The sequence below is a fragment of the Dipodomys ordii genome, unplaced genomic scaffold (assembly GCF_000151885.1).
Source record: "Dipodomys ordii isolate 6190 unplaced genomic scaffold, Dord_2.0 Scaffold72, whole genome shotgun sequence".
NCBI classification, from domain to species: Eukaryota; Metazoa; Chordata; class Mammalia; order Rodentia; family Heteromyidae; genus Dipodomys; species Dipodomys ordii.
In genome coordinates, this window is record NW_012267288.1 from 2228999 (window position 1) to 2301087 (window position 72089).

General features: G+C 36.6%; 1 protein-coding gene across 1 annotated transcript; it reads left to right on the forward strand.

The window, feature by feature from the left end:
- The first annotated feature begins 33422 nt into the window (after positions 1-33422).
- Macc1 (metastasis associated in colon cancer 1) lies at positions 33423-57275 on the forward strand. The gene is made up of 4 exons (XM_013024015.1): positions 33423-33537; positions 36239-38262; positions 41359-41547; positions 57043-57275. Exons 1-4 carry the CDS (start codon positions 33423-33425, stop codon positions 57256-57258), a joined length of 2544 nt encoding a protein of 847 aa, XP_012879469.1. The 3' UTR covers positions 57259-57275.
- The last annotated feature ends 14814 nt before the right edge of the window (positions 57276-72089 follow it).

A 72089-nucleotide genomic window follows, 5' to 3' on the forward strand; every position in this document is an offset into this window, starting at 1 on the left:
ACTAAAACTGTACTTTCAGTGAGGTACCCACTACCTGCATATGCATTTTAAATTTTACAATAATTAAAATTAACTAAAGTAAGTCAGTTCCTCAGCTGAGTGAGTCACATTTCAAGTGTTCAATGGCTACTTAAAGCTGTTAGCTCTCTGATTGTGCTAAGCAAAATGGAACATTTTCAGCATCAGATGTTTTGATCCTTTATCAGTTATTATACCATTTAATGTTCACCCAACAAAGTGGAAAAGGTAAAGCTTTTATTAATTGATGTAAAAATGGAAGATGAGAAAGGTTTAGAAACGTGATGGGTGTTTTGATCCAAGGTTCTGTGTTCTTTTGTTTAAACCACATTTGTTGACACTAAAGGCAAATATATGATACAAAAGCTACTTCACTATCATAAAGGTGAAAGGGAAGATTCTGTAATCCTGACATTCCTAAGGAAAGGAGACTGTACTCGTGTCTGGGATACAGTATCTAGTAGGTATTACAGTTCAGTATTCTGCTTTTGATGTGTAAGATTTAATAATCCACAGATTATATCTACAGAGGTGGGTTAATCCAAAAGATTGGTTTCATAAGAGGGAAGGGTCTTAGTATTCTTAAGTAGTTGTATAAAGGGGTTTCAGTTCAACGTGTTTAGGAGTACAGTGCATCTTGATCAATGTCATCTCTCCCATTATTCTCTCTTATTTGTCCCAACCTCACCTATTCCTCAAGTTACCTGGTGTTAGGTAGCAGGAATGAAGTAATAAGTAACATCACTTAACAATTGCATATGCCTCATTAGTATGGTTCTATAAGATAGTACTCTCTGACTTTGATGGTGGTAGATTTTTCAAGCAACAAACTTGCCTCCTTTATAAATGAAGATAAAGGAAATTTATCTTAAGAAATAAGATAAATCACTGGTGGGTATCAGTGATTATACCTGGTATCCTAGCTACTCAGAAGGTTGAAATCTGAGGTTCAAAATTTGAAGCTAGTCTAGGCAGGAACATCCCTGAGAATCTTATCTTCAGTTAACCACCAGAAAAGCCAGAAAGTGGAGCTGTGGTTCTAGTGGTAGAGTGCTATCCTTAAGCTAAAAGCTAAGGTATATTGGCCAGGCCTTGAATTCAAACCCCACACTAAACATCTTCACAGGAAAGAATACTTGTTTCATTGGGTAAAGACAATATAGTCAACTGGAAGTCAATAAATTAGCAGTGAGATAGGAATCTCCCTTTCTTTCCTTCATAGTGAGCCAAAGTGGGACTATTTGCTGCCCAGGTGAAGGAGTGTCACTCTATTTTGCTTCCTTGGAGGCAGAAGTTCAGAAATGGTACCTCAGATGGAGCCTAGTACATAATTTCAAGGAGATGAATTATAGTCCCTGAAGCACTGTAAGTGGCAAATAGGGAATAAGGGCACTTGGTTGATTTCACTGCATTCTTGCTACCATGTTTCTAGTTACAGCTCCTGATACTTCTCCTTGTCTTTAGCTGTGTTCTACAGTTTCCAGACTCCCTTGAGAAAATGTAAGTCACAAACGGATCATTCTCTTAATTTCAACTCCTCTGAATCTTCTTTATTTTAGACTGAAGTTCATGTTCTTCAGTCTGTCTTCTCACTATGTCAAGACCTCCCCCCTTCCCCACCCCAACCCCAACTTCCCTTGCATCTTTTCCTCTTGCTGTTCTAGTGTCCTCTACCTCAGCCCTGCCCATTGCTCCAGCTGTGTGGCTCTACTTGCAACTTCCTGAGTGAGCCACAGTCACTTTTGTAACTGTACTGTGTCACTTTTAAACTTCCTGGGGAGCTGGTATTTGAACACAGGTGGCTCAGCATCCAGAACTTATTTTATGAATACTATATGGTAACATAGAGTAAACAGGCTGAAGGGCCTGTCCTGCCTTTTATAGTGCATGATCCTGGCAGCTTCTTGCAGTCTTCTCTGTGGTTATAACTGTAGCCGTCATCCTTTCTGTGTCTAATTAGCACTCATCAGGGCTTCCTTATATCGGATTCAACAGCTCAGGTGATAGACTACCATATCTCCTTGTTTAGATTATTTTTTAAAGAAAGAAATACAATAATAGAAATCCATTCTACATGGTTTGGGCATGTAGTTCATTGCCAGTGTGCTTGCTTCACATGTATGAGGCTCTGGATTCAATTCCCAGCAGAAAGATAGAAAGAAAAAAAGAAAGAAAGAAAGAAAGAAAGAAAGAAAGAAAGAGGAAAGAGAGAAAGAAAGAAAGGAAAGAAAGAGAGAGAAAGAGAAAGAAAAGAAAGAAAGGGAGAGAGAGAAAGGAAAGAAGGAAGGAAGGGAGGGAGGGAGGGAGGAGAAAGAGAGAAAGAAAGATGGCAAGAAAGAAAGAAAGAAAGACGAAGGAAGGAAGAGAGGAAGGAAGGAAGGAAGAAAAAAAGGAAGGAAGGAAGGAGAGGGAGGGAGCAAAAAAGAAGGGAAGGAGGGAAACGGAGGGAGGAAAGAATGAGGGAAGAAAAATCTGTCCTATTAAATAATATTTAATCATCTTCACAGAATTTTTTAAAAAGTGTGTGGGTGTGTGAAAAACTACCTGGGTAGGTAGAGGTTGACTCTTTTCTTTTTTTCATGTAGAATAATGTTAAATATACTCAACAATGGTGTGGCCTGGCTGCTCAACACACCAAAATGGAAACGGGCTAGAAAATGGTATTTTCTGCTCATACTGAACATCCACCCAGCCTAGAAACAGAGGATAGGCATGAAAGTCGTACCTGATCCTTACAGACTTCCAGTGTTGGATAATACCCATGTTTCTAGGCTTCAGTGGTAAGGAGTGTTTTAGATATCTAACCATGCATGAATGGAAATTCTTTTTCCTGGCTCAAGCAGAAAGGAAATTAGGTAGTTGTGGTGGAGGGCATTGCTTCAGCTCTTCTCTCCCGTAATTGCATCACTTGATTTCTCAAGTCTTGGGTTGAATCTGGCTGTTTCCTGAACTAGAAATTCCCAGTGATTAACTCTTGCAATAGGCACTCTTGCCTATTACAACTTGACGACAATTTCCTTTCTCTTCCAGGATTTATCATGGTGAGCAGTAAGTGGGTTGAGAAGGCTAATAACAACAGTCTCTCAGTAACCTCTCATTTCCTTCACTTTATTTTCTTCATATTTGTAATTTTTATTAAACTTGTCCTGGTCTTTAATTTAGCAGTTTTTGCTAATGGGAGATATGTTTTTATATACGTCAATTTCTTGTAACTGCTTAGATGAATATAGTGTATGTCTGTATCTGTGTGTGTGTGTGTGTGTGTGTGTGTGTGTGTGTAGTAATCACATTTTTTTCTTATGCTCTATTTTCTTTTAAATAATCATACAGGCTAACTCACTTGACCTTGAAAAACAAATCAACATGACTTTTTTTTTCTTTATTTAATTACGCACAATTCTTGATTTACCTTTTTGTTGTTGTTGTTGTCATAGGGCTTGAACTCTGGGCCTGGGTGCTGTCCCTGAGCTCCTCCGCTGAAGGCAAGCACTGTACCACTTGAGCCACAGTTCCACTTTTGGTTTACTGGTGCTTCATTGGAGATAAGAGTCTCACGGACTTTCCTGCCTGTTTGAATCACAACTTATTCTTTCAACTTATTTCTTAAAAATAGAATTATGTGCTGCTTTTAAAACAAAAAAAGGTAGATATTGAAAATAAGTTCTGTGATGTTGTATCAGTACCAGGGCTTGAATTCAGGGCCTCAAAACCCAGGTTAACTTTCTTGCTTACTTCATCTAGCATTTTGTTGCTTCGTTGGAATCAGTTTTTCTGCCTGGTCCGACTGTTAACCATGATCCTCCAGATAGAGTCTCCTGAGTAACTAAAGTTACAGGCACCAGCCACAGGTACCTGACTTTACAGTTATTTTTAAACAATATTATATCTCCCTGCTACACTCCTGTGAGTTTTTCTGCATTAGTTTAAATCCCATGTTAATAAGTGGTCTAATGTCTCTGCATGTTTTCTGCTTCATTCAAGCAACCTTATTTATCCTGTCATTTGAAGCCTTATCTTGGAGCATGGCCCTGAAGCAATTGCTTCCTGATAATTTTAGTATGGCCATTCTGGTGTTGATGAAGGTAGGACTGTTCTGCTTGGCATAAGGTTGATTTCAGACCAACAGGTTGACAAAGCACCTGATTCTATTGAACAAGCCAGGGAGCCCTTTGTGGCATCTCCTGGGTTGAGCTGCTGACTCTTGACCTCTTCTCCCCTTCACCCCTTCCCCTCTTCCCCTACACCCCTCCTCCTCCCCTCCCTGAATGTCCCCTCCCTTGCCCCCCCCCACATACACTTGTCTATATCCCTTCCCTGTGCTGTCTCTCTTCTCTTTCACATAGCTCTCACTGGGTGGTGAGTGCTTTCTCCATGACTCTGGATCAGAGAAGGTCAATTCCTGCCAACTGTTGTATCTGGGGACTATGTTATCCCTTCAGTAACTAATCATTTTTTTCTTTCTTGCCCAAGCCTTGTAAGAGCCTCATAATGGTTGTGTGTCTCAATTTCTTATCTGTAAGTGGAGTGAATATCATGGCTACTTTTATCCTGAGGGACTCTTAAGGATTACTAAGCTGGCAAAGTGTTTTAAAATGACAGGCCCTCCATAAATTCAAATGACTGTTATTATCATTCTTGCTGGGCAGTGCCATCAGATTAGTCACACTCACAGGGGACCCAGTATTTCTAGATAGTTTTGCATTTGAACAAGTGCTTTATAATACTGATTAATTTAGCCAAGAGGTTTTTTTTTATTCCCCCTCTTGCAATCTCAGCATCATACTTTTTTTTTTCCTCTATTTTTTATGGGTCCTGGAGCTAGAGCTCAGAGCCTGGGCACTGTCTCTGAGGGTTTTTAAAAAAATATTTTTTTTTTTAGGGCTGGGAAGGTGGCTCAGTGGTAGAGCACTTACTTTGCATGCTCAAGGCCCTGGGTTCAATTCCTTAGCACCACATAAGCAAAAAGAAAAAAGCCGGAAGTGGCGCTGTGGCTCAAGTGGTAGAGCGCTAGCCTTGAGCTGAAGAGCTGAGGGACAGTGCCCAGGCCCAGAGTTCAGGCTCCATGACCGGACCCAAAAAAAAAAAAATTTTTTTTATTGTAAAGATACAGTACAGAGAGGTTACAGTTACATGAGTAAAGTAATGAGTAAATTTCCTATTGAGCATTTCTACCCCCTCCTTTGTTTTTCCCCTACTATCCCTTCCCCTCAGGGATAGGACTCTATTACTTGTGCCACAGCTCCACTTCTGTATTTCTGTATAGTATTTCTGGTAGTTTATTGGAGATAAGAGCCTCACAGATTTTCCTTACTGGGCTGGCTCAGATCTCAGATTCAGCCTCCTGAATAGCTAGGATTATGGGAGTGAGCCATTAAATGCTCAGCTCAGCATCATATTTTTTGTGGCTAAAAAGTTTGCTAAGTATAATCCAAATTGTGGAATTGGAGTCCCTTTGTACAACTACCAAAAAAATCATGAAAAAAAGATACCCAAGAATTTGTTAAGCATACCAAGTAGAATTTTCATTTTCATTGGCTCTTCAATGTTTGCCAGTTCCAATTACTATTATTATAGTTCTATTTTGTCTCTAATTGAAAGGATTTGTCCTCTATCAAGTCTGCTTGGAGTGCATGAGACGTATTCTTTTGATTGAAACAACTATGTAATATGTAGGTGATTTGATTAATAAATCAGAGACCTCACAGAGCCTTGCATCCTCAGGCATTATCAGGAAGGATCACTGATATCAGGAAGGATAACTGCTGAGGGTCTAAGGTCTGGAGGGAAAAATCCAGAGTTGAGTCTGAGACTCAACTTATCCAGACACAAGTGAATAACCAAAGGGTGGAGCCTGGACAAAATGTTTTCTTGTCTGGATAAGCCTGAAATGTTTACACTAGCCAACTGACCTCCTTTCATCCCCTCAGCCACTGGAAGAACAACTGCCATTAAACATTTCCTTGGCACTTCTCCTGTCTTGATTGTTTACATCCTGAACCAGCACAAAACGCTGGCCTCTTTATCCTTTTGAGATCTCCCATGCTGCCTTCTAGCTGATGCCCAAATCTGCTTCAGAAAGCCCCTGGGACTTTACTCAAGCACTTATTTAATTAGTGCCAGGTTTTTCCAGCTCTGGTGGAAAAGGATCAGCAATTGCTTTGATCAGTATCTCTTAGGCAATGTTTTACTTTTCTTCCTACCACTCTCCTTTCTTACCTCAGATATCAGATGCCCCTCAGAGACCTCTAGAGGCTGTGTTCTCCTTAAGATGTTTTACTGACATCAGGATCTCTTGGCATACTGTTTTTCACTTGAATTTGTCAGGGATGTGTCTATGTCCTGTGATTACTGGTTGAAGGCTTACTGGCTAGAGGACAGTGTTTTCTTCTCATACTCTCTAAAATTAGTTATGCTGAAGTGGTTGTATTAAATACAAACTTCTGTAACAAAATAGCCAAATATCTTTTCTCTTCTTCATTGTTTGTACTAGTCCTGGGGCTTGAACTCAGGGCTTCAAGCTCACACTTGGATCTGTGCTCATGGCTGATGCTCTACCACTTGTGCCACATCTCCAGTTTGGCTTTTTGCTGGTCAATTGAAAATAAGAGTCTTATGGACTTTTCTACCTTTGCTAACTTCAAATTGTGATCCTTAGATCTCAGCCTCGTGACTAGCAAGGAGTACAGGTATGAGCCAGTGTCACTCAGCAAAAGAACCCAGTTTCTGTAGGATAGAATAAATGTTGATATTTTATGAAATAAAAATGGAAACAATCAAGAGTGGAAGCATTATAGATACAAAGCTAGTCTGACATTGTTGTAAATCATGCAAATACCTATTTATGCATTTTAGGCTAGAAGTATTTGTAAAATAAATTATGCTCCCAGATCATTTCAATACCAGTTTATCGAAAGCCAGCACATGAAGACAAGCTCAATTTTTATTCAATGAGTAGAGAACTTCAAATATACAATGTGAAAAACTGAAGTTAGACCAACATGATAAAAGGTCCAAGGCAGAGAAGCATACTGTCATTAAGAGTCTAAGGTATCATTATTCTGGCTTTGCTGATTTAACATATGAAACAAATCATGAAGGGAGACAATCCTGCGAACACAGAGGTTTAGGAGAGGAAGGAAATGGTGCTGGACTTGAGAGATAATAGTTGTTGTTTTGAATAAAGAAAATCATAGATCCTCTTTAGTCTTTAAAAAAATTTTAATGAAAATTTACCTTGTTTATTGTAAGGGTGATGTTAGAGGGGTTACAGTTACATGAATAAGGGAATGAGTACATTTCTTGTTGAACATTGTTACCCTCTCCCTTGTTTTCTACCAATTTCCCTCCCCCCAACTTCTCTCCCCTTCAAGTTGTAAAGTTCATTTCCAATGTAGTGTCTTGTATCTCTGTTGCATTGGTTCACCCTTTCATAAAACCATTTCATAAAACTCACCATTTCATAAAACTTCCAATTGCATAACCTTTTTCAAAGACTATCATGGTCTTAATTTCAGACATGATTGGTATGAATCTTTCTGTTTTTGACAAAAATAAAGAGCCAGAAGTCAGGAAACTGTTCTGGTGATAACTTGGTCACTAGCAAGATGTTCATATACAAGTCACGACTGTGTTGTTAGTTATTATTTATACCGATAAAGAAGAAGACAGAAATGGAATATGTACCATGGAAAGTAGGTGTTCTGTGGAGTGAATGAAAAGCTTCCATTATAGTCAAATGGTGGAGGTAGTGGGCCTGCCTTCCTCTTACCTTTTTCCAAAGGAACTTTGCTTTTATTTATTTTTCAGCTGTTTCTTTACATTTTGAGCAATATTTTATTTGCAGAAATAGTTTCTCCCTGCATGATAGATGTGTTTGCTACTATTCAATTACACTTTCAGTAAATTCTTTTCAATTTTTAGGATAGGTATTTCTCTGACAGTTAATACTAATATATTATGCACATAGTGCACATACATATGCATTTACCTGCATACATTATTTTACACAAATATACCATTTTCCCCAATTTGACCTGTAAAAAGTCATAAACATATATCTTCATTATAACTGGAAATCAGTACCCCATAGTAATAACATGGCATGTTGGGGAAGGACTTAATTACATTAAACAAACAAATCAAAAATCAGGTATTTGGAAGTTACTTCATGTGGTCACCAACTCAGTCCAAGTTCTCCTAGAGTACTGGGGAAAGCTCAGGGTATGAAGAGATACTAGCTCTGTGGTAAAGGACAGTGGCGGTATGGCTCAATCAGAGGTGTGGTAGAGTGCTAGCTTTGAGCAAAAAAGCTCAGGGACAGCACCCAGTTCCTGAGTTCAAGCCCCAGGACCAGTGCAAAGATTAAGGTAAAGAAAGCTTCTTATCTCTGAATTCTAAGAATCATTTACCATGCAAAGCTTATCTGAGGGGAAAAATGCACAACATAATGAGCAAGAAGGCAGAAAAATAAAGTATATAAAGTTCCTGAATATAAAGTTCCTGACATGGTTTTGCTTAATAGCTTCCCACCGGATCTTAGCAAAATGGGTGCAGAGATCAACCTGGATGAGAACCAGCACAAGTGAGTCAGTTAAGAGCCTTTAAAGTATGGTGAAAGGCCTATTTAGCAGGGGCTTCAGACCTCTGTCATGGAAGCAGATTGAAGCACCTCCTATGAGTTTTCCTCTTCTGAAAACCAAAAAGAGCATGAGAGAAATCACCAGTTTATTGTATATTTTTCCGTATTTGGAAAAGAGAGGAAAAGCTTGATTTTCAGCCTTTATACAACACTGAGCTATGTATCACAATCGATACATTTCTGTCATCTACAGTTTAGTTCTGACATCTAAAATTTTATTTTCTGCTGAGTGCTGATGGCTCACCCCTGAATCCTAGCTACTCATGAGGCTGAGATCTGAAAAAGTCGGTGAGACTATCTCCAATTAAACACCAAAATGCTGGATAGGAAAGAGCTGTTGCTCAAGTGGTAAAATAATCAGCCTTGAGTGAAGCCTCAGGACCAGCACAAAAATAAATAAATAAAATAAAAATTTTATTTTCTTGCCAGGGACTCGTTGCTCATACACGAACTTAGTAGATTAGGAAGTCTGAAACTGAGGCTTGAGCAAACAGTTCATGAGACTGCTTCTCAACAGATAAAAGTTGTGTGGGGTGATCCCCACCTGTCATCCCAGATATGATAGAAAGTGTAAATAGGAAGATCACAGAACAGACCTACTAGCCAAAAGGCAAAATCCTGTGTCAACCAATGACCTCATCAGAAAGGGCTTGGGACGTTAGCCTAGCAAGTGTGAAGCCTTGAGTTCAATCCTCAATACTACTAAAAACAAAATTATTTTCTAAGACTCCATGACCTAAAGTTGGCATATAAAGTAAGAGCTATTTAGAACAGTGTGAAATTTCACACTCTCTGCATTTAACTTATTTAGTTATTTATTTACTTAGAGGTCAAAGTCTTACTACGTAGCCCAGGCTGGCTTCAGACTTGTGATTCTCTTGCCTCGGTCCCCTCAGTGCTGGGATCACAGGTGTGCATTACTTTGTGAAACTATATTTATTACTTTTTAAGTGGACCCCATTTAATTTGTGAACAAGATAGGAGGCGAGTGGTCCCATGAGAAAGAACTCCTCGTTTCACACGGTGACATGGAGGCATTCAGCAAGCAAGGGATGATGCAGGTCATAGAACACATGGCTACAAGCTATGAGTGAGACTCCAGCTCTTGATATTTCAATTCTACTGCTCTATGATATCCCAAAGAAATTATTATTAAAACAGCAAATGCTTTCTTTAAGCATGTCTGCTTGCAGGTGTGTGTGTGTGTGTGTGTGTGTGTGTATGTGTGTGTGTGTATGTATGTGTGTGTACATGTGCACACTAAGTCCTGTTTATTTAAAGATGCTGGGTAACAGGAATGGAGAGATTAGCTCTTGCTGTTTGCTGTCAGTAGTGGGGCAAAAAAGCGGAATAGAAAAATGCCAAACTTCCCCACGTCTGAGTTTACTTTCCTAATGACATTTTATTTTCCACATTACACATTGCAAAGTGAGAAGTGGCTCCCCACAGCCAGGACTGCTTTTTCTAGCCTGGACATTACATAATTCCCTTCCTTCATCTGCAGCTCGCATAGAGCATGCATTATGAAGCCTCCGAAACTGGAATTGGAGGGAGTTGGGATCACATACTGCTGGCTATAATAGGATGGGCATTGAAAAAGGAAATAAAAGTTGGGGAAAAAAGGTTAAGGCCATCACTTTTACATAAGTATTTCCCCCTCTCCAAATTGCCTTCCATTTCTTTCTTGTCATATATACATTTATATACTTGTGATTATAAATTATTTAAACTTTCCAGATGAGCTCTCCTCCTTTAGAGTTTCTCATGTTATTAGAGACTTTGTAACTCCCTTTTAACAAGATCACCTCATTCCCTAATAAGGTTGATAACTTATAATTTATTAAACTAGTCATCTTTTTTGGGGGGGGGTCACTTTCAGTTTATTTATCAACTAAATGAAGCACTCTGACAAAGCATTTCAGAAACATAGCTGCCCCTTTCCTTGTGAACTAACTCCTTAGAGATATTCTGATTACTCAAAATGTCCTAAAGAGTCTGATGATTATTAATATAAATCCTTTAAGGACTGAATTGTGTAGGGTGGAACCCAAAGTTTATACAACTTGTTGGACTGGGCTCCTTAGGAAAAAGAATATAGACATATTAATAAGTTGCTAGGGAAGCTCTCACCTATAAGAGATTCCTTACTGAGAGAAACTCTAAACTCAACTAGCAAGATTACATTGTTGAATGGGTTCCCTTCCAACTTCATCAGTAAGAATCTAGAACTCTTCATCTTTGATGTGTCCTTCATTCTAGGCCATGTGACTTAATTACTTTCCTTAATTCAGTGAGCATAATCTGATTACATATAACAATTATACATAACTTTCAACTTTCCTTCAGAACACATTTCTTTGATTATTAGGATGGCTTGTTCATTGCTCCATAGGAAGCAAACTAACACCAAAACTCACCATTGAAAATACAGCTTTATTATATTTCACAATTCAGTGCTTGAAGGATTTTGATGAGTTTTTGTGTGATGTGTCAATACTTGAACATTGCTTTTGAAACTGATCTCCCTCGTGTGTGTGTGTGTGTGTGTGTGTGCGTGACACGCGCACACACACACACACACACACACACACAGAGGTGTTCAAGCCAATCCTGGGGCTTGAACTCAGAGCCTGGACACTGTCCTTGATCTTTTTTACTATAATCTGGCACTACCACTTGATCCACAGCTCCACTTCTGGAGTTTTTTGGGTAGTTAATTGGAGATAAGAGTCACACAGGCTTTCCTGGCAGGGCTGGCTTCAAATTGCAACCCTCAGATCTCAGTCCCCTGAGTAAGTAGGATTACTGCCATCAGTGCCTAGCACTAGGGCGAGTGTAAATGTAAGAGAAATTCTCCCTGAGAATAATAAAGAACTCAAAACCACCAGTACCTATCACATGTTAATAGTTTTTCCATGAAAGTTTATTTCTTACCTGAATTATCAGGCCAATAGCATCATATACTAGCATTTGAACAGAATAATAAAGGTTGAAGCAGAATATTATCATGGTTTTATGATCATCAAATTATATGCATATGTATGTATTTATAAAATTATTTTATAACTTGCCTAAATCTACTAAATAAGCCTTTCATAAGGTAAAAAGACAATTTCTTTAGCATTAGGATTAAACAAAGTCACTAGTTTATTATATTGTATGTTATATCTTCACCTTATATTTGTGTTGTCTTATTCATTATTCTGTTACTTTAATAAGAGAATGAAAAAGATAGCAAGTATTCATTACCAATCCCAAGCATGGTCATATCAAATAGCTAATACAAAAAATTGACTTGGAATATAGGGAATGTCTGCTAGTTCTAGTGTCCATTTCTTTCCTTCTGTGCTCTTATGTGTGCTGTAGGTTTCTGATACCTGACCTATTACTATTCCGAGTTTCTATTACTGTCAAGGTTTCATTTAGACTTTTCTGTGATAGGTCCTGTAAGGAGACCTAGAAACAAAGAAAAGACAAAAATGACTCACGGTCTCCAGTTTCCAGGTCTCCGACAGCAACAAATTCTGTGTCCCTTTGGCAGCTCCAGCCCTTGTGGTTGAGAGCTCTTTCTTGGTCCCAGTACTGATGCCAACCCCTCTATCCCAGCCTCTATCTCTGTGACCCTCCATGTCTACCCCAGCACCTGTGAGCATGGTCCCTATGGTAACTCACCCCTGCTCAGCACCACCTCCTTTTCAGTGACAGCAACAGATACACAGGGCCAGCTGTGTTTCTAGACTGGCTTGAAATGCATCTCACCCTGGCTGTTCTCGCACTCACTGCCTGGCATCTCACCCATGCTCTCAGTACTAACAGCGTAGATCTTTTGTGTTTCCAGCAACTTTGAACCAACCCAGAAGTTGAATTAGCAAGGAGAGTCCAGCCTTTTCCCTATCTCCTCCTTCTTTTGTTCCCCTGGCTCTGGGAATAGTAGCTGCAAGTATTAATGTCTGAGTTCATTCACATGCTGTATTTTGCTTTTTCAGTTTTCTCAACGTATTTTCCACTAATCCCCTCTGCTTGAAATAGTTCCCCTGGCTTGTGTTTTCCTTACTAGACTCTGATTGATATGGCAGGTGCTGTGTTTCTTCCAGGCATTTTTTTTTTTGTTCACATAAAAGTCCATTAAAGAAGCATGCTCAGATCAATGTAGCTGGTGACAAAAAGTTAACCAACTGAATATGCCATTCAGTACATATTGCTGCTTTGTTTTCTATGTTTTTAAACATCTCCTTTGTTCATAGGCTGTGTACACATAGTACCAATTACATTCTACAGTCAATGAATGTAACATTCTTGGGAGTAACACTTCTTTTTCTTGTTAATTCCAAATCGAATTCTGTATAGCAAATGTCTTGGGTATATGTTCCCACTCATCATTCTATCATCAAGGGTTTACATGTTAAGTTCTCAAACCAAAACATTAGGTCATTATATTGAGAAAGAGAGAGAGAGTGAGAGAGACAGAGACAGAGACAGAGAGAGACAGAAACAGAGAGAGAGACAGAGAGAGAGAGAGAGACAGAGAGAGAGAGTACAACTGGACAAGTTTGGCTCAGGCTATAATCCTAGCTACTCAAAAGGCTGAGATCTGAGGACCATTGTTCAAAGCTAGCCAAGGCAAGAAAGTCCATGAGATTTTTATCTTTAATTAATGACCTAAAAGCTATAAATGGATCTGTGGCTCAAGGGATTGCATGCTAGCCTTGAGCAATAAAGCTCAGTGATAGCACCCAAGCCCTGAGTTTAAGACCTAGGACCAGCGCTGCCCCCCGCCCCCAATAAAAAGGAAATAAAAAAAAAAGAATAGGTACTCAGACCTTTAGAAAAGTGAGTTTTAAGGTCATGAATAATTTGAGATTAGAAATTCACTAGTCATTAAGTGAATGAATTTTGAGATAATTTAGGAAAGTATTCGTTATTGTTCAACGAAGATCTCCAGTTCTCTCTTCCAAGCATTATTCAAACCAGTGTTAGTGACTATGGCTTTGGTAAGCTATATACTAGAACTTATAAAGTTTTAGGTTGTATGTTGCTGTAATTTACCTGGCTCATTCTTGAGGACTTACCACCTCTTTTGAGAATGTCCATGTGGGTATGACTTGAGGGACCACTGCATGACCACCCATTATCTCAGAACAATCAGATAAGATGAGCTCAGGCAATGCAAAAACAATGCATTTGGATTCTGCTGGTGCCAAATGTCACAAGGGGCAACATTTCAGGGCTTTGATACAGAAAAAAATGAATCATTATGACATTTTCTAGGCATCAATACATTGGGCTCAAAGGTTTCTGAGTTAGATGCATTGATACTTTTTTATAGTGGCAATTTACCTTCAGCAAAACAATGTCCTAATGTTAAATCAGTGTGGTTATTTTGAAGATTAATTCATACTCAAAACATTAATTAGCAACAGTATTTTGTATTGCAAATTGTAATAGCATATGGAACTTATTAAAAAAACGAATATAGACACATGTAAATTTAACTAGCTTTAGGGTATCTGTTTACATTTAAGGCTACCCTCATCTTAAAGATTATCCTTTAAACTTTTTATCTATTATTTAAATTTAAGAAACATTGCTATGTTAAATTGACAGTTCCTTGCTGATTCCAGGAGAGGTGGCCTATGAGAATGTGTTATTTTAATTGTTAAGAAACAATTCCCCAAATACCTATGATTTAAAACACCAAAAGCTTATTTTATTTCTCTTGTTTCATTTCTTTCACTAGTTTTTATTTGAAGGTTGTGGCAGTGAAGCTTGTTATCCGTAAGAAACTTAGAAAATCAGTGTGTTAAGCATTACTCATTCTCCCAGGGGAAACATCTGTAAGCCTTTGGATGGTCTCTCAGTGATAATTGTCCATTCTTCAGGGAATAACACACCTCACTTCTACTCCATCTCATTAGCTAGAGCTAGTCACAAGGATTCATCTGACCATAAAAAGCCAGAAGGTGTAATTCTATCACATATCCAGAAAGGCAGAAATGTTTGGGTATGTGCAATGATCATGGCAGAGGTAGTAGGCTGGGTTCTATCAGGCCACAGAGACCAGAGTACATTAGAATACAAATAATTTCTTAGGAAATACATGTAGATCTCACATGTATGTATTAAAACCTTAATAGCAATGTGGTGAGCTTCAAGAGATACATTCTTTAGGAAGGAGATAATTAGTAAAGGAAAGCCTTCATGAATTGAATTAGTACCCCTGTAAGAAGAGGACAGAGAATTAGGTAACTCTGCCATATGAAGATAGAGCAAGATGACAATTGTCTACAAATCAGGAAAACAGGTCCTTACCAAGAACCTGACCCTACTGGCTTCCTGTTCTTGGATTTCCAACTTCAGAAGTGTGAGGAATAAACATTTATTGTTTTAGCCACTTTATATGGTGTATGTGTATAGCAGCTTGAGCTAGTTCTCTATTCTCTCCTTTCTCCTCTCCTCCCCTCTCCTCTCCTCTCCTCCCCTCCCCTCCCCTCTGCTCTCCTCTCTTCCCCTCTCCTCTCCTCTTCCCTCTTCTCTCCTCTCCTCTCCTCCCCTCTCCTCTTCTCTTCTCTCCTCTCCTCTTTTCTTCTCTTCTCTTTCCTCTCCTCTCTGTATGTGCATAAACACTCACATGTGCATGTATGTGTGTGTATGTGTATCTGTGTGTCTATTAATATAGGCAGTCCCCTCTGCTTTGATGTAGAACTTATAGGCTGTGGAATTTAAATATGTTACATCTTGGCAATGCTTTTAAAGCTTTCACACTATTGTTGGCATATAAAATAAAGTCATTCACATAAACTGTGGATATGCTGTATTTGAAAGAGATTTGCAATCCACTTAGAAAACCTCCACGTGCTATCATTGGTTTGTTGCAAGTGACTTTTACGCTATCAATAATGTCTGTTTCTTTCTGTTTTCAAGGGAAAATTAAAGGATGTTTTTCGTAATTTATTACTGTCTACACTGCAAAAAATGTGTAACTAATCAACTTTAGGTTTTCAAACAGGAAATGAATACCTTTACCCATCATTTTTATTTGTTTGGTGTGTGCTGGGCTCAGGGCTTGAACTCAATATCTTGTGCTCTTGTTTGGCTTTTTCTCCCTTGCTCAAGTCTGGTACTTTACCATTCGAGCCACAACTCCATTTTGGCTTTTTGGGGGTAAATTGGAGAAAGTGTCTCACAGACATTCCTGCCCAGGATGACTTCAAGCCACAATTCTCATATCTCAGTTTCCTGAATAGCTAGGATTTCACAATTGAACCACCAGTGCATGGCTTGTGTACACTATTTTTTTCCTTGACGGAATCTTTAAAAGTTTATTCCTTACTTTCTCTTTGACACATTAATTCAAGTTCCTCAAATCAATCCGTTGATATTTTTGGTTTTGTCACATAGATTCTCTCAAACTTTCCACATATTTTGGTAATACTCTGAGTGGATTTAAGTATAAAAGACTAATTTCCCTTTCAGTATGTTTGGAGATTGCTTATTTGTTTTTTATCTTATTTTTTTCTTATGATGCCATGTTTTTAATGGCATTCCATCTATATCACAACAATATGTTTGCGTAGCCTAGTGTTTTGTTGATGAGATCAATAATTAATTTCTCAGCTAGTTAGTTAACACTTTATGTTTGGGGACCCATTCTGTGTTAAAAGTTTCCAGAGCCTTTTAGAATATTGTTGGTGATGAAGCCCTCATCTGACTTGTGCTGGAAAACCTGGAGAACAGTTAAATTTTTAGGATGCAAGGGATCATGGGAAAACCATACAAGGAAATAAAGAAGAAAAACCACCTCTGAGGCCAGCAAATCCAACTTAGAGCTGGCATGGTTGAAATATAGGTTTCAAGGTGGCTCTGGACTGTTGGTGGCAATTTCACAATCATCCCTCCAGAAGATGTCTGAGTAGACATCCTCCACATGTGATTCTCAATGTCATGGTAGAGAGCCTGAATTCAGGAGCTTAATTTTGGGGGTTTTGTTCCTATTCTTTGCCTTCTCAGCAGTATGGTGTTGGGTAAATTAACAAATCTCCCTGTAATATAGTTTCTGCAAATACAAAATGTTAACAATAAGATCACCTAACCCATACCATTGCTATGAAAATTAGAGGTGGCAGATACAACGTATACAAAAAATTCCCTAGCACAGAGGATTTCTATTGTTAATTATTTTTCAATAAAAGGGTAATGTACATTAGACAATCTTACCTTTTTAAGAATAATTTCCAGTTTTATTCAATAGAATTATATAGATTTATAATTGTATCAAAACAGCACAGATTGGCCATCACTAATGAATGCAAGTGCAAAATATTCCAAGATCTCATTGTTTTTAGCACCAACAAAACAAGTGGAAAATTCTATACTGAGAATTTTTTCCATGCATAAAATATAGTTGAGAATCTCTTCCAACTTTCTCAGTTTTCTTCTCTTCATTTTCTGTTACCTCATTTAGTTAGCAGTGCTTTAAAAGTATTCAAGCAATGCTACTTCATTTTGTTCATTCTTTTCCTACAATAAAGCAGGTCAGTTTCTTTTCAGTTTATTTCTGCTTCGTAGGTGGACTTTGTAAGTGCCACCACAATTTGGGGGATCTTTTATGATTACATGCCATATCTTTCCGATTGTATCTTCTTAGTTGAGCTAATTGGAATGGTTACTTCAGATCTTGTTCAAAGAACAGAAGATGTAGTTTTGAAAAATAAAATTTGAAATATGGTCTTATATAATCTTACAATGGATACGTGACTGAAATATTGATAGAATTTAAATTGCTTATTTTGGAGTTCTCATTATAGCAGGGTTCTAGATAAGTAATCATTTCTTGGTAGTTCAGATTTAATTTCTGAAATAATAATACTGTTTTTTTTTACGATGTTGTCAGGAGGAGGGAGGGTAATGTGGGTTCTACACTCAAGATAAGAGAGGAAAATCATAATTGGAAGGCCTTTCACACATTGGGTTTCTAAGTTGAAGTTGTAAGGATTCTGGTTCTAGGACTAGAATTTAACTGAAACTTAAACACTGTACATCTTTATTATAAATCTGACTGGAATGTGAAAAAAGAATATAAAATACTGGTTAATAGGGGTCTTTTGTCAAGTTCCTTTGAATAACCTTTTCTTGAGCCAAACAAAGTCATTTAAAAGATAATGTTAATGGCTACCAGAGGGAAAATGATTTTTTTTCAAATGTTTAATCAATTTTTCCTGCAAAACTACTCCTCTGGAGAGACCAACCTTTATAGTTAAAAGTTGATTAACCAGTGAACCTATTTCACTATAAATCACAGATTGTTGTATCATCTCTGATATATCAGGGTCTGAATCATAATATTTTCCTCTCTGCAGAACATTCTTTTATATATATATATATGTGTGTATATATATATATATATACATACATTTTTATTGTAAAAATACTGTACAGAGGGGTTACACTTACATGAGTAAGGTAATGAGTACATTTCCTATCCAACATTGTTACCTCCTCCTTTGTTTTTCCCCTACCATCCCTTCCCTCCCCACCTCCCCAACTCCTCCCTCCCCCCCCCACCAAAGTTGTAAAGTTCATTTTCAACATAGTGTCTTGTACATCTCATTGTTACAATGGGTCAATCTGTATCCTTATTTCAGCATTTTGTCATTTCCTTTCCCCTCCCCAAATTGGAAAAATATATATACAAGATGCTGGGCACTGGCATCAAATACAGGCCAAAAGCTAAGTACATATGACCGTATAAGATGATTAAGTGAAATGAACTCCAAGATAGGGCCACAAGTGGTTTTTCTCTTTCTTGCTATTGTTTTTAATGTATTTAAAATGTACTATGTGGTTTTTTTTGTTTCTCTTGTATGTTCTTCCCCCATGGTATAACCCCTATTTTCACTGTATTTGATGCAGAACATTCTTATGACCCTATATTAAAGAAATAGCACTAAGAGAATCCTGTAGATAATAGGCCTCAGAAATTTGGTAGTTGCTGGATGCCAGTGGCTCACACCTGTAATCCTAGTAACTCAGGAGGCTGAGATCTGAGAAGTATAGTTCAAAGCCAGCCTGAGAAAGAAAGTCCATGAGTCTCTTAGCCCCACAAAATAAAAAAAAAGAAAAGAAAAAAGAAGAAAAGCTGGAAGTGAAACTGTTGCTCAAGTGAGTGTTAGCTTTGAGCAAAAAAGCCCAGAGACAGCATTAGGCCTTGAGTTCAAGCCCTAGGACCAACACACATACATACATACATACACACACACACACACACACACACAAACACACACACATCACACACACACAAAGTTTGAGTTTGAGGTTTATAAAGTTCTCTTCTCCTTGCTTGTAATTTTTCTTTTACAGCCAAGTAGGTAGCGAGAGTGAAATCAAAAGGAGTGTCTGAAAGTATAAGAATGAAAGATGGGGAAAATTGTTTCAGAGTGGTAGTAAGCTTAGATAGACAGCATATGTAGGATTGGCACGTACTTTTGTTTGAACCTAGTTGGGGTTGCAGTAATGTACTGCAGCTGCCAGCATCAACAACAGGCCTTGGCTTGAATGTTGTCAGTCTCAGAGTTTTTCAGATCATTATGATACAGAGAAAGAGAGCTTGGCAGTTAAGACCTGATGACCCATGTGGAGGAACAAAACCTAAGCAGCTAACGAGGTATATGAGGACAGGAAGGAGGGGTAATGTCAAGTATTGAAGGTCTCAGACTTGAAGAATTGTTGACACTAGAAATTACAGAGAGGTAGGGAGGTGGGTGGGGTGAGGAGAAGGGCTAAAAATAAAATTTTGGATACATTTTTTTCTCTAAATGAACTTCCAAATTATCTAGATGTATTAGATTCCCATTTGTCCAATACAAATAATCACACATTTAGAGGACTAGAGTAGTCACAAGATTAGAGCAGTCACAATATGTTTCTTCACTGTTCTGCGGAAGTCTAGCACACAAGGCTTCGTTCTCTTTTAAAGGTATCATAAGGCCAAAATCAAAGAGTCAGTTGGGCTAAATTCTCCTCACAGAGTTCAGCTTATTAGTTTCATGTAGTTGTCAGACAGAAATTCCTGTTTCCTTTCCACTTACATAGAAGGGCCACAAGAAATTCAAAACTGAGCACCACAGAGCATTTCCCCTTTATACTTACATCCACTCTTTCCCTCCATCCTTCTCCCTTGCTATCAACTAATCTGTTCTTCACTTCCATAATTTTTCCATCTAGATTATATTATGTAAAAGAAGCCATATAGCATGTGACCTTACCATAATGCCTGAAATACATTCACATTGTTGTATGTACCTAAAGTTTGTTCCTTTTTGTTGCTGAGTAATGTTCCTTGGTTTGGACATCCCATTCTTTATATAGTAATGTACTCATTGAAGGACTTTTGGGTTGTTTCCATTTGGGGACTATTGAAAAATATCTTGAACTATGAACAATTGTGTAAAGGGTTTTTTTTTTTTGGGTCCGATTGTGGGGCCTGAACTCTGGGCCTGGGCGCTGTCCCTCAGCTCTTCAGCTCAAGGCTAGCGCTCTACCACTTGAGCCACAGCGCCACTTCTGGCTTTTTCTTTTTGCTTATGTGGTGCTGAGGAATCAACCCCAGGGCCTTGAGCATGCAAGGCAAGCGCTCTACCACTGAGCCACCTTCCCAGCCCGTGTAAAGGGTTTTGTACAAACAAAAGTTTTTGCTTATCTGGGACAAATGCCTAGCATTGTGATTGCTGGGCCATTTGGCAAGCATGGGTTTAGTGTTGTTTTATTTGTTGTTGTTGCTTGTTTTAAAGAAATTGGGTAAGGTTAACCTTTGAGGTTAGGTATTTTTCCTCCTCAAAGGTTAACCTTTGAAGTTAGGTATATTTCCAAGTGTTCCTTACTTGGAAAGTAATAGATGAGAGGAAGTAACTAGTGCCTGGGATTTAGAGATGACATACTTGGAGTTCAATCTGGCACTGCCATTCCCAGCTGTGATATGAGGCAAACTTGTTAATTCGAATGTGGTTCTCATTTATCTCATGAGTGAACTACTTAAACTTTTTTTTTTTTTTTGTACTGGGCATGAGGCTTGAACTCAAGGCTTGGATGCTGTCCCTGCACATTTTTTGCTCAAGGCTAGCACTCTACCATTTAAACCACAGCTCCACTTGCAGCTTCTTGGTGGTTATTTGGAGCTAGCCTGAAGCTAGCTTTGAATGGCCATCCTCAGATCTCATTAGGAGCCTGAATAATTAAGATTATAGGCACCAGCCACCCAGCCCAGCTTAACTTTTCTTTCTTAATGTAATTTTTTTCCAGCTTGCTTGAAATATAACTAATAGAAATTGCTTATATTTAAGTTACATAACATGCTTTGATATGCATATACATTGTGAAAAGAGAGGAAATTATAAATAGATTGTAATAGGTAGTACTTGCCATATATTTAGACACTGAATAATATGTTTCAAGAAAACATGTTATACCTAAAAATTGACAGTATTATAAGTAATCATCACACTTAATATTGTATCTGATTCTAACCACAGCACAGAGGCCCAATGAGGACTTGGGTAAGATCAGCCTTAGATTCTGATTCCAACAATGACCTTTTGACTTTCAGTGTTGCCTTTTCGTTTTGACTTACAATAGAAAGATTCCCATCAGAATTCCAGCTGAATCTTTGCTATTTTCCAAAGGGTTCTAAAGCTATTGATTTTTAAATCTGCTTAATCTTTACCATCAATAAACTTATTAGCATTAGATTTTCTCATTGGGGCCAAAAGTCATATTAAAATGCTGTTTCTTCATCCAAAAAAAAGGTTGAGAAGGAGAATACTCATTTCAAGATTAAAGGCAATGACAATATTCTGATGAGAAACTTCCAAGTTATCTCAAGCTAGTGCCAGAGCTATTAACAAAAACTATTATATGAATATAAATATATATGTACTTACATTATTATAAAAGCATACGTATATATATATGAATTTATTTGAAAACATTGAGTAACATTTAAAAATTTATCGGTTTATATGTTAGATGTACTTATGTTAGAAAGTAATCTAGAATAACGTTTTTATGTTACACTACATGATCAACATTCTTGAAACTCTGTCATTGCTACCCATATTTTAAAACTGACAATCCACTGAGAGGACAGAAGGGCAAAAGATGAGTACATATTTCATACAGTTACATAAATTTATTTTATGATATCAAAGATCCTAGATTTATTTATGTAGTCTTTGTATCTTTTCTGGGCTTGAACTCAGGATCTAGGAGCTGTTCCTGGTCTTCTTTTGCTCAAGGCTAGTGCTCTATCAATTGAGCCACAGTTCTACTCCAGCTTTTTTTTTGGTTAATTGGAGCTAATAGTCTCAGAGACTTTCCTGCCCTTTGTGGCTTCAAGTTTTGATCCTCAGATCTCAGCCTCCTTAGCAGCTGGGATTATAGGTGTGAGCCACCAGTGCCCTGCTGGATTTACTTTTAATATTTGTTAAAGTAGTGCATAAGTAATTTAGAAGGTAATAATCTCACATCCACATCATATATCTCATATAATAAGGTAAAATCTTGCTCAACAGAGTTCATAACAGAAAAGTTAAAGCCATAAATGACCAGACATTTTGCTTAGTGATGGTGGCTCATGCCTATAATTGTAGCTACTTAGGAAACTGAGATCTGAGAATAGAGTTTCAGAGTCAGGTTAGGCAGACAAATCTGAGAGACTTGCACCTCCAAATGACCAGCAAATTGCTGGCAATGGAGGTAAAGCTCAAGTAGTAAAACACCAGCTATGAGGGAAAAAAAGCAGCCCAGTGAGAGTATGAAGCACTGAGTTCGGTCTCCATTACTGGGTAAAAGAAAACATCTGGACATTTATATAAACTTGTGCTTGTTTAATCTTTCATCTCAGTGTAGGTAAGGCCATTCTAAGCATGTAAACACTGAGAGGCCATGTAAGAAAAGAGATCTAGATTTGTCCCCATAAAAACTAGAATTTGCTGGGTGCTGGTGGCTCATACCTGTAATCTTAGCTACTCAGGAGGCTGAGATCTGAGGATTGTGGTTCAAAGCCAGCCTGTGAGACTCTCAATTCCAATTAACCACTCGAAAACTGGAAGTAGCACTGTGGCTCAAGTGGTAGAATGCTTGCCTTGAGCTTGAAGAGCTCAGGGACAGCACCCAGGCCCAAGAGTTCAAGCCCTACAACTGGCCAAAACAACAACAAACATAAACATAAACCCAACTAGAATTTATAATATATAAAAGAACTGAGAAGATAGTAGAAGATGGTTATTGCTATATTTAACAATACACAGAGTGAAGATGTCTTTAGTAGTGTTCTCAAATTTATTAACAGAAAGCTAAGAAAATGGCAGTAAGCAATTTTACAAAACTATAAAATAACAAATATATTAACTTTTTCATGATATAATAAATACAAACTGATGAGCATTTGAATGGGTTTTAATACATGATTATTCATATAAAAATATGGATATTATTTATTATCCAGACATATACACACATAGTAAAGACATTCTTTTACTACATACTTTATATTTCTTCTCACGTTAATATTTTATATTACTGGATTAGAACAGTCAGTGGGACAATACATAAGATTGAGGGGGGAATGAGATTTCATACTGAAATCCTATGTCTTGCACAATGTTCCTATTGATGTCTCTTGCCAGTGGACAAATTGCTTTGTGAGGATGGGTATCTTGAGCTGGCATATCTTAGTGTGTCTGGAATATACTTATGTAAAACATAACAAAATGAAGCAAATATATTCTCTTCTGCTTATAATTATGATTTGGTGGCTTTCCATCTTTGTGTGTGTGTGTGTGTGTGTGTGTGTGTGTGTGTGTGTGTGTGTGTGTGTGATCTTCTGAGAAACTTTTTTTTGGTCGGTTGTGGGGCCTGAACTCTGGGTCTGGGCACTGTCCCTCAGCTCTTCAGCTCAAGGCTAGCACTCTACCACCTAAACCACAGTGCCACTTCTGTCTTTTTCTGTTTATGTGGTGCTGAGGAATTGGTCCCAGGGCTTCATGCATGCAAGGCAAGCACTCTACCACTGAGCCACCTTCCCAGCCCTTTCAAGTTTTTTTTTGTCAGTCATGGGGCTTGAACTCTGGGCCTGGGCACTGTCCCTTAGCTCTTCAGCTCAAAGTGAGCATGCTACCACCTGAGTCAGAGTGCTACTTCCTGAGAGACTTACAAGAACAGTGATAGCAATACCTGTCTCTACATGAGATTCCTGGGATGCTTTCTGAACATCAGCAATTGCTTTTAAAGTGGTAATGTCGATGTTGATGCTAAGGAACCCTGAGAACTAATGTTTTATACTAAACTGGTTGTGGGATGACTCCAAGACTAAGACTAATTCTCCGAAGGGCAGTCTAGGAAGTCCCTGACCTGGCACCAGGTGGTGCTGTGGGCACAACTCTCAATCTTCTTCCAGTTCTTCAGGTGCCCACAAGGAGCCCACCAGTTCCACAGAGCACCAGAGGGTCTCTCTAGAGAGCAAGGCATTCCTGCCCTTGAGCAAGATACCTGCTTTCAGTGAAGGAGAGGTGGATAGGATGCATGGCTTCTTGGGAAGGTGCTCAGTCACTTTGGGCTGTGAAGAGATGGGGTTTGATTTTTAAGTTGGTTTTATGAAATAAAAAAGGCAGGGATGGGCAATTCTAATTCTGTTTTGTGCTTTTCTTTTCTGTTGTCTTTAATTTACATTTTAGAACTTCAGAGCTGAGGGAGGAACAAAATATATTGAGTTTAATTATTTGCCTATTTGCCTATTATTAATTCAAACATGAAAATAAGTAGTTCAAATATGTATATACATATATATGCATAGGCGGTTTAACAGTGAATTTACACAGAATGTTATCTGAATAAAGAATATTGGGACTTTCAATAAATTCTGTTCAACAACAGTGGAGCAAGTGTAAGCTAAAAGTCATTAAATTTTACTATAGGAAGTCTGTTAAAATCTAATTAGAAAGTCTAGGACAATCTTAGCAGATGAGCAGAAGAGCTCAGTATCTATCTATATATGACCATCTAGGATGATGCTAACTGAAATGAACTCTAAGATATGGACACAAGAGTTTTTTCTTTGTTGTTGTTCTTTTATATGATTTCTTTTTTCTTTTGTGATTTCCCCACTATGGTTTATCCCTTGTTGTATTTGATTTTGGTGTCCTGGGTATTGTGTATATGTTTATCTGAATTAGAGAAGGTAAGACAAAGCACAAGGGGGAACCAAGGCAACACTGATAGTCACAAGACACTATGATGGAAATGATCTGTACAACTTGAGGGGGATGAGGGATGGAAAGAGGGAGAAAAACGAGGGAGGGAGTAACAAGTTTGACAAGAAATGTACTCACGACCTTACTGATATAACTGTAACCTCTCTACTTTGCCTTGACCATAAAATTAAAATAAAAAATAAAGTATACTAACCTTTATCTTCCAAGAGATGAAGAGCAACTATTAGATGTTTAAACAACTAAAATAACAATTATATTTACATAGTGTTTATTCTGTTGTGGTGCTAGGGATCATACTTAGGACCTTGCATAGCTAGGTAAGAGCTCTACTACTGGGCAACACTACACCTTAGCCTGCCTCTTTTCCAATATTCTTTAAGTGCCTTTTCCAGCATTATCTCATCTTTCTTGCTCAGAACCCCTGAAACTTGCACAGATGTGGTTAAAAAAAAGATACTGTAGATAATGATTATTTTAAGCAGTTCTTGGTGGCCATTGGAGGTTCATAGTATTTAATCTTTAATAAAAATAAAAATCTTTTGTATTATTCATATTCATATGCTTATTGCAGGAATATATTGAACTATGTAGTATATCCTCTCTTCACTGATTGGAGCAACAATGCTCCAATTAGTGAATTCATTTCTAAGTGTTGCTTTGAAAATTTACCCGTTTTATTTTGAAGACAAGATACTTTCCCCAGCAGGTTATCCCAGTGGCTCCATTGTCCTTAGCGCAGGAATCCTTTTGGGCAGGAGTTGTGGATGGGTGGCGAAGTTGTCTGTGAGGTTGAAGGAGAGGTTGTTGGGGTTCCAAGGCACAGCTAGTTGGCAATTAGTTTTACTCTTTGGGCAATGAGTGAATGAGGCTTGGGCTTGAGTCATCTGAGCAAGGAAAAGAGCTAGATCTGAGTAGGTTGAAGCCATTTCTAAACTTTGACTTGGGATAATCTACAGGGAAATAAAAGAGGAAGAGAGGGAGAATCATCTCATATGACATCTTTTATATAGTATTTCCTTTGACCCTTACTGCAGCATGATGAGGACTTTGGCGTTATTATAAATGAATAATGACGCCATCTCATATTTTACGAGTGAGAAACAGAGTCCTCAAAGTATTTACTAACTTTCCCAAATTTATACTGAAAGGTCAGAAACAAGAGAATTCTAAATCCAAAGCCATTGTTCTTAATCCAAATGTGTTTATATATAAGAAAGAATACAAAAGAGAAAGATGATAGATCAGTCAGGGACAATCAGGGAGAACTCATGACTTACTATCAAGAATTACTTGAAGGAGTGGAGTTTTGCAGAGTGAATTCTGTCACAAAAGCAAGTATAGACAGGCTCAGTTTCTTGGAAAGTGGAAGCTTCCTTAGCCATACTGGAATCTGCCTTCAGTCCTACCCTTCAGCCAGGAGCTGGTGGCAGAAGCCTGTATTCCTAGCTACTCGGGAGGCTGGTATCTGAAGGTTGTCATTTGAAGCCAGGTCAGGCAGAATAATCCATGAGACTTTTAATCTCCAAATAACCAGTAAAAAAAAATGGAAGTAGATATATGGCTCAAGTGGTAGAACACCACCTTCAGCAGAAAGAACCAAGCCAGAGTGTGAGGCCTTGAGTTCAAGTTCCAGTCTGTATTGGAGGAGGGGGGGGAATTGAGGGAGGGAAGGAAGGAGGCAGAGGAAGAGAAAGAGAAAGAGGAAGAGGAGGAAGAAGAAGAAAGAAAGAAAGAGAGAAAAAGAGAAAGGCAGGAAAGAAGGAAGGAAAGAAGGAAGGAAGGAAGGAAGGAAGGAAGGAAAGAAGGAAGGAAAGAAGGAAGGAAGAAGGAAGGAAGGAAGAAAGGAAGGAAGGAAGGCAGGCAGGCAAAAATACAATGGAGAAAACTTCTCTTGCATAGAAGGCTGAGGTAAAAACCAATTAAAAATTATTCAACCAAAGTCCTATCTGACAATTCAAGTTACAATTATACTCATTCCATCCACAGGAATTTTTTTTTAACTGATGCTATATCTGTGAGAGTTGGCTAGGACCAATGATTACTTAAAGTCGATGCTGACGGACTCATTACTGGAAATATTTTAAGGAAGACATTGGAGATTTGATGACAAATTCATTAATGTGCTTTCCTCAACAAAGTTACTGAAAGTCTTAGTCAAAGCCTTTAATATCAAAGCACAATACACAAAAGTCAAATAGTCTCTGCTCAGGCCTTTTAATTCCTGGTCTTCATTTGCACAAGAGAACCTGACTTCCATCTGTTACTTAACTGATTGTCTGGGTCTTCAAGAGAATTTTAGAATCTTTTAAGTTAGTACAGCTAGGAGTTTTTACTGGACCAGGTGATCTTGTCCCTCCTTTGGGAAATCACCTAAAATGTGTTCCTATTTAGAATTTATGTAGGTTAGTAGGGCAAATAGCTGCTCAGCTGGACCTAAAACTTCTATCTGGTTTCATAGAATTACCATTGTATGAGATGATAGCCACCCACATCAAGAGAGTTCCTCAAAAGAAATTTACTACATGGAACTTGTCATAAGGCTTGGGACTGAGGAATTCCTGGTACTGCTGTGCTCCTACTAAGTGGTTTATGTGTAACACATGGTCACAAAGAAGCTTATTTTCTTGTAGTTATTTTTAGACAGTTGTGGTTCATTGATAGTAAGTACACTGGAACTTGCAGCATAATGTTAGTGAAATTATTTTTGTTTTGATCTCCTACTAACTTTCTGTAAATGTCATCTCTAATGTATCCACTTGTTTTTGAACTTCTGACTAAAGAATAACATACACTTATTTGTTTAAACTTGTGTTATGTGACTTCTTAAGTATTCTGAAATTCTAAACCAAGGAAGGGTCTGGTGGTGGTGGTGGTGGTGGTGGTGGTGGTGTGTGTGTATGTGTGTGGTGTGGTGTGGTGGTATGGGTCATACTTGGGCCCCTGTTCATGGTATTTAGGTGCTTTAGCCCTTAGCTACATCTCCCAACCTTCTGTTTTTATCAAGTGATGCTATATGGCTCTGCTTAGTGAGGGAAAGGCAAATTACTCTAAGTGTGAAGTAAAATGAAAAAAAAGCAGAAGTGACCTTGCCAAAAGACTTCATTCTTCCTGCTGTAGCAGGTAGGGTATCCAAAGAACCCTTGTGTGGTGGGAGCTGTAATGGTCAGGGAGCGTAGAGTTGAAGCCCCTTGTAGTTTATTCTCATTGAATGCTAGGTTAAATCATTTGAGGGGGAGGGTATTTTTTTGGTTAAATCTTTTTGTCATTTTGCTTTGAATTTGAAACTGCTGTTACTGCTTTTTACCATTATATAATTTAAAAGACTTATTGGGTAGAGTTCTTTTCACCCCCTCCTCCTTTCTTATGGGGTTAGAGTAAAGCAGGACAGTGGGATTCCTAAACCTGTCCATGCTGAGTTTGAAACTCAGGCAACTTAAATTACTTCTTCACAGTTTGGTTTTGTACTCTGAAAATGTTTCCTCCTTTGTCAAGGCCTCCCATAATTTTAGCTCTTTCTCTGGGTCTGAAGGATGAAGGTTCTCAATCTTTGAACCAGGCTGGCACAAAAGAAAATATTAGGTCCTTACTGGTTTGAATATGAAGTGTTTCTCACGAGGCTCATGTGTTAAAGGCTTCATTGCCAGCAGATGGGTTTTTGAGAGGTGATTATGGGATCATGAGAGTTCTAACATCACCAATGGATTAATCCTTTAATTAGTTCATAGCTAAATGCCTTATTAGAAAGTAGGTAGGATATAGCTGGAGGTGGTAGGTCAGTGAAGGCATGTCTTTAAAGTACATGTTGTCATGAGCCCTTCCTCTAGGTCTCTCTGTTTCCTGGCTACCATTATGACCTTCCTCTATGACATTTCTGTATTTACAGGAACCTAAAAGCAAGGAATCTTCTGGGATCAGAATTGAAGCAGTTCTGTAGCAACATGCTGGGGCATTGTCTCACATTTTATTTCCTTTGGAAGAACATATCTGATCATAGAATGGTAGCATAGTAAAGCATGCAGTTGTGTGTTCTAGGATCCAGTATCCTGAAATTTAAGCATTGGCTCTGCTGCTTAGTATTTTTATACTCTTATATTTAGAAGGTTCCAAGTTAGTGAGAGTTATCATGCCTGGTACCAAGAGTGTAGCAAGCTCTCAAAAGTTAATGGTTTTTTGTGATCATTGTATTTTATTGTTTTTTTCCTAAGCTTGAGATTTTTTATTTTTAAAATATGTTCAGAGTCCTTTATCCTTTTCCTTTAAGATTAATGTTTCTGGAGATTTTCCATGGCTGCATCACTAAGCTAAACAGAGCTCAGATTATGACCTAGTATTTCTTTATTCCTGATCTGTGTGTCTCACTAATATGATGTTTCGTTTCACAATTATTATAATTTTCCTGAACTTCAGCCCTGCCAGGGCTGGAATGGTAATAAAATACAACCAAATGATAGACATTTTGACATGGCAATATTAAAAGGATGATGTATTGATGTAATGTCATGAATTTCCAGCCTTAGAGGCATCACAGAACACAACTAATACTTCCCAACCCACTAAGCTCCCTGCTGCCTTCCACAGAGACTCATCTGAAGTCATGTTCCTCAGGGAAAAGTGACAGCCAAAATTTGTCCCCTCAGCCTGTTAGGTTCTTAAAATCTCTGGTCAGAACAATCAGAGGTAAGAATCTCTCATACTACTTAATAACTGATGTTAGGGTATATGTTACCAAGCAGAGACAATTACTCATAAGACAGAAGGTGTCCTTGGGGGTAATAAGCAATAAGCCTACAGTTACCATAGTAACATACAGTATTATCTTAGTTGAATATCATTGCTTATGATGATTCTGTTAGGCTTGACCAATTGTATTTGCAAATTGGTGTGATATTTGCCTAGATTTTGGTACTTGGGAGTGATGGAAAAGTGTATTGATCCATCAATTACGCTCTTTACATTTTTGTATTTGTTGCCACTTACAAAAGTTGTAGCTGACAAAGAAATACCTTAATATAACATAGTTCAAGAGTTAAATACAGTAGACATCATGGGAAGAGCTAATTATAATCAGGTTTATAGAAACAATGGAGGTCTGATACTCAAAGATGAATTGGGTAAAATCCTTCAGCCAGCTGGTGGTTAAGGGTTGTGATTTTCACAATAGAAAGAGTAACACAAACACTTTAAAGAAGCTGAGTGGTAGATCTTTTCCAAGTCTGGGAAAGATTCTAAGTTCCATCCCTAATACCAGGATTTGTGTGTGTGTATGTGTGTGTGTGTATATGTGTGTGTGTGTACACATGCCAGGCCTAGAGTTTGGACTCAGGGCTTGGCACTCTCCCTGAGATTTTTTTCCTCAAAGTTACCTCCTCCATTTCTGGCTTTTTGAGGTTAACTGGAAATAAGATTTCCATGCCTTGGGCTTGCTTCAAACCATGATCCTTAGACCTCAGCCTTCAGAGTAGCTAGGATTATAAGCCTGAGCCATCAGCACCCGGGTAAAAAATAATGTTAAGCTATTGTTTATCTGGCTACTCTTTCCAAACACCATACTTTCTTTGTTATATAGAAAAGAAAAAGAAAAATATTTGGAGAAGCTTGGTAAATTGTATATTTCATAAATTCTGCCAATTGCTTAAGGTTCAGTTTAAAGAGTAAAATAAGGATTAAACTGTATTCATTGGTTCTTTAAAGAAAATAAACGAACTATGTGCATAATCAGAATAAGTAGACAGCTAACATGAAAGTCTATATCCCAAATTAAATGGATAGTAAGCTATCTTCTTTCCATGTATTCATTCTAAAAAGACTGACTCATGCTTCGATAGGCAAAGTTCTTTTTTCTTTTTTGGAGTCCTATTTTGGAGCTATCCAAATTGTTATTGAGTATAATTGGAAGAAAATCCAGCGAAGTGATCAAAGGCCACTGTTCTCTGCCGCTACCAAGTGAACACACACTGCCCTCTGTAGGTCAGTATCCTTGTCCTGTCCTGACACTTGAGAACTTCTCTCCCTATAGCACTTCTCCTTTGTAAATAGAAAAATAGTGTCTAGATGTAGGATATAGGATTATGAAAGGTATGTGTGAAGTGTGCTTGTGAGATATGTGTGTGTGTGTGTGTGTGTGTGTTTGGTGGCACTAGAGAAGGATTTGTTGGGGGATACTGGGATGATGAGCCAGTTAAACTAGTTGGTGAGTGAAATGGATTTCAGAATGTACTTCTCAACATGTACCATCAGCATTATTTAGCAACTTGGTTAAAAATAAAAATTCTTATACCTAATTCCAGACCTTCTGGATAGGAAATATCAGGTGGCCTTGAGATTACATTTGACTAAATACAGATGATTCTGGTACCAGTTTAGAACAACAGCTGCTATGGGGGAAAGTGTGAACTACTCTGGTGACTGGTAATCACAGACAGCTATAGCAATGACCAGTGTGACTTCTCTGCTCAGATATTATGATCCTGAAGGATCATAGTTGCCTAAGACAGAAATCCTGGTTTCTATGAAGACTTACCTTATACTTATATTTCACTGGATTGTGACTCTGTGTGTGTGTGTGTGTGTGTGTGTGTGTGCGCGCGCGCGCGTGCGTGAGCATGCACGTGTATGTGAGCACACACACACACACGCACCAGGAGTAATGCTCAAACTCAAGTCTCACTCTTTTGCTTAGGTGTTTCTGCTCAAGTTAGCACAACAAACATATTTATCCAATTATATGGGCAAGGAAAGTTTGATTCTAGTTTTTGGTTAATATAATATAATGAACATTCATGTAAATTTCTCTTGTCATACTCCTATTAAGATTTTTCTAGAACACATGCTGGAGTTAGAATTGCTGAGATCTAATTGTGACCATCTTTCTCAGATAACACTAAATGGAATTCCAACTGGTTTTGTCTAAATTTTTTCCACTAAGACTATATATGATTTTCCTTGCGTTACATGCTTAGTTGGTCCATTGGTGTCACTTGACTTTAAAAGTTTTGCATTACTAATTGTGTTTTGTGTGATTTTGGTTTTCATAGGATTTCATTTCATGAATTTACCAATGAGACTCAGGGTATTTTAATAGAGTGAGGATCATTTGTGCTCACCTTTTTCTTTAGAAATGTTTGCCTAGACCATCTCTTCAGGAAAGTTGCCACATTCTTATTTTGAGGAATATAGATAGATAGATACATAGATAGATAGATATAATCACTCACATGCACTAGAAATAAATTCTCCTAATTACGTTTTGTAAATGTTGCATTTTGCTATATATATTCTCACTTAAAATTTTCAGTGGTTTGAATTTCATGTGTGTCTTGCCTAAGAATTTCTTTTATTTTCATAAGATCTGAAGATAATCACTTAGATTCTCATTTTAAATTGTGAAACTTTCATTCACTTATATGCCTTTAAATCTCTGGTAGTTGATTTTTTTGTGTGTATAGATTTGGGTGGTAACTAATAATATTATTGTCACCATAATGATTTAGTGAATAATTCAACACTTGTACACAGCTAGGTCATGACTACCTTGTCCAAATATAGGTTTTCATAACTGTGCTTCTGGGGTCTCAGTTCTGTGTACTTGCTCTATTATAATTCCAATTTTACACTGTCTTGTGTAGAACATATCCATAACATATGCTGATGGTCTTTTCTGGGATATCATGAATATTTGCCACTTGCTTTTCTTATTAAATTTAGTTTAAGTATTTACAAATACCATGCCATAAGTATTTAAAACTACAACATGATATATATGATCAATATAACAATATGATATATCAATTAAAACTAAATATATTTTTTAATTTTTTAAGAAGTTATAGTCAGCACCAGTGGCTCATGCCTATAATGCTAGCTACTTAGAAAGCTAAGACCTAGAGGATCACGGTCCAGAGCCAGAAAAGTCCATGAGACTCTATATCTATAATAAGTAATAAGAACCAAGCTAGAGTCCTGAGCTAAGTGGTAGAACTCCAGCTTGCTTGCTGAGCAATTATTATGCTCAATACCAGCATAAATAAATAAATAGGAAGTTACAAACACATACATAAAAGTACTATGCATATATGATACTTCTGGAGTTGTATTAGATATATAAAAGGATGTGTGTGATAACTGGCAGATTTGTGATATTTAGTAGTTTATCATCAAACAGAGACTGTCTTCTATTCATTGAGATTTCAACTTACTATTCTCCTTTATTGTCTTTGAGATTTTCAGGAATTATTTTTTACAGGAGCAATAATGTATTTTAGTTTACTTGTTGGCACAAATCCAGAATCTGAGAGCATTTTTTACTTTATAATGCTAATACATATTCTAGAATATCTAGTCCACAACTTTCTTCACCAGAAAAGACTTATGCAGATTCTTTTTACCTGTGGTTTTTAATTTAAATATGTGGCCATTTTGTATTTGTTTTATCTTTCAACTTGTTGTGTATGTGTGTTTAGAAAACAACAACAACAAAACTTCTCCATTTGTTTTGTAGGTGGAAAATGTTAATCAGTGAAAAAAATCACTTTTGGTCAGTAGGAATTACACGAAGCAGATCTGAAGGAAATTTGGTTGACATGGAAGCCCGAAAACTTTCAAAAACTTGCAATATTACAGGTACAGTATATTTATTAATATAGCTAACAGTATACCTAATAGTATAACTATAGTAACATTTTCCAACATTAAAAAATTTGTATGAGTTTTTAAAAAAATTATGAGATTCCCACCATTATCATAGACATATGTATCACGGAATTCGGTATTGTGGAAAATAGGTAAAATAAATCCACATTATTGGAATACAGTAAATATCGTAAAGAAGCAAACAGTCATTAATAAGTAAACTTATAGAGCCTTGTGTGATAGCACACATAGGTAATCCTAACAACTTGGGAGGTGGAAATCAGGAGGATTTTTTTTAAGGCCATTCCAAGCTTTAATAAATAAAATCAAAGTGTTATGTGCCTGGTACATGAGAAAGCTAAATAGGAGAATTGTGGCATAAATATGAGACCCGATTGGGGCTCCCGTGGCTCAAGCCTGTAATCCAAGCTACTCAGGAGGCTGAGATCTGAGGATCACGGTTCAAATACAGCCTGGGCAGGAAAGTTCATGAGACTCTTATCTCCAATACACCGCTCAGAAAACTGAAAGTGGTGCTGTGGTACAAGTGGTAGAGTGCTCGCCTTGAGCTGAAGAGCTGAGGGACAGCGCCCAGGCCCAGAGTTCAAGACCCACGACTGACAAAAAAAAGACACCCAATTAAAAAAAAACAGAAAAACAAAAAAACAACTAAAATTAAAAGAGGTTGGTGGCATCTTTTAATTAGGACAGCTTCTGTCTAGCAAGTGGAAGACTCTGAGTTCAAACCCTGGTACTGACAAAGTTTCAGTATGCTTTAAATATAGTGAATTTGAGGGTAAAGAGATCTCTGGAGGTTGGAGGACCTAATTGTTTTTCATAGAACAGAAAACCATTGAACTGATCCTCAAAGAAAAACAAAATGTTAGGAGAGAAACTAGACAGAAGGATAAATAAGAGAAATTTTCCTATATTATATAAAATACATCTTCCAATTTTTAATGTGCAACATTTAGAATCCTTTAAATCAAGTAAAAATTCTATGCATATTGAACAAAACAGTGTGATGGTTCTCTAGAATCAATTTTTTTTTTAGAGAACCTCTGTTAATTTGGTTGCTCATTCTTGCTTTTATTTTCTCTAAAGCAGTAGAGACTCACCAAGTCCCCAGGGTCATTAGTGACATTTTTTGTGAAATGACCAAATATGAGTCATTCTTAACACATCAAAAAATGGCTTCAATATTATAAGATATAGGGGAATTCTTATACTAGAAATGCAAATGCTTTAATGTGTTACAAAGTCCTTAAATGCTCACTTTACAAAGTAATTATCAATGTCTAGTGCTTGTGATAAGACATATTGGGTCAATACAAAGTCATCAAAGACCCAGTGAATTCCTGCCAGGAGGAAATCCAATGGTGGTCTGTTATATCAATGTTCTTTTTCCACATACACACATGCACACACATGCGCACACACACACACACACACTTCAATGTTATTAAGGTTATCACCCCTTTAACAGCTACTTACCAGGTATTAAAATATACTGAAAAATGTATCAATGCATGGACCTAGAATAAATCATGCTAAGTGAAGTAAGCCAAGTTCAGAAGACAAAGGGTGTATGTTTTCTTTCATACATAGAAGCTAGATCTAGAAGTTAATTGGGCATGATCATTTTTATAGGACTCTAGGCATTTACATACTAACAGACTAAAGGAGGATACAATCAGGTGAGAAATCCAAAGGCATAACTTCTCTGAACAGCTAAAATACAATTTATGGAAAGGAAATCTAGGAAACAGAAGCATGGATTTTTGTTGTGCTGTAGGTGGTGGTGGTAGTTTTCATTGGCTTTTGGGATTGGTTTGAGGTGGGGGAAGGAGGGACACAGACAGGAAGGAGGAAGTGTGATTCAATATATACTATATGGAAAATTACTATGTGACTGATGGGCAGGTATGGGAGGGGGAAACTGGGGGAAAGTGAAGGAAGAGATGACATTGTCCAAAAAAAGAAATGTACTCATTACCTGACATATGAAATGAGATGACATTGTCCAAAAAAAAGTACTCATTACCTGACATATTTACAACACTTGAATAGTATTATATTATATTAATAATATATAGTAATATAATAAAAATTTTCAATGCAAAGTTGCCAGAAAATAAGGAATTAACAATGACCATTAAATTAAGCAATTAATTTAGGTATTTTATAGATGTATTTGATGTTGCTATTTAATTTTGAATCCTATCTGAAAAGAAAAGCATTAAATTGAAATGCTAGATATAATGGCAACGACTAATTTGTGTTTTAGAAAATTCAGAATAATTGAATCAGTTCAAATGTTTGCCTTTGTGAACAAAATGAAACATGACATAATGCATACATACATGCATGGTAGTTTAAGGCAGTGTGTTAAAACATTACATTGTTTATATTGCAATATATTGCTTATCTATTAATATGTTTATATATAGATGCATTGCTATATATATATATATATATACATATATATATATATATCCTAGTGACTAAAGATAAATATAGTCAAAATTTTCTTTTCCTTATTTTCAAATGAGACCTAATTATAGTTTTGTATTAGATAATAGACCGGATCAAAAAAGTCAAGTAAAAAGCCGTGTTTGGACTTCTGAGCTTGATCTTGGTTGTAACTCTGAGTGCCTCTTGTGTTTCACTTTGTTTTTGTTTACATGACAAGAATGCCACAACTGGCCAGATGCTCCTGCTCTTCCAGTTCCTGATACCTCCAAAGCTCCCAATCCATTCTGGAATGAACTGTCCGCTTCTAACCCATTTTTGGACGACATAACCCAGCTGAGAAACACCCAGAAGAGAAATACCATTTCCATTCTGAAGGAAGATCCTTTTCTGTTTTTAAGAGAAATAGAAACGGGAAATTCTTTCGATTCTTCGGGTGATGAACTCGATGTGCATCAGTTGCTCAGGCAGTCTTCCTCCAGGAAATCGGTAAGATCGAAAAGTGTCTCAGAACTGCTGCACATTTTAGATGACATGGCACGTGCTTGTCAGAGTATGCATAACTCTGACCAGATCCTAGCTCAGGACTTAGAATGGCTTCAGAATGATCGGGAAGCTTATAAAATGGCCTGGTTAAGTCAACGCCAGCTGGCCCGCTCCTGCCTGGATTTGAATACAATTCACCAGAGTCCTGGCTGGGCTCAGACTCAAGTTGCAGAGACCATCAGCGTTTGTAAATTAAACCACCAAGGAGGCTCTGTACAGTTACCTGAATCGGATATCACTGTTCATGTGCCCCAAGGCCATGTGGCTGTGGGAGAATTCCAGGAGGTCTCTCTAAGAGCTTTCCTAGATCCTCCACAAATACTTAACCATCATCTTTCATGCACTGTCAGCCCTCTGTTGGAAATCATGTTAAGCAACCTTAATACAATGGAAGCTATTTTGCTGGAGATGAAAATTGGGGCTGAAGTGAGAAAGGATCCTTTCAGCCAAGTCATGACAGAAATAGTGTGTTTACACAGTCAGCACAAAGAGGGCCCTTTCAAAGTGTTAAACAACTGCTATATATATGAAGACACTATCCAAGTCAAGTTAATTGACTTGAGTCAGGTGATGTATATAGTGATTGCTGCCCAGGCTAAAGCCATTCGGCCACCGGCTGCCACCATTTGGGATTATATCCACAAAACCACCTCGATTGGCATTTATGGACCGAAATACATCCACCCCAGTTTCACGGCTGTTTTCACAGTTTGTGGACACAGCTATATGCCATGCAAACTTACAGTCTCAGATATCAGTAAAGGTGGAAAAAATACATCTCCAGTTGTGTTTCAGCTCTGGGGAAAGCATTCCTTTTCACTTGACAAGCCCCAGGATCTAAACATTTCTGTTTTCTCATGTGATCCTGATTTTGAAGTAAAGGTAGAAGGAGAAAAGGAAGAAATTAAACAAAAGCAGTTGGAAGCAGGGGACATAATTCACCGACAAGTTTTATTTTCTTTGGTTGATCACAAAGACATGCACTTGTTCGTCTTCCGAGTTCAGGTGGCGCCTCCCAATGGTAGGCCAATTTCACAGTTCTTTATCACTTCACCTGATCCAGCACCAAATCTGAAAAGGCTCTCATATCTGCCAGATTCTTTGCAGAAACGAAAAGAAGCCAAGTCTTCTCCTCTACCACCAGCAGTGCGTGTGAAATACCCCACATTTCAGAATAAAAAAGTGAACTTTACGAACTACGGTGTAACCCTGAAGACTGTGCTGAGACAAAGCAAGATAGAATACTTGCTCGAATATTTTAAAGGGGACACAATAGCTCTCCTGGGAGAAGGGAAGGTAAAAGCCATTGGACACTCCAAAGTAAAAGAGTGGTATGTGGGCGTCCTCAGGGGTAAGGTTGGCCTTGTGCATTGCAAAAATGTCAAGATAATCCTAAAAGAGCAAGTTATGGGTACGTCTGATACGGAGTGTACCACAAGGAACCTTCTTGAACAGATTGCCCTGCCCTTTAAAAAACTGACGTATATATACTCAGTTGTATTGACGTTGGTGTCAGAAAAGGTCCATGATTGGAAAGTTTTAGCTGAGGTGCTGGGTTACTCACATTTGGCTCTGCAAGATTTTGATGGAATACAAACTGAAAAAGAATCAGAAAAGGTTTCTTTTGTTGTGAAGAAGTTAAAGGAAGATTGCCACGAAAATAGAAATACAAGGAAGTTTCTTTATGAACTTATTGTGGTGAGTATTTCTTGGCTATTATCATTTATTTATGATAAAGCACACATTACAATGATGATTATGATTATGATTTTATTTGCTTGTGGTACTAGGGATTGAACCCAGGGATGTATGCTTGCTAGGCAACTGAGCTGCCCGCCACCTGAGCCATGACCCTGGGCTTACCACAAGAAACATATGAGAAAAGAATTTTTTAAGTTGAAGTTTCAAAGATGTTTAAGACATTTTACAGAGAGTCTAGAATTTTTCCTACAATATCATGCAATCGGATTCTCAGATTTGAGATTCAATTTTTATTTGCTCAGAAAAGAGGTCCTCAAAGATTACTTTTAAAGAGGCAAAGATGAAAGATTCTATTTGTTCTGGGCTTAAAACTTAAGAGACATTTTCTCTTCCTTTTACAAATGTTTAGATAGCTCTTAAAACATCAGAGAACTGCCATATAATTAGATAAGAGAAAAACTTAAAAGTATCTTTTTCATCCTTGGAGGTCCACATTTTATTTAGCTTCACGTTCTTCTAACATATTATCAATATGCCTTGTTTGGAATTTAATATTCTTTTAAAAATATTTTTATTGTAAAGGTACTGTATAGAGGGGTTACAGTTACATGAGTAAGATAATGAGTACATTTCCTATTGAGCATTGCTCATCTCAGTGGACAGCTTAGTGGAAACTCATAAAGAATTATTTCGTCTTTATAAAAGTAGCAATTCATTGTGTTATTAAAATATCATTACCATATATATAATAATCATTAGAATGTTAATGTTTAAATAATAACTGTAATTTTCTGGCTGGTAGCAGATACTTTCTTGAAATAAAGTTTGTATGTTTATGTATGCTTTTGTGTGTGTGTTGAATAAAAAGTTTTGAATGTATGGTAGTATTCTATCTGTGAAAATCTATGCCCTGTAGGAGATAAATGAGATGATAAAAAATGATATAGAGAAGGAAGGTTTATATATATATATATATATATATATACACATACATATATAGTTAAGATACTGTATATATATATAATATATATAGTACATGAATAAGGTAATGAGTACATTTCCTATCAAGCATTGTTACCCCCTCCTTTGTTTTTTCCCTACCATCCTTTCCCTTTCTACCTCCCCCCACCCCAAAGTTGTAAAGTTCATTTTCAACATAGTGTCTTATACATCTCATTGTTACTATGGGTCAACCTGTATCCTTGTAGAGGGAGAAACTTTTAATCAGGTACAAACAGAAAGAAAAACAGGAGAATCAATTTGATCTGTGACATTAACAATAATTTACATATTAAAGATATAAATACATAAAAACATTTAATTGTTTTCAAAGTTTATTATAACTCACAATGACACCAAAAGGACTTAAACTTAAAAAGCCCAATATCCTTTTGGTGAGTGGACAGATTTCCTTTTGGTATGCTATTTTTTCCACTTAATCCGGTCTTGTGGCTATTGAATGCTATAAGCTACTCTATTTGGTACAAGCTGAAAATTCATTTTCAGTAGTTCATTTGCAGCATGTATCCATAAAACATTGATATTGGAACTGTATTCTTTGTTCTCTTGGTGGCTGGAGAGAAAGTTTCATTGCCTAATTATTTGAAAGTTTAAGCCTGATCAGATTTCAACTTTTTGGCTTCAGTAGCGAATTAGGCAATGCTGATGGAAATCAGGTCCCAATGGGTGCCCCAAACTTACACTCATCCTCAGTGGAGCTGTAGGAGTTCCGTGTGAGAGTTTTAGGCCTGTCTACCTGATAGAAAGACAGTTGAGCATGGGGTATAGAGTTGCCTCTTGAAACTTTATTTGCATAAAAGTATAATTTTTTATACTCTGTGATGCCTTTCTGTTTCTTGTTTAAACTTCATTTCATTTCAAAGAATTAGGAGAGTTAAAAATAATTAAGTAGAGATGGTGAGTTATGCACATGAAGTCCTATATTTTGAGGATATGGATTTTAAACTCAGGTTTTATGATTCCAAATGCTGATTTTGAAACCCTAAAGGAAGATACCACTCTACATAGTGGTAAAACCATTTAATAATGCTTCAGGGCCTGCTGGGGCCATAACTCCCAGTATAAAAGCGGGAATCTTGTAAACTCTATATAAAAACCATACGTAATCCTTCTAATTTTATATCTCATGGGCAATAAATAAGGACTTCAATAGTTGTCTTCATCACTTGTTTTTACTTAATGTGTCATACTTGTAGGTAGCACATCTAAGTGCCAGTATCAGATTTATTTCCTAATTTGAACAGATAAATACAGACGGACCTAATTACATCTGAAATGTATCCAAGACAAAACAGAAACTACTAGACTTATTTGACCATGCAGGGTGAGTGACAAAGTCCAGGGGCTGAATGAAAGAAGAAAGACTCTGATGGCTTTCTATTTCACATTGCAGGAGATGGTCTTATTTTTAAAACCCTTATATATAACACAATTACATTAGTGGTAAGGAACATAGGTAGTTGTTTCAAAATTTATAAACACCAATACTTTTGTTCAATTGAAGGTGTGTCATATTTTTATTCAGTATGCATATATCCTAGGAAATTTTAAATCACATTTTAGTGAAGCATAAAATAATGTGTACCATTACTAGTGTTCTCATTCTTCACACACACACACACACACACACACACACACACACACACACGCATGTGCATGCACACGCCACTTGTTAGTCTTCCAGTAAGGGAAGACTATTTTTTGTGCATGAATGATCACTACTAGACTCATAGATTATCACCTGTTACCACATCAGAGTAATTTTGAAGTGTGCAGTTCACCTTTCTCCTTTTACAATGAAAGATATCAAAACACATATTAGTTGACAAATATTAATTGATTAACCTAAAATCCATAATTAACCATTGAGTTTGTCCTATATCTTCCCTATTTCTGATTTAGTTATGGCTACCATCTTTGGCTTGTTAAATTTGCCTAAAATTGAGCCAATATTTTGAGTTTGAAAAAAATCCAATTATATGGTGGAGAAAAGAAAGACCTACAATTTCTGGAATACTAAATGAAAAGTCAAAGTGACTTGCTTTTCATGATGATGTATAATTGCTGTCTCAGGGTCTGCTAAAGATGGATTGCCAAGGGTTAGTGGCACATCTAATCCAGGAGGCTGTTATTCTGACCTCAGCAGTCAAACTTGGAAAAGGCTGGAGAGAACTTGCTGAAAAGGTTGTACGGCTCACAAAGCAACAAATGGAGGCATATGAAATTCCCCATCGTGGCAGAACTGGAGATATTTCTGTAGAGGTAAGATCTGTGTTTTATCTAGTTCAATGGTGAAAACTTTCAGGCCAAACAAATGTTTTCAAGCCTGGACCACATGTATGGATTAATTGAAATGTCCACAAACAACTACCACCTGAAGTGACTACCCTTGTAAACCCATTGAAACTACCTGAAATAATACTAATACGCACACTCTAAAAGGTGTGGAAGGCCATTACAATATATTGACATTTTTCCTGTTGTTTTTCATATTAACATAGCTTTTGACCAGATTAGCTGATCAAAATGGATTGATAAGAAGTCAGGGCAAAACAAATAAAGAGAAGAACCTGGGGAGGGGGCAGAGAGAATGCAGGAAAACATTCAATGTATATCCTACAAAATTAAGAAGAATGAAGGGGTGGGTTGGAGGGATGGGTTTGAATATTGAAAGGGGTGACATTGATCAAGATTTGTTATATTCATCAACTGCTTTATTAAATGGCAACTCCTTTGTATAAGCACTTAAACATAATAAAAATCAGGGATTTTTTTTTTTTTTTTTTTTTGCTGGTTATGGGGCCTGAACTCTGGGCCTGGGCTCTGTCCCTCAGCTCTTCCACTCAAGGCAAACACTCTACCACTTGAGCCATAGTGCCACTTCTGGTTTTCTGAGTGGTTTATTGGAGATAAGTGTCTCACAGACTTCTCCTGCTCTGTCTGGCTTTGAACCATGATTCTCAGATCTCAGCCTCCTGAGTAGTTGGATTTACAGGTGTGAGCCACAGGTGCCCAGCATAAAATAAGTTTTTTAAAAAAGGAAGACAGGGCTTTTAAGAGCTTATGTCATTTGACAGTTAATTTTGATGGGAAGCCTTTGAATCAAGACAAGGGAGGAAGATACAGTACTTAGAACTTACAGCCTCAGGCTTTTGATCAGTCATCTGTGATAGATGAGGAACACCAAGATAGTGGCTGATGTGGAGCCACTGATACTAGGGACAAATGCCTGAGAGTTCATTATCTTTTCTACAATTTTTCATACAGTAAGAATTATTGATATCCTATACAGAATTACAGTGTAAATATTTACCATACAAGTATAGTTTCTGTCCATATTCTAACAAACTAGCACTCACAGCAATGAGAAATAATTTTCATTCAATTAAATAAAATAAAATAGCATAACTAAACATAAATAAATAATAGAAATTAAAATATAAAACAAAATATTCCATAACATATATGAAGTATAAGAATATTCCATAAAAGTCTCTGTATCTTTTAAATTAAAAAAAATTCACAGTGTTTACAATCTTTATTGTAACTTGATCATGACATGGTAAAAACAAAAGCAATGTTTTCTACTTTTGAGGTATGATCTGGATGCTAGATTTTTTTGAGAATTTTCTTCCTCTGAAGTAACTGTTCCAGGTGGGTGATGAGGACAAAGCAGCCTTTGGATGAGGAGTGAAGCATTAAACCAAGTCAGCTGAAACCCAACAGCTGCAGGAAGTATCAGCAGACTGGCCATCTGGCCGGAAGCCTGGGCCTCCAGCAAGACCAGCTTAAAACATGACTAGCCAGGAGCAGCTGGAGATTGAGCACCTATTTCTCTCATAGACTATAGCTATCTCTATAAGCTTTGAAGGGCATTGCAACCTATAACTGAGCATACAACAGCTCTGAACACAGTGTACAATGTGGACACAGGCATTAGCTGAATGAAGATAAAGTGTAAGAAATCCTTAGGAATGAGATGAGAACCATATTAAGTGGAAAGTGCTATTCTGAGTTAGAAATTTCAGCTAACCAATTTAAAAAAACTGTCTAATTGAAACCTTATTTTTTCCATGATAAGTTCTTAAAGACTTTGTTGATAACTTTCAGAGGGTGAGCTGTTTTAGAAGCCTTTTTAATCATCTGGATTCTTTCTAATTGTGATTGTAGTTTATCTTCCCCCAATCTTGATGGAAGCCAACAAAAGCCTACTTTTCCATTATTTACTTTTACACACCCCAAATAATAAATGACTAAGTCTATGCTGGAGGCTAGAACTGCTCGGAAGCATAAAGGAAATCCCCTGGATGTTTTTCATGGTGTCACAATTTGATTTGTTTGATTAATACTAACAGTCATTACTCTGGTCCATGTTATTCAATACTTAGAAAAATCTAGGGTATGTTATTCTAAAGCTATTCCAATAACCAATAAAAATATGTACCTATTAGGCTATTTAAACTAAAGGATACTGTATGCTAATTTGCATTCTCCTAAAAACATATAGTTGTATAATTGTTTTCTCTTTGGAAGGATTTTTAAAAGTATGATCAATTTACAAATGAAGTAGTTGATTTCAGAACACACCGTTTGAACTGGGAGCCAAAGTGCAGAGAAAGGGAGCTGGCATTAGGGCAGGAAAGAGACCCACGTTCAGTGCCGTTTGCTGCTTTTGTTTCCTCTCAGGGCATACAAATTCCCAAAAGTGTTCCTGTATGTGTGTTGGCACCTATAGTTAGGCTGGGCTTTCTCTCACTCTTTTTTAACTTCTTTTTTTGTAAAATAAGTTTTTTATTGTGAGAATACTGTACAGAGGAGGGGTTACAATTACATGAGCAAGGTAATGAGTACATTTCTTATCAAGCATTGTTGCCTCCTCCTTGGTTTTTCCCCTACCATCCCTTCCCTAACCTCTCTATTCTCTTTGTTCCGCTCTTACCATATTTAACAGAGAGTGATCCGGCACTTGTCTGTCTCAGGCACACTTCCTAGAATATTACAAATATGACTTTTCTTGCGAACAGCAGTGTCTTTCAACAAACATTTGCAGAAGAGACACAAATATGATGGGCGATGTAGAAATATTTGTTGACTGGCCTTATTCTATAGAGTTAGAAGGTTGTGCTCCAAGTGCAACATGGTGAACCTCCACACTGAGCACCTGGGGCTTGGGCTCTCTCACTACTCACTTCATGCTTTCTTTGTTCTTATTCAAGCCATGTTACATTGCTTACCAACTTTTACCTGGATAACGTCAAGCCTCAAGCTGACTAAATAAGGGGGAATAGCGATAGTATGTTTTTTCCATTTTTTCTTGGAGATTTTTAAAAAATCTTTTCATGTTCTTTTCTAAAGTGAAGAAAGAGCCTTTCTGTGCAGAGTTTCGAGAATGTTAAATTAACCATCTCCCCAAATTAAATTTTAAGAAATTGTAATCTATTGTTATCATTCCTACATAAAACTATACACTGACAATTTGATTATAAGCAAATACAATTTACAGACTCTGATGGAAACAATATGTTTGGGAGATACAAAGATGTAACTCCTGCAAGGTTTTATTATACTCCCCTGGAAGTTCAGTGAAGCTAGCTTTCCTAATCTTAGTATTTTTGCCATCTCAGAAACCACTCACTTGCACAAAGTCATAATCAGCAGTGTATATCTTAAGTTTGTTTTGTGGTAACCATTGAACCAGTAAAAATGAAATTATCTTTTGTATTTTCTAGGAATCATCTTTACCCCTTTTCATTTTCTCACTAGCAGCTGGAGTGTTCAGGGCATCTATTCTATGTCTGATTTAAAGCTGGCAAAGTAGATGATATTGAAATGCTAATTTTATGCATTTTCTTAAGCAATTAAGAGATCCTTTTTATAATTCTCCCCCCTCATATATTTTTCTCTCTCCTCTTATCCTTGGCTCAATGTTCTATTCACCCACCTACTTCAGCAGATTTTCTGAGTATATAAATTCTCAACATTGAGTTTGGAACTACAAAAACACAAACAGAATACAAAACAAAGACATTTGTCTCTTGAAAGCTAAAATTTATTTAGTTTTTTAAATTTAATTTTGTCAAGGTGATGTATAGAAGCGTTACCGTTACATGAGTAAGGTAATGAGTTCATTTCTTGTCAAACATTGTTACCCCATCCCTCATTTTTCTCCCACTTTTCCTCCCTTCCACACCCACCCCCAAGTTGTAAAGTTCATTTCCAACATAATGTCTTGTGAGTATTGCTGTTGCATTGATTTACCTTTTGTCATTTGTCTCACCATTTTGTTGTTCCCCTTCCCTTCCCCAAATCAGATAAATGTATATGTAAGACATGGGGTAGAAAAAGCAAATATGGTGACAACAGTGCATAAACAAAAGGGGATAAAAAGAATGAAAACGAAATAATTTCACACAGTACATTAACAACAACAAAGAAAAACCTTGGAGTTTCCATATCTTGGAGCTCATTTCGATTATTGAAAGCTAAATTTAATGTTGGCGTGGAGATGGTTAATATTTGAATTGTTATAATATCTTAAGTTAGCATATAATTAAATAACAATTATGGTTGTAGTGATCATAGTTGCCATTACTTACTAAATGTCAGTCTTTCTGAACACTTTACAATATTTCATCAAATTTTGTAAGAAAGAAATGATAACCATTTGATTTTATACATATGCAAACTAAATGTGAATTCAATTAGGTGATTTATCCAAAGATTCATGGTTAATAAGTGATAGAACTATAGAATTTGATTTTTTATTTTTGATAGATTCTTTTTTGCTTTTTTTAAAATAAGTTTTTTATTGTGAAAATACCATACAGAGGGGTTACAATTACATGAGCAATGTAATGAGTACATTTCTTATCAAGCATTGTTGCCTCCTCCTTTGTTTTTTCCCTACCATCCCTGCCTCCCATCTCCATGACTACATTTCCCCCCCCCAAAGTTGTAAAGTTCGTTTTTCGACATAGCGTCTTATACATCTTATTGTTGCAATGGGTCCACCTGTATCCCTATTTAGACAATTTGTTTTTTCCCTCCGTTCCCCAAATTATACCAACATCAAATACAGTGAAAACAGGTTATACCATGGGGGAGGGATATACAAAGTAATAAAAAATCACCTTATAAATATGTTAGAAACAATAGCAAGAAAGAATAAACCACTTGTGTCCTTATCTTAGGGTTCATTTTGCCTAACGTCATCTTATCATCTTATCTGACCTTTTCTGCTTGTCTCAGACATATACTAGTTATTGCAAATAAGGGAAACCATGGGACCTATGTTTCTTTGGGCTTGGCTTACTTCACTTAATATAATTCTTTCAAGTCTTTCCATTTCCTAACAAATGGGGCAATGCCATTCTTTCTGTGGAGGCATAGAATTCCATTGTGTATATATACCATGTTTTCTTGATCCATTCATCTACTGAGGGGCATTTGGGTTGGTTCCATATCTTAGCTATGGTAAATAATGCTGCAATAAACATAGTAGTGCTGGTAGCTTTAGCATGGTCTTGTTTGTAATCCTTTGGGTAAATGTCCAAAAGTGGGATTGCTGGGTCATAGGGGAGCTCTGTTTGGAGTCTTATGAGCTATTTCCGGTGTTGTTTTAAACGTGGTTGTAACCACTATGCTAAGCTAATAATAAGCACTTTTAAAAATAGATAAAAGGGGCTGGGTGGTAGAGTGCTTGCTTTGCATGCATGAGGCCCTGGGTTCGATTCCTCATCACCAGCAGAAAAAGCCAGAAGTGGTGCTGTGGCTCAAGTGGTACAGCTAGCCTTGAGCTGAAGAGCTGAGGGACAGCGCCCAGGCCGAGTTCAGGCCCCACGACCTGTCAAAAAAAAGAAAAAAGAAAAAAAGTAAGAAATAGATCAAAGTTGTCAGGAATATTCAGGAAATATATTCTAGTCCCAAAGGATCCTTGAGAGGACTAGGAGAGCCCCCAGCTCTTAGTTACTTTTAAGTTCTAGAAGCCTTTGAAGAGAAAATTGGGGTAGAGGAGGATTTGCCATAATACTTATTGGGAGGTATGGTGGATGCAGATGCATATGTTGTTGGCATGGAGGGGGAGAGTCATTCACAGCACAGAAATAAAGTTTCTTCATTGGACTTCTGTCCCAATGGTACCACTTATTTTCCTAGGATCTTGAGGAAATTGTATGACTTTTCTAAACATTTTTTTTAATTTTTAAAATTGTTGTACAAAGGAGATGCCATTTAACAAAGCAGTTTATAAATGCAATGCATCTTGATCAGTGTCACCCCTTTCAACATTCTCATGCCTCTTTGACCTACTCCTTCGCTTACTTTTGTTAATTTTGTGATATATAAAATTAATTCTTCACTGCCTTCTCCTCCCCTTCCTACTCCATACACTGGACCCCACCACCCCCTTTCACAAGTACCCATTTCCTGGTGCTTATTTTATTGGGATTTGACTTTGTCTTTCTAAACAATTGCACTATTTGAGCTCTCCATAGAATCTACTATTCTTCAGTTCATTCATCTGTATCTCCTTGCATACCACCCAATGCGATTACTTATAACTTACAGGCTCATTCTAGCTAACACAAATGAGAGAAGCCATGGAACCTTTGTTTCTCTGGGCCTAACTTATTTCACTTAATTTTCCCAAGTCTTTCTATTGCCTTATGAATGGCACAATATCATTTTTTTCTAATGGATGAGTAAAATTCAATTGTTTGTATATACCACATTTTCTTAATCCATTCATCCGCTGAGGGGCATCTGGACTGACTCTGTAGCTTGGCTATGGTGAATAATGAAGTGATGAACATGGCGGTATGGTGGCTTTACTGTAACAGTGTTTGTTATCGATTGTATAAATGTCCAAACTCTCTGACTTACCAGATATTGGAAGAGAAAATGAAATATACACATGAAGTATTTTGGACCGTGCTCTGTGAATTGTAACCACTAAATAAATCATGTAATATAGCAACTATATGACAATGAATGTTTTTTGGAAAATAGAATAAATATGGTAATTTTTTTTACTAATATCACTGGGAAAGAATATAAAGAAGAAAAATGTCAGCAGTGATCTCAATATTTTTTTCTGAGAAACTAGTGGACTGCTAATGCAGGGGGAAATGAGAAAAGGCCTTAGCTGAATAGCTATTTTTATTGGGCTTAACAACATCCAATGTTCCCTGGAAAATGTCTCTTGAAAAGGTACAAGACTGTCCTCAGATTCTTATGGTTTTCTGGCTATCATGGCAACTTCTGAACTTTGTGTACAGGCATGCTGTATTGTCCAGGTTGGTCTTTGAGCCTGGTTCTGTTTAAACCTTATTACTTAAGCCTTTGTTCATTGTTGTTTTGCAGTGAGAATTTTACGTACATTTTCTTATAAGAAAAAGCATTGTGTGGAAATTCATGTATCAGTGATAAAGTATATAGAACATCTCTAATCTTTTCATATTTAAGCTGGAAATTTTCTTAGATTATCATCATCCACTTTACACAGTTTTATCCTTGCTGTAATATTCAATTTCAAAATGATACTTCCTTTTTTTAAGAGATGAAAGACAGAAGTCAAAGACATCATATTGAAATTTGTGGAGTAAACACATTACCTTTGACTTGATTCTGTATCATATGTCAAGTTATGCATGGAAAATCAAATAGAAATAATTATATCATGTTAAATGTTTTACATGTGTTTAATGTTAAGTGTTTTAAAGGTATTTATATGTGAAAAATCTTTCATTTTAGCTTAGATTTTCTTTACTAAGATCACATATACAATAAAGAATCTTAGAAAATCAAAATATAGTTAAGTATAAGGCCTACATCACTTACTACTTGAGATTGGTTCAAGAAGTGGGGAAGAGATGAGGTAGATTAATGCCGGGAGGTGAGTTTGATCAAGATACTTTGTATGTGTACATGGACAGATCAAAATGAAGTACCCTGGTACAAATAACTGATGCTAATGTTAAAAAACACTTGTTAACAAAAGCAATTTGGGGCCAATCTTTGGAGAAATGGTACTGAAATTATTACTTAGACAATCTGGATTTTTTCCCTGGATGTTTGATTATGGATTTTTACCAAAACATCAGATTCATTTGAGCACCTAATGTATGTTGGGGGATATTTTACATCTGTTCCTTTATAACCTTAATGCTTCTATCGCATTGAAGATACATTTTTCCCCTTTTGACAGGAGGGGAAAATCAAAGCCAAAAAATTCTATAGGCCACTGCAGATTTTAGAGCTGTACTGTCAATGGTATAAATTAAAACCTAAACATGTGCTCTTAAACCCTCTATCTCTTACCAGTGTATTTCCACTAACTTGATTTAATGTTTACCTAGAGAAACTGGATTATGGAAACTCAGTTTCTCCACATTTTGACATTCAGATTTCTCTACCAATAAATATTTCATGAAGGCAAGGAGTGCTACTAAGAAGAAAGCAATGAGGGCTGCTATCTAGGAGTTGGCTGTTACCCTGTGATGCTGGGCTTTAAAAAATATTTTTAAGTAGTTGTAAAAAGGAGTTTCAATTTAATATGTCTGTTTATGAAAACAATGTTGTCATTGAGCAGATAATCCAGAAAAGAATAAGACTTGTCTTATTGCGGTTTAAACAGCTCTTCGAGTGTGGGTCATGCTTAACTTGTTCCAAGTGATATTTTTATTGCACTTAGCAGGCTGTTCTAAGCACACTCTTCCTAGAGAAGCCTACATCAAATTTTAACTAAGCACCTTCTGAGAAAATAAGGACCCCTAATGTGTTACTTGCCCTTCTCCTTAAAGACTTACTAATTACATGAGATGTTAAACCCTACCAGGGTGCTGTGAATGATGAACTGAAGACAGTGCACATGCAATAGTTATTAAGAAGGAAAAAGTCCTAGTACTTCTTCAGCTGCTGGTACTTAAAATGAAACATGGCACCTAGTAATTTTATGAGAAAAGCAGGTGGATTATTAATTTTCAGATGTGGCAAATGTAATTATCCAGAGGTAGTTAAAATCAATTACATTCTTTATGCTATTCCTATTTTAAGAGTTTAAAAAGAGATCTGAAATGCTCTGCTCAAATGTGAATTGCTTTTTTTCACATCGTGGCTCACCATGTAATACATCATCTAATGAGCCTTATTGCCTTCCAGGAATAAGCACTCTAAATTTGGAACACTTTATCTTTTTGTATCTATTCCTATTTCCCATTTTCTTTTAGCATCCTATATATTATGTTTCCATTGCCTTTCTATATTTTACTTTCTCCTCTAATACTGAGAAGATAAAGCAAAAGAAAATATTGAGACTTAGGAAAACAGTGAGAGATTAAGTATTGTGGTATTACAAAACACATAGATGAAAAGTTAACCTTGTACTTTTATCAGCCTGTGCTTCCTATTCAAAGATGAACACACAAAACTATAAGGTAACTACAAACTATATGTAAACTGTAAACTATAAACTATGAAGGAACATGAAAAATGTAGCAGTAGAAGCACAAAGAAATGAAGATTATCTATCAATTATTTGTGATAGAAATGAGAAGGCTGAGAGAAGTGTTATATGATTAGAATAATCCAACACAAAAAATTCTTGGTGGCCATCCTTTCCTTCTGATTTGCTGAAGGCTAAGTTCACAACTTACCTTAATCATAGCATTAAACAAGGGTGGGAGAACTATTTTTTGAAAGCACAAAATAGACAGAAAGATAATATAATCTTGGAAGAGATCCTGGTAGACTACAATCTGTTTCTAGTCTTTGTAAGATGATATATAAATCAACCCAAAAAGATAATTATTTATTCTACTTACTTCACCTGTTTAAATATTTGCAGAAATGATTATTTTCCTGTGATTTGTTACAAAATGTAGAATCTTTTGTGACCTTGCTAGTATATTTTTATCTGGACAGAATTTCACAGAGTTAATAAATATATGCAAGTTACCTCTTGTGCTTTAGCCTTTGACAGCATATATTTGCTTTCATAAGAAAAACTAGAATAAATTAAGATAGAAAATGCTGAAGAAGTCAGTGTAGGTATTTAAATTTTTACATCCATATGTCATATACCTCTTCCATAGCTGATATTTGCTTATTAAAGGAAAACTAGCTTCTGAAATTGAGTGTTTTTATCATTGTATCTAGTACATAAGTACTGAATTATGTTATTTCTTGCTTCTTCCCAATTTCTTTCCATACTAACCCTCTATACTATGTTTGGATTTTTGTCTAAAGGAAGATAACTTTTTCCTCTTGGAGGCTTTAGTTTTAGCCTCAATAATCCTAAATGTTTTATTTATCAAGGTAAGGAGTTAAAAGCATAAACTGCTAGTATATGTCTGAGTCAAGCAGAAAAGGTCAGATAAGTTGATATTAGGGGAATGAACCCCAAGATAAGTATTCAAATACTTTTTCTTTCATGCAATTGTTTCTAATATATTTATAAGATGATTTCTATGTTGCTTTGTATGTCCTTCCCCCATGGTATAACCCCTGCTTTCACTGTATTTGATGTTGTTATAATTTGTGGAGGGGAAGGGCAAAAACAAATTGTTTAACTAGGGATACAGGTGGACCCTTTGCAACAATGAGATGTACAAGTCATTATGTTGAAAAACGAACTTTACAACTTTGGTGGGGGGGGAGGACTGGGTGGGGGGTGGGGGGAGTAGGGGAAGGGATGGGAAGGGGAAACAAAGAGGAGGCAACAATGCTCGTTATCTTGCCCATGTAATTGTAACGCCTCTGTATATGTTTGATATTGGCAAAAAAACATAAACCGCATCTCCATTGAAGAGCATTAATTTTTATATGTTTTTCTTTGTAAAAAAAATGCCTCTGTTTTCTGCTTCTTATACTTCCAATTCACTCTCTGTTTCTATAATACCCAGATTCCACATGACCAGGTATTCTGGGTCTTTCATTTCTTTGGCATTTCTTCATACCTGTTGTCTACCATTTGTTATGATTTCCAGGCTACCATCTCCAAAGTTACCAAAAACCTGATAACTAGATTCCCACATACCATGAGTTGTAGTTAGAATGGAAGTCCTTTGCTTGCAGTATGGTGGTAAGTGTTCAACACTGGAAAACCTCTCATTTATAGCTCATGCTGACTTCCATAGTATGCATACTTCAATCCTGGATGGTTTGTAGTGTCTAATGTGTCACTAAATAACATCAGCAGTGAGGGGCTCTGGAGTCAGCCCCAGCCAGTCACTGATGTCCTTTGGGGGAAGCTTCGAGTCTCTGGCATTCCTCCTATTTTCTATCACTGATTCTGACTTCTCTCTATTCTTTCATTTCTCCTGTATCTGTCTTTATCCATGAATTCAAATTTAGTTGAAGTATATATTTTTATCTCTTTATTCTCTTCCTTTACAGTTTCTTTAATTCATAGATTTTTCTCCATCACTGTAACTGGAATGATGCCCAACTTGATTCTCTGAGGATCATCTCTCCATTGCAGGTCATCTCCCCACCCCCATTTTACCTCTAGTTTTAGCTCTACTCATTAGACCTAAACTAAGTAGAACTCGAAACTCAATAGAGTTAAAACTAGGCTTCCTACTTTGCCCCATGCAAAAAAATTACTAACTTTCCTCCAAATACTTAAAAAATATTACATGAAAACGACATACTGGACATTTCATAGAACTTAATTAGGACTTAGGAAATATTATCCGTATTTTATAGATGGTAAAAATTCAAACCCAATTGACTTCAGTGTTTCAATGTATCCTGTCCAATAGTTAATGGAACTGGGATGTGAACACAAAGTCATATCAGCAGACCCCAAGTTCTTTCTGTTATAACATTATGGCTCTTGGTCAGTGGAAAGATCATTTTCTCCTCACACTACTTAAACCATGCTAGTAAATTTGGATTTCCTTTTTAATCTGTTGTTAATTATTGAATCCTTTCTCCTCACACACTGTGCCAGTATTTGAGTAAATGTTTTCTCTTTCTTTCAGGGCTGTAAGCTTCTAAAAAAAAAGAGTACTGGTGGCTGATGACAGTAATTTTAGCTGTTAAGGAGGCCAAGATTTGAGGACAGTGGTTCAAAACCATCTGGGGAAAAATGTCCCTGAGATTCTTATCTCCAAGTAACAAGCAAAAATTTAGAAGTGGAGCCTACCTCAAATGGTATCACATCAGTGTTGAACAACAAAAAAGCCAAGCAATTGCTCAAGGCCTCAAGTTCAAGCCCCTTGACTGACACACACACACACACACACACACACACACACACACACACACACACACACACACACACAGAGCAAGAGCAAATGTCTTTGTTTTATTCCCCGCTGTAACAGAATTTCTGGTAGCAGTAGGCACTAAGTACATCTTTAATAAATAAGATAGTTAAGGAATAAAGATATATTTTGAACAGATTCACTTCATTTCTCCTCTAATAGCAATGATCACCTTAGAGTCTTTGATGATTTTATATGATAGGAGATCAAATAATAGGAGATCAAATATATAACAGGAGATCAAATAATAGGAGATCAAATTTTACACAAGAAATATGCAAATTTAGTTTGATGCAAGATGAACAAGAAGAAAAAACATTCCAAATGTACTAGGATTTTAGTGGAAACTATTATACCCATTTCTGTACAGATCATGATTTAAGCTTCGGTGAATATCAAATGACTTCAGGGAAATGTCCTTCCTTGCATTTCTGATTATTACAGGTGACTTCTTACACTTTCAAGAATCTTCCTTAAAGAACAAGACTCAGCACTCAAAACCCAAATATCTATGCAAACGCCTCTGAATTATAAGAGCTAGCTTCACTGTTATGCAGTCAGTAAGTGGCAAATATGTGGAGGTTGTGGGCACTTTGCTGCTGTTCATGAATAGATGTATCTCTGGAGCTTTCTCAAGTCTGTAGTCTCTAGTTATGTATCACTTTTATGTATTTCACTGCTCACGATTGAGTGTGACTCAGGGTTCTTCTATAGATAGCAATCCACAGAGCTGTGACAAGATCTATGACTCAGAGTTTGTACCTTGGAAAGTTGATGAGACCATTTCGACTATTTATGAGTACAAAGGTACCTGAATGCCCTCACATTATCAACTTGAAATTTGTAAGTGGCATTTTCAGAACTATTTTATAATAATCTACTAATCTATTATCTTATAATTGAAATCCTGTCAGTTCTTGTTCATCATTAATATTTCCAAATACATTTCAAGTTTCTTGCCAGACCTGATCACAAAGAAATTTAGAACAGTTTTAGAAGACAATAGTTGTCAATATCATTCTTGAAACTAGTACATGAGAAATTAAAAACTAGTGTACCAATTGATTGAGCATCTGAAACTTTTTGGTGAGTACAGTGTGGAACCTAAGTCCCAGAGCTGTAACAGACAGGAAAGACTCACTACAAAATCATTTGTTCATTTAGTGCTTAGTATCTCATTTGGTCAGTGAGAGCCAAGTTTGAGTTTGGCAAAAGGCTTCCATTGCTGAGCTACTAGTGCCAATCTATACTGTGGGAAACTTGCTTTCAATATAAATCTACATAGATAAATGGGACCACATACTAGTCACATGTTTCAGGGGCAGAAGATACAATTCTCTGTAAATAGGATTTGTGAGGGTAAAGCTCAGATACATAACACTGAGTTGATTTCTATTGCTGTAGTGCCTACCATAACATGATATAATTTTGATAATTGTCTTTTACTGTCTACTTTGTAGAACTGAGCTCGTCATAATTGAGAGTAGGGATATTCATGCCTTCTCAGGAATACCGATTTAGACAACTACTCTGTGAGCCCTTTACATGGATTGACTCAAAATATAAGAAAACCTCTTGCTTCGTTGGGTCTTCAATTATTCCTTCTTTAATGGTAGCTTATGCACTGATAACAGAGGAAGAAAACAAATTCTAACTCAAGGCCCCACTTCATGTGATATTACACTTAATGGAAGCTCTATTTTAAGAGATCGATTCTGCATAATGTTAAGCCCAGAGTCTGTGCTCCTACATTTTGCAAATGATAAAATCACAACTGAGTTAATTTCAAACAAGTAGTGAGTAATAAAATTTACATTCTAAATATTCCCATTACAAGTGCATGCTCATTTTGTTATTTTTCTAGAAAAGGGTTGTTTAAATCTGTGTGTGTGTGTGTGTGTGTGTGTGTGTGTGTGTGTGTGCTCGCTCATTCGCTTGTCTTATTTGGCTTGCTTTTGTCTCTATTCTCTCTGAGCCTAGTTGCCTTGGTTACCATTACATACGTGCTTGCATGTGAAATTTCCTTTTGACGTACATTTATTTCTATGGAAACAGTGATGTCACTGGTGTGGGTAGGTGTTAAGAAAGAGCAAAGTAACTAACTATTGAATATTGATCTTTCCTTTGGTTCTAACAATAAGTTTTCCTGACCAAATGATTTGCTTTAAGTCATTAAAGCCATTTTGGAATTAAAGAGCTATATTTTTGTTTGTATTTTGATGTGATCATCAAAACATTTTTCTTTGTTTATAGACTTGCTTGCCTAGCATGACATGTAAGTTTTAGAGTTCCTTTTTCTGATATGCAGTGACATAAAACTCATGAATAGACATGTATAACTATAAGAGTTACTTATTTTTTTAAAAAGTAATGATAGGGTTAGGAGCTAGGGCCTTGTGTGTGTGAGGTCAGTATTCTACCATTTGTAAAACCCCCATCCCTTTCTTGCTTTTGTTATTTTTCTGGATAGGGTTTGCTTTTTGTTTAAAATTTTATTTGCATAAAGTTATTAAAGAAGGGTGTTTCATTGTGACATCATGCATACATACAATGTACCCCAATCAAGCCACACTTTCTTTCTCCCTCAACGCCTGCCCCATTTTAAAATAATTTCAACAGGTTTCATGTTTCCCTTTTCACATATGATACAAAATACTTTGACCTTGTTCACACTCTGCAATGGCTATCCTCCCTCCTGCTGGTCATAGCCCCCACCAACACAGCCAGTTTTATTTTCTGGTCATTATTTAAGATGTATTCATTTTACAAAGGAGTTTTACAGTGGCATTTTGCGTGTGTAAATTATTATATTTTAGTCTGATCAGTCCTCTGTAAGTACTCTTCAAGTATTCTCTCTACTCCTGTCTCATTGTTTTTTTTATTGTGAAAATATTGTACAGAAGGGTTACAATTACATGGGCAAGATAGCGAGTACATTTCTTATCAAGCATTCTCTCATTGTTTAATAATTTTCAGTGTAATGCTTTATGCAGGATCTTGATTTTTGCCTATGGCAGCCTCTGACTTCCACCCCCTACCTATGATTCCCTTGTATTTGGAATTACAGGCATGTGCTGCCACACCCCGCTAAGAGTTATTACTGTAACCTTAAGTGTCCCTCAGAAAGTGAAGTCTGTAGTAATAACAAACGTTATTGTCAAAAAATGGTTCAAGTGATTTTATATCCACGTCAAGGCAATGGGCAATAAATGATGGGTTAGAAGTAAAAAGACTGTAATTGTAATCATTGTTTAAAATTATATCTCTAGTTTTATGCAAACAGGACTATAACCAGGTAATGATACTTATTAAAACATGTTTTTCTATGGTATCAAATAAGCCCCTGTAGAACTATAGTCTACTTTCTCTTAGGTATTAGGAGGCTGTCAATGTGGGTTGTTTTTTTTTTTTTTGGTGGAGGGAATCATCAATATCTCTCTCCTTCTGCTCCTCCTGCACAATCCTCCAGCCTAATCTGTTTTCTTTCCAGATGATGTGGAAGCCTGCCTATGACTTTCTGTATAATTGGAGTTCACACTATGGAAACAGCTATAGAGATGTGTTGCAAGACCTTCAATCAGCTTTAGACAGAATGAAAAACCCTGTGACCAAACAGTGGAGAGACCTAACTGGAACTTTAATATTGGTGAATTCTTTGGAGGTGTTGAGGGTAACTGCATTCTCTACATCTGAGGAAGTATGGTAAAGAACAGCATGTTTACAAGGGCAGGGAGAATGGCAGGGTGAGGGACAAATGTAAGTATATGTGCTTAAAAGAAACGAATCTCAAAAACTGTATCATATTTATTTTCTTTTTTTTTAAACCTGGTGAAAGTAATGCCTTGCATTGTATCCAGAGTTGGATTTTATCATCAAACACCTTCTCAGTGCATGATTCAAAGGCAAACATTAGCTGCTTCATTGCTGAGAAAGCAAAGACAAGTCACTTTTTACCTCTTTTGAAGTTGCTTTCAATTTTCTTCAGTTAAAACAAATTACGACGAATAATATCACACAGATGTATGTGAATCAAGAGTGGGCAAAGGGACCTGGAGTTTCCTGGCAGACTAGAAAAGGGGAGGAGCCCATCGCAGAACTGCAAGCTTCCTGTCCATGGTCTCATGTTCCTTGGTGTTGCTGGCCAACATCACGCCCAGGCTTCATGTGGAGAAGTGAAGGACTGAAGAAATCAACCAAGGCCAGCATAAAGTAGAACATCTGCAAAATTCATAACCTGTAGCCGAATAGCAAAAAGAATAATAAATAGGAAAGAATATTGAAGCTTACAGCAAAATTGCAGTTACTCCATTTTAAGTGAAGCTTGTTCATCTTTTTTAGCCTGTCGTGAAAGATTGCCTCAAGGAAAATATGAGTTATCAGAAATTTGCTGTCTGTATACATGGGCCTAGTGTTTTTATCTCTACTTCCTTCAGTATCTTGGGACCTATCTAATCATGCCTAACGGGCTTCATCTGTAAGATCCAAATGCAAAGTAGTTCTCTGGTTCTGAGGGATTTTTTAAATAACAAAAGTTATTAAAAACAACAACCATCACCAAACGCTGATTTATCATTGTTGATATAACAACTTTAACTGCCACAAATATAAGGCATCTTTGTGCATGCTTGCATAAACATATATATCCTGTGTGTGTTTTACAAAGCTTATAGGAAACAAGGCTAACTTAAGAAGATGGTTAGTATAAATACTGACACCTGGCAGAATTCACAGAGATGTTCCATGCCTTGCAATATGCCCAATCCTCTGACAGACTGGCAATGTTTATGATTTTGGTCCTTTGCTTACTTTTTCACTTGACAGATGGGAGTATATGGCAGGCACATAGGTAGGAGTGTGGGGAATCATGATCTCTGACTTCAACATTAGTAAGTGATAGAGATACACATATAAAATATGATACGATTAAGTATGAAATGGCATCTAGAATGATAGTTAAGGTGGAGAGATTACTGTGATGCTCAGAGATGCAGAGACAGAAGAGCCATCCTATGAGTTTGTATGCCAGGATCTGGTACATTTTCTGTGGTGAAGAAACAGGTTAAAAGAAGACCGGGCATTACCCTGATACAAGAAATGATACTGGATGTGCCATAGCTCTCCAAGCAAAAGAGCTCTTGGGAATGCAGGGATCCAGGGAAGGAGTACAGGAAGGAGGAGGTCACAGTAGACGGGGATGAGGCCACACCAGGGCCATAAAAACCACAAAGATTTAGAAAGGAATGACACATCCTTAAAGATAATGTGGATGAGCTGAATAAGGACTTTGTTTTGAGATCCTGAATAAAACATGTCCATTTGGCTAAAAAAGTAAAAGCAGAATCTTTTTTAGAGCGTTTAATACACCCACCCTGGGGCATTTGGTATGCTAGCAAAGGTAATTTGAATTGGAGAGTTTTAGAACAATCCTTAAGGCTTTCAATATTTATATCTGATGATTGAGAAAAAAAGACACAACCAAAAAACCTACAACAGCTTCACCAAGGAGTTATGTACACACATTCAAGGACAGAATTTATTTCAATTGAAAATAAATTTAGAAGGAAGGAAGAAAAAAGATCTAATTAGTTAGTTTGGGATACAACCATTTTAAATGATGATTTTGCTGTCTTTTGGACATTCTTGGAATTAGCATGTCAGTAAACCAGAGGATTTCGGAAGGGACAGTAAGGAATTAATAACTGGGTTTTTTCAGGCTACAAGCTGTGAGAAGACAGAAGACTTGTTCACTGATTAGTGTGGTAAGACTCAATAAGTCATTCCAGGTTACACCTCATCATGTTTTTAGACTGTGGTTGGGGATTTTAAGAAGAGTTTAAAAAATGAAAAACATTGCTAAGGATGGAACAATGGTTTAAATATTAATACACACAAAGTTATCTCATGATCAGAAAACAAATCTTTCTGGGGAATTTTTTGACTATGTCTAAACATTCTATTATTAAATTATTCCAGTATTTTGACCTAATTTGTTTCTTCTTTTCTGAATTATATGTTTTCTTGCTTGAATGTATTTTCTTAATAGAAAAGGTTAACTTAGAACTGCATTTAGTATTTGGCAGAAGTCAAATAAATTAATAAGGCACTTACAAACTATATTTGACATCATTATAAGCATCAAAGGTTATTCATCTACAACTTCTTGGAGCATTTCTAAAGTGGAAAAGGCTTAGATGACTTTTTCTATTCTTCAGTCTCTTCATCTAATGATGCATGAATTAGTTTCTCATTCAGTCCCTAGCTTGAAATGTGACAATTTTTCAATGCATGGCATAGATTGTTTCCTTTCGTGAAAGTCTTCATAGGAAGCAATAAAATAATTCTTTCAGTAGTATGTTATTAACTGCCCATACCAGTATGGAAATAGCACACTTGATGCCCTGTGTTATAGACAATATTATATGTTGTGAATGTGGAGATAACAAGTTTGCTGGAAGGAATGGAATGGTGTCGCTGAATGCACCGAGGTGAGGAAAGTTACTACTAGTAAATGGTGTTAAATATGTGATGAGAACATAAAATAGCATAGCTTAAATTATATAATGCTATAAACTAGAAGCTTCAAAACAATTTTAATATTGTGCTAATGCAAGTGATATATTTGGTGATTTTTAATACCTAAGGAATATTTGAGATGAAATATAAAAGGATAATATGTGAACATTTGTGTCACTAGAGGTTTTTCTTGTTAAAATAGATCTTTCTGTTTATACATGTATCATATATACTTTCCTCATCCCTTTTCTTTATAAAGTTTTCTCCTAGCATGTTGAGAGGAAATTATAATAATATAAACCAAAGATTAAACCTCACCATCATGCTGAGTAGACTACAAACACATTTTTCAGAATGAAAGAACATGTTTGGAGGTTGGTTTCTTGTATGTATATTTTCCAATCCACAACGCAAAATTAAAAGTGAGTACTTAGGTGCAGAAACTTTAATTTGTATGTGTGTAGTATTAGATATTAAATATTGTTGTAAAATAGATGTATGGAATATTGTACATTGACCTTCTATTTATGGAATAAATAATTTTGCAACATTGAGTCATGGTGTTGGTATATGTAGAAGGAAATAGGAATTAGTCATGGCAAAGAAGACTCCAGCGCAAACGCTGCTGGAGTTTATATGGTTTATATGGCATTAATCCAGAAGTTGAGAGCTATGACTTCCAATCTTTGCCAATTTGTCTAGATCAGATCAGACGAGTCACGCAGTGTATGGAGCTTCATTTTGCCCATCAGCGAAAGAAGGACTTTGAACTAGGTGATTTCTGAAGTTCCCCTCCAACTGAAGTATGTGTGATTGTTTACTAAGCAGGACATATTATAGTATGTTGATTTTATTTTGTGGGAAGAGACTTGCAGTAAAGAGTAATTTGAATAGCAATTATCCATGATGAAATAATATCCTTTCTGTGCTAGCACATTGTGTTATGCAGACTTTCTGACACAGTGACAGCTACCTAAGTGAAATAATTTAAAGGGATTAACACATAACTTTGGTGCAGAGTTCCAGAGGTTTTGGTCTATGGTCTGTGAGCACTGCAATGAATCAGATCATCATGGAAGGGCATAGTGGAGGGAAGCGTCTCATCTCCTGGAAAAAAGAGAAGAGGAGGGAAGGGGGGAGGAAAAGAGAAAGAAGGAGGGAGGGAGGGAAGGAGGAAGGATGTGGTCCAGGGTTTAACCCTCAAAGCATAGCCTCAGTGATCTATTTCCTGGAACCTCCCAGAACCTTCCAAGATAGCATCAAGCCTTTAATGCATGTCTGTAACACACGTAAACTTAAACACACTAAGCTATTACAGTTATTATCTCTGTTCTCCACATAATCTTATGAAATTCGTTGTGAAATGTGTGCTGCTATAAATTCTTGGTAACCACATTTGTTTTAGAATAGTTTTGACATTACTCAAGATGAACTAATATGGTATTGGAGCAGTTGGAAGGTTACTAGCATTTACTCAACGTTACACCACCAAACATCACCTAGTATCTCATTTAAAGTTGACTGTGAAGAATATATGTTAATATTGTACTTGCTTCTGTTCTTGCGTATTTTTATTGATTGATCTATCATTTGTTATACCTATTGAATTGATCTTACCTCACTGAAAATGTATTTGTAGCTAACAGAATACAACAATCTATAAAACTTTCCACAGCACAATTACAAAGTGATTACAATTACAAACATTTGCTAATAATGTGCACAGATAATCTCTTTCCAAAGAGCATTTAATTGAATGGTGACTGAGAAGTGAATGATAAATTATATAGGACTCTGGTCATTCACCTACCAAAGGAGACCAAAGGAGGCTATGCACAGAAGTGGTGGACAAAGGCCCAATAGCTATGGACAGATGATCATATAAAATAATTGTCTATGAAATGAACCCCAAGAAAAGGAAACAAGAGACACTTTTGAGTTACCATTGTTGCTGGTTTTCTTTTCTCTTTTTTTTTGTCTCGTTGGTTTTTATTTGAGAGAGTAAGGGAGGGCACATAAAAGGTGAAACAAGGATGAACAAATGGTATACTCACTAGAGTATACCATTTTGTGGGTTGGGATGGGAGAGAAAAACCATGAGAGGGGAAGGGGAAACATGGTTCAAAAAGAATTGTAGTCATTATCATTACTTGATTCACATAACTGTAACCGTCTGTATATCAACTCTACAATACCAATTTAAAAAGAAAATGATAAATTGAATAATCTCACTTCGATCTTAATGTGTCCACTCTTACGTGCCACCATTATGTTTCATTAATTTTTCTTTGGTGGATGATTGGAACATTTATGGCTTTCTAATTTTTTTTCTGTGTCTAAAAATATAGTACTTGTCTTTTTATGTTTGAAAATAAGTTTGAATGTTCATAATACTTAATTGCTTTCTTAAACCCTTTGAACACAGCCAGGCATTTAATGCATTTGTATAACTGTGATTAGTAGTTAAAAATCAAAACTCAATTGTGACGAAATTCTTGCTTTTACTTTATCAGACTCCACCAAACTCAATATTTTAAGCAGAATTTGAGATTGGTAAGTTTGGTGGAATAGTGATCTTACATATATTACTTGCATACATTACATATTGACTTGACTTACATATATTAGGTTAAATAGCCACTACCGACTAGAGTGTAAAATCTGATACTGGAACAAACTCCTTTTAATCCCAATAAGTGTGCACAAAATGCTCAGTCCCTTTACATCTTGCAAGAGAGGTGTGAAGGGGAGATAGGGAAGAGTTAGATTGTGTTCTTATGAAAGGAAGTTATCTATGAAAGATAGAAATTCTGTCTGCAATCAGTGATCATTGGAATGGTTGGACAGTAGTTGTATGCTAATTCCTGGGTCCTCCATCAAGCCCAGCTGGTCTGATAGTTTGAAAATCATTAGTCAACAAATCAGGATTTGTTCCTAGAAACAGCAAGAGGTGGATACTGCTATTTTCCACTAAGAATGTGATGTGAGATTTACCGTGCCACTATTTCTTGCCCCAAGAAACATTCTTTGCTCAAGTGTGATTCAAGAAACTCATCTTCTGAGTCTTCACGGGAGACTTAGCAGTTCCTTGCTTCTATAAACCTCTGCACTAAGTCAAATTCTGAGTAAATGGAATCGCACAGGCCCTATCTGGCTCTCTGTATTCCGACGTAAAAATTGCTGATGGGATGATTGCAACATTCGCAAAGGGCTATCCGTGCATCTGGCCCAGAAGGACCGGAGCAGGTCATCTATTACTTTGCTGACTCTCCAGAAGGACTAGTGGATGCGCTTTACCGCTTGACAGAAAGAAGCAGATGGGGAGAGAGCGAATGAGTTGGAGTCCCTGAGGATGCCAGATTCAGAAAATTCTAACTGAGATGAGTGGTGAAAACAACAGGGTAAATTCCTGAATGAGATTATGGGATGCTCCAAGGTCAGCTGTATTTCCAACTTTGTCAGCCATGTGACTTCTTACTGAAGACCCTCATCTCCTATTGAATAAGCAATAACACTAAATGCGACCCAAGGGGAAAGTGGACCAAAGCTGTTAGACCTCATCAAAATATAGGTCAAGATCAAAGGAATATTACAGAAAACAGTGCTGTTTGTTCCTCATTTGAAAAATATGCCTAACAGCTTTATTAAAGTGTATTTCACACATCATAAAATGCATCTTGTCTGTTCATTTCTGAAAGCCCATAATCGATTTTCTCCTTTGTATACACTTTCCATCTCATGTTTGTTCAATTATATTTGTAATTGACTCCATAGAGAAATGCTCCTGACAGGGACTATCACACAGTTAGCCTTTCCAAGGTTAAGTAGAATGTTGTGAGTTGTGGGAAAATTAGAGTTGGAGGATCAGGGTTATTCATGAAAAGAAGGGGAGAGAATATTATATTTATAAAGCTATTGCTTCTGTGGCAATTTGGAAGTTAAAAAGTCTGAGATCTACCTTCACAAACTTGAATTTCTTTCTATTTTGATGGCAGAGTAGATCCTGTGTTCTTAGGAATAAGAGTCCATGATCCAAATGCTCTGTATGTAATGAATCCCTTCAGCCTGAGTTCTTGCCTAGAGCAAGATTTTAAATCCATCCTTAATAAGAACTCTATTTTGACCAGTTAGTAAATTCTGTGTTTATTTACTAGAAAATTGCATTTGTTCGCTAAGGTTTCCATAGCACACTGAGTACCACACACTGAGTATCTTAACACCCAAAGTTTATTTTCTCACAGCTCTGGAAGCTAGCAGGTCTTGGCAGGTTTGGTTGATTCTGAGGAAAGGATTTGTTGCTGGCTTTTCTCCTCACTTCTTTTTCTTCCATATGGGAAGAAAGGCCAGTTAATAACTGGCCTTAAGAGGATGGGCTGGGAAGGTGGCTCAGTGGTAGAGCACTTGCCTTGCATGCCTGAGGCCCTGGGTTTGATTCCTCAGCACCACATAAGCAGAAAAAAAAAAAGCCAGAAGTGGCACTGTGGCTCAAGTGGTAGAGCACTAGCCTTGAGCTGAAGAGCTGAGGACAGCACCCAGTCCCAGAGTTCAGGCCCCATGGCCGGACCCCCCCAAAAAAGAGGAGACAGCCTCCTAACTTCTTTTCAAAAGGGCACAGCTGTTTGGATTAGGATCCACCTTAATAACCTCTTGTTAGCTTAATTACCTTTCCAAAGACTTATCTCTAAACATAATCCTTTCTTAGATTCTAGGGGTTTCCCAATTTAACCTAGAAACAGGGGCCAGGCAAATCTAAACCCGTAACTTATTAAGAGAAGAAATGTAGTCAAAATACTTGATGTGCACTAAAGGGGAAACAATGTAGCTTACTAAGATTGGTTTGATAGTGAAGTGAGGGGAATGAGGGTAGTGTCTTGTGGACATGAAAAAACAAAATCCCCTTGTTCAACCAATTGATTCTAATAAAAACATAACAGTAATAACAACAATAAAAAGCTAACTATATCAACATTTGTGTAGATAATGCATACTAGTAGGTAATTTCCTGTGGGATTTCTTTGTTGTCTCACAGGATCTGAATAGTGCAGAAAAGGAATGCTACTTTAGCATTTTTAATTTATTTTGTGAAAGAGACTGCTGCTATGTTGCTTAGACTGGATTCAAATTCCTGGGTTCAAGGAAGGGAAGTTCTTTAGCAGTGCAAGACTACAAAGATGAGGTAAGATAGAGGACAGAGTATTGTGGATGGCTCTGGACCCCTTTTGTTATTTTTTTAATTGGAGAACACTGAGATGCCGAGAAGGCTAATGTCTCTATAGAGCAAAGCACAGTGTTGGAAGGCTTGGGTCACTCAGAAACCACACCGAATTGAAATACAAGGGTGTAGAGCATGGGGGAAAGGCAGGATATCCCAGCTTCCCCCAGATATTGAGTAGCTCATTTTGAGCAGGGAATGAGAGGGGAAAAAATCTGCAAATGAGAACTGCAGTGTGAGAAAAGGTTAAGAAAAAATCTTCCTCAAGCACCAGGGTTTATAGACTTCTTTTAGGAAATTGAGAGTAAACATTTCTTACAGTTTTGTCCAAGACTGCAGTGTTTCTTGAGACATGGGACGTTTTATGCTTAGGACCAGAAAGGTTTTAACAAACAGGACTTTGGATTACTTTAATTATATCACACTGAATGTCACTGGTAAATATAAAGGGGGAAAGTGTTAAAGACAGCACTACAAATCATTACCAGTCACTCTGCAGTATAGCTCAAATAGTGGCTACTGTAAACTTATGGTAGGGAAGGAAAAGAAATGAGTATGCATATAAGTGAAAGAATGAAAACTTATATTTGGAATGGGCAAGAGTTGAGACTAATGGAAAGATGACTCTGATTAAGATGCATTGTACACCTAAATGCACATGTTAAATTAAAGTCACCCCCTTGGACAACTATTTGAAGATTAAAAAAAGAATTGATATGGAAATATATTGAGAGCAAACTTGATATTCAATTTTTGTCTGAAGTTCAGATATGATATAGCCCTGCCCCTCTCATGTGCATAATGCTTGCAAGGAAGGTTATTTGTGAGTTTAGTACTTAATTATCAATTTCTCTGATTATAAAACACCGAACTGTTGACTTAAGTTAGCCAAAAATAGATAAATAGAAGCAAAATAGATAAATAGAAGCAAGACAACTTGTGACTTTGCGTAAAGCACAGATTATGGAAAAGGTATTATCAAAAAGATTATTTTTGTTTCTGAAAACCTATAATAGGCACATTTATTTGCATAATAAATAATAAAAACAAAAAATGTGAAAAGCTTTTAAGCATATGCCTTTTATGCCTTTGCAGAAGGCCTTAGGAAATCTTTCTCAAGATTATCTAGAACCTGGTAATAATGTATTAATATGGATTTTGCAGTTGTCAACTAACCAGGCACCATTTACAGAATAGATTTGGTGCCAAGCCAAGCACCAAATGTGTGAGCAATGATCCAAATAAGTGTATCTGGAAATGGATTCCTTTCATTATGACAATCCAGCCAATGCCAATCTCCTCTTTCTCTGCTTTTATTCTCTCCTCTTCTTTTCCATCACCTTTTTGTTATTTTTCTTCTTCCTTTTCTTTTTTTGTCAACAGCAGAAAGAGTCGGAGTTGGCCCATCATTCTTAGAATAAAATATGAAATTGCTACTCATGAGGAAATAATTTTCTTTGTAGATCTAACATGTCTAAAGCATGATGTGTGGAATGTGATGTGACTGAGAATAATCTCCATTTTAGGACATTTGCAATGTGATGAATGAGCTAAGTATATAAAATAAATAACTATAGATATGATAGAACAAAATGGCATTCAGTAACTGAATTGACATGTAGAGGGGGACTTGAATCAAAGCTTACAAAACATGATATATATACATATATATATATATGTGTGTGTGTATGTGTGTGTTTACATATAAATGCATATATACATATGTATGAAAAGTAGTAAGATCTATAATTCTTGTAACTCATTTCTGTTGCTACCCTTGTGATGTAAAAGCACATATTTTTGCATTAACTATAAATTGTTCTTTTTCATGTTTACATTGAGCAAGAAAAATTGAACTTAGCAGTTAATTTCAACTGATGTACTTAGAAAAAAACAACTTGAAGTTGTATCTTCTCTCTGGACTACCTACTCATTTAATTCTATTTTCTTATGGCCTAGGACTGAAGAGTAAGCAAAATCGACCAATTTTCCTGCCTTCTCAGCCCTATTTGTATTTTGATAGCCTCTGTATTATTTAGGAGAGAACACACCTTCAAATGGAAAGTTTTAAAAATCTTATGGGAGACTTTTTCTTATTAAATATTACAGTGACAACTATGTTAATGCACTTCTTGATTCCTTGAGGGCAAAGGGCGCTTGGAACACAACATTTAAATCTCTGTGTAAATTCAGGAATTTCTCTGTAAGTACTGACTCAACAGAATTAGGCCAAATTTACGGGCAAGGCTCTTACATTAATAAGAGATTGTATTTCCAAAACATTCCAGTGTTTAAAAAAGTCTTAGAATAACTCTAACACTGACTTAACAGTGCTTAAGTAGAAATAATCCTACCACTGTGTACTTTATACTTGAAAAAAACCTTAGGGGAGGCTTGATTTTAACTAACTATGAAAATATGATTTTGATGGTGTTCCTTATTTCTTTAGACAAAGTAGAATGACCATTTCAATGAGGGAGGATATAAAAATGAATACTTTCTGGATATTGGATAAGGTAATCCCCCAAAAATCTCTCCTAGTATCAAAGTTCAATATAGCTCCCTAAAACACTCTAACCAATAAAATCAGAGAGAATCAAAACATATCTGTGAAAGGATTATTTACATTATATATTACATAAATTTCATCATTTGTGATGGCCATTCCAATGAGTGCATAGCCATTTTAGCAGAAATGTATAATGCAATAGGTTTTCAATGTTTTTTAAATAAAGCATTTATTTTCCATGTAAAGCATACATTTCATTGTTTAAACTACTTTGCTAGAAGAGTTTAATAGAATATCTACTTGGAATGGTCTTATTGTCATTGCAATAGACTGACTTTATTTAGCTGTGCTTCTTTTCTGGTGGCTCCTCCATCAATACCACGATTCCTAAGGTGGTAGGATAATCTCACTGGTAAAGCCATTTTCAGGAAGAACTGGTTCATCAAAATATAATTCACCAGAAATCCAATGAATAACTAAATCAATCTATCTGATAGCCACCTGGAGAACATTTCAATTAGCTAAATACTAAAGCTCACTATTCAGGAAGACAAGTCACTCCATTTTTTAACATTACTCCTCTGCAGTTATGCTTGTACTTGAGCCCCAATCTGCCTTTTGTATCTCATTAATTCATACATTCATCTTTTGGTAAATACTGATTATCTGACCAGTGCCAGAGAACCTGTGGATGACAATAAATAAAACCCATTCCTGGTTCTTAAAACATTTCCTGATTTAAGCTACATACCTAAAGTAAATCTCTTCATTTCAAATAGCTTCTGGAATCTCCGCTGCTTTCATTGTGGTTTACTAAATCCTATGCCCTGGTGAGCATACTTATCGATTCGGTCATTCCACACATCATATTCAGTCATCATAGAAAACATAGTTGTCATGTATTAGGTAAATGTGAACAAAACAAAAAAATTCTGTTGTTGAGGTGTTTATGTGCTAAAGATGATGTTAAGTGAAATGAACCTCAAGATAGGGACACAAGTGGTTTTTTCTTTCTTGCTATTGTTTCTAACATATTTATAATGTACCATGTGATTTATTTTATTTTATTTTATTAGTTATTGTGAGACTACCGTACAGAGGAGTTACAATTACATGGGCAAGATAAGAGTACATTTCTTATCAAGCATTGTTGCCTCCTCTTTGTTTCCCCTTCCCATCCCTTCCCATACTCCTCCCCCCCTTCTTTCCCCCCCCACCATTTTTAAACATAACGCCATGTGATTTTTGTTGTTGTTGTTGCTTTGTATGTTCCTCCCCCATAGCATAACCCCTGCTTTCACTGTATTTCATGTCGGTCTAATTTGGGGAGGGAAAGGGAAAAACAAAATATTTAAAAGGGATACAGGTTGACCCATTGTAACAATGAGATGTACAAGACACTATGTTGAAAAACAAACTTTACAATTTAGGCAGAGGAGAAGGGGGAAGGGGAAGTATAGTTGTGGAGATGGGGGGGAAGGGGTGGTAGGGGAAAAACAAAGGAGGAGGTAACAATGCTTGATAGGAAGTGTACTCATTACCTTGCTCATGTAACTGTAACCCCTTTGTACAATATTTTTACAATAAAAAACTTATCTAAAAAAAGAAAATTCTGCAATGATTAAGCAAACAAATACTTCTCTTATTCTGCACAACATAGTTTTGGTTTTGGCCTGTGCTCTGAAGATAAGGAAATGGATATTAATAGGCTTATGGTGTTACCATCTTCTATGTCAGATTAAGGAGTTGTAGTCCCAGGCATAAAGATAAATGCAGTAAATTCATAAAGATAAACAAATGACCCCAAGACTTCTGGGAAATAATCCAAGCTGTGGAATGGACAGGATTTTTATAAGTGAAATTAAATAATTACAACAGACTTTCAATGATTTTTAACAGCTCATAGATATATTTTTAATCATGATTATTTAAAAAAAATTGGAAATAAGAGACTATGAAAATATTTGTGTAGAACTTTACAACTTTGTTGCGGAGGGGGGGGAATTAGGTGGGGGGCGGGAGGAGGCTGGGAAGGGATGTGAAAAGTAAACAAAGGAGGAGGCTGCAATGCTTGATAAGAAATGTACTCATTATCTTGCCCATGTAATTGTAACCCCTCTGTACAGTATGTTCACAAAAAATTAAAATTAAAAAAGAAAATATTTGTGTAGTACCAAGAAGACATATATTTTTCACCATTATGAATTAATAAAATGTTTGTCTTTTTTTTCCTTTATCTCCTAAGGAATGACAATTTATGTGTCTATAACATGGTTCTTTTAATGATATCTTAGATATTGATGTTCTTTCTCTACATTCTTAGTGTCTTTAAGATGGAGGAAGTTTCTTCCTTCCTTTACCCTAATAATTCCTGCTTCTGCTATCAAGGAGAATCAATGAATAAAATAGTTTTAGTCATTCATTTGCTCATATACTTACTGATGACATTTCACAGATACATTAAATATTCAAAATAAATTTAGGACCTGGCCCACATTTGTGGGAATGAGGATATAAATGATCTTGGACATAGGTAACCAAATTCATTTCTCCATGAAGACATTCATGAACTTTGATGGCCATAATGAGACTGGAGTTTATTTCATCTGAGTGAAACTAAAAGTCTCTGGTAGACAAATGATGCCCGCAGTACAGGGACATCACAAAGGACACCACTGGACAGTAGGCTGGCTAGATCTCTGACATGAATCTTATTTCTGATGGCTAACAAGTGTCATGATGCTATGCATCTAATAAAACCAGGGCCTGATACTGAGAGAGAGAGAGAGAGAGAGAGATAATATTGGTGTATATATATGTATATATATATATATATATATATATGGTGAATGTTGTTATTCCTTGTGTCTTTCTTATGATCATATAGGTGTTTCATAACAACTGCTATTGAGTGTATATATCATATTGTTATTAAATATTTTAAATTTTAAATATGACTTCTACCACTATGAAATCTGCTTTCAGCTTGGACACCACTTTTTTGTATATATTTTTTATTATAAAAATGCTGTACAGAGAGGTTACAGTTACATGAGCAAGGTAATGAGTACATTTCCTATTGAGCATTGTTATCCCCTCCTTTGGTTTTCCCTTACCATCCCTTCCCTTCCCTCCCCACCTCCCAAATTCCTCCTCCCTGTCGAAGTTGTAAAGTTCATATTCAACATAGTGTCTTGTACATCTCATTCTTATAATGGGTCAACCTGTATCCTTATTTCAGCATTTTGTTATTTCCCTTCCCCTCCCCAAATTAGAAAAATGTATATACAAGACGCAAGGCACCGGAATCAAATACAGTGACAACAAGCGTTATACCATGGGGGAAGAACATTCAAAAGAAACAAAAAAATCACATGACACATTATAAATACATTAAATAACAACAGCAAGAAAGATAAAATCACTTGTGGACACCACTTTTGAGTGGCTTTTTCCAGAAGAGATTTCCCATGATCCTTCAATTGGCTCAACATGATGGAGTAATAATAAGAGGCACAGGTATTCAGGTTGCTGAGCTGTGTGGACAAGTTGGTAGGGCTGGCAAGTGTCATTTCTAGGATGATGAGGTAAGATGCACTTAAAAATCGTGTTTTGCTGAAGAACATTGACTATTCATTAAACCCACAAATTAATGAGGAACATGATAAAGGTTAGGTAGCCCACTCTCCCTGATTTTGTGTCTGTTTCCATTTCCCTGAGACATACTTTCCTGTATTCACTTTACATCCATCTTAGAAGCCTGAAAAGAGTGGTCCATCTTCTAGGCAGCAGCATTCTTATTGTTTTGTATTCATAAACTGATTTATTGAATGATAAATCCTTTGTACAAGTTAAAAATAATAAAAATATAATTTTTTTAAAGATGTCATTTCATTGTCTACTATGCTCATAGTTTACACTGAAAAGTCAGTCTTTAAAGAGCGGAGCACCAGCAGCTCACATCTATAATCCAAGATACTCAAAGGGGTGAGATATGAGGACCATGGTTCAAAGTCAACCCAGGAAGGAAAATAGCATGACACTCTTATCTCCAATTACCCGAAAAGCTGGAAGTGGAGCTATGGCTCAAGTGATAAAGCACTAGCTGTGAGCAGGAAAGCTTAGGACAGAGCCCAAGCCTTGAATTCAAGCCCTAAGTGCAAACACACACACAAAAAGGTCAATCTTCAGACTATGGTTGCTTCTTCTATTTAAAGTTGATTTTAAGATTTTTCTCTTCATCTATTTTAATTTTTTATACCAACAATGGAGCTTGAACCCAAAGCAGGATTCTTATTATATA

Coding starts and splice junctions, on each gene's coding strand:
- Macc1 (XM_013024015.1), top strand. CDS start 33,423: ATGTTAATCAGTGAAAAAAATCACTTTTGGTCAGTAGGAATTACACGA. Junction 33,538..36,238: donor AAAAACTTGCAATATTACAG/GTACAGTATATT, acceptor TTACATGACAAG/AATGCCACAACTGGCCAGAT. Junction 41,548..57,042: donor CTGGAGATATTTCTGTAGAG/GTAAGATCTGTG, acceptor TTTTCTTTCCAG/ATGATGTGGAAGCCTGCCTA.